Genomic DNA, 72089 nt, shown 5'->3' on the forward strand with positions numbered 1-72089 from the left:
GCTAATTAGGTAAATAGGTAAATTGATGGACTAGACCAGAAAAAATCTAATCAAGAACAACCATACGAAAAAGAAGAAAAGGTACCAAGTGAGGAAAATTGTATATTATGTAATAAGTTACCTGGATCCAGGGAATATGAATAAAATTAAATCACTGAGCTAATTGTCTCAGATGAGGTGCCTTGCAATGGTGTATTTTGTATTTACACTACTAGTTTGTCTCATCACATGCTCAATGTACTTTCCACCCAAGGATGTAATAGTTCCATCTTTATTTTTCTTTCTTCATGTGTCTAAGCTTCCATAACTATGTATTAGCATTGATCCCTGGCCTGAAATTATATTTGAGGAAATTTTCTGTTTGGCTGGTTCCTGCTATTCTGTCCCCATTGCACATGCTTTAGCTCGAATGACACTCTTCTGCCTAGGTGATTTTTCCTTGATTTAATCTTGATTCTATAGCTATTTCCTTCACAGGACAGGAATTCTTTCTTTATCTAATCAGTCCTGATGAACCGATACTGAAAGAAAAACCTGGTTCCAATTAGTTATAAAAAAAAAAAAACACCTTTCAGATGCTGGCTGCATGTATAGATACAGTTTCATCTATGGCTCAGCCCTATGTATGCATTTTAGTAGTGTTAAGATGTGCTGCCTAATACTTAGCTGGATATTAATTGGAACAAATCTGTTTTGTTTTCTCCCACCTCTTAGAAAGCTATTGCAGCCTATGGTACTGGACAGTTTCTTTGAACCTGTTATTTCTCTGATTCATTTTCAGTCCAAGATCCTCACGGCTGTCCTTAACTCCTATTCCAGCGTCAATAATAAAACAAATTGAACAGAACCTCATTGCAACACCTAGTTAATATATTGGTCTATGTATTTAAAACCACTTGCCAACTACTAATGCATCCATGGCTTATGATAAATACAAACCATGCAATATTATGATCTTAACAGTAATGATTTCATAATATAATCCAACTACCATCCCAGTCTCATTGCCTGCTTTTCCTACATTCCTGCCAGACTCTACTTGATCCCCTCTGAGGAAACCCTTGTTCTCTGCTTCAGAAACATTCTTCTCAGCTTCTTTCACCTCTCTCTCTCTTTACCTGTTGTAATAACATAACTTTTATAGTCTCTTCTTGAAGCCCTTCCATTCCTGTAGTTACCAACACTCCCTTTTCTGCACTCTCACTAGACTCCTTTCTGGAAAATATATCATGGGGAATGATATAAGTGTGTCCTACAGTTACTAGTGGAATATTTTCATTCCAGGCTGTCTAAGTTATATTGAAATGTTTTTGATTCTCATGCCTTATCTTTTTTGCTGTGACAGGTAAAACTAAGTTTGGCTGTGAGCAACAAACAAAAAATAACTGTTTCTTCAATAAGACAGAAGTTAACTTGTCACTCTCGTTCAAGTCCAGGAGTCAGTGGCATTGAGGAGGTAATGTTCCTCAATAGCAAGACTCAGGACCCTTCCTGAAAGGCTTTTCTAGGGCTGGCGTCTATTCTCAAGGTGAAGATTCTCAAGGTCATTCACCATGGCAGCTCCAATTCCAACTAGTAAGCCTGCAATCAGTCCAGCAGGAAAGAAAAAAGGGATGGTGACTTTGAAGGGTGTGTGTGATCATCAGTTTCAACATATGAACCAAATTTTGGATGGGCTTTCATCCTGTTTCTACTACTACCCAGAACGAAATACTAGAAAATGTAAGCTTTCCTCTAGTATTTCCTAGGTCCAGTTCAAATCTGGTGGTTCTATTACCAAAGAAAAAGTCATTAGTGGTAACTGGCAGTGAATTTTGCAAATCTTTACTTTGTATGTAATAATGATGTTCTGCATTGAGTTGATTTTGAGTACATTTCCATTATTATTATTGTATTTCTCTATGTATTTTAATAATAGCTTTGGTATATATATATATATATATATACTATCTTCTTTTGTGCTTAAGCAAAACGATGTTACCAATAACACCATTTTCACACACACGTGTGCATGGACACACACACATGCTGAACAGTGTTCAAATTGCCTTTTGAGATAAAACTAGCACAGACAGGCAAGAATGATTCACATGATGAGATAGGCCCATTGTGAGAGGAAGAGCTAATTAATTCCAGGAATCATTACACTAACTCATTATTTGATTACATCAATACACCTTTTCAGATTTTATAACTAAATGAAAATTATAATAAATGTTTGTGTTGAAAATATAGTTATAGTTTGTGTAGAAAAATATAGTTATTCAAGTTTGTTATATTTACTGGCTTTAAGACTATTCTTAATCTACTATTTGCTTAGCCTTTGAACTGTGTTATTACCATTTAATTTATATATTTGTCATCATATTCGTCTACTCTTTCTGACATCTGGGAGTCTTCATTATACACAGTAGGAGCTGAGGAAGTGAAAATTTGAAATAACTTACTTCACTAATTCTAAGCTCACTTTTTAAAAATGTTGACATATCTTAAACTCGGTTGTTTCCTAAAAGCAATAGCATATAATTATTCAATTTGTAGTGTTTATTTTCTCTCACTGATAGATAAAATAACAAGGCGTGGTAATACTAGATATATATTTTGACTTCTTGAGATAATTCTATTCTTGAACAATTATCAATAGTCCTAAGACACTGAAAGTTTAGAGATAATATGCTTTGTGCTATCAAAATTTTTCATTGTATAAAGAGAATCTGAAATCAAAGTTTCCTTGTACCTGTAACCCATCTCATTTCAATTGTTTGTTTAGTGGTTCACAGCCCAAAGACAAAATATGTATGATAAAATTACTATAGTTGACATCTTATAAGAATTGTTTTCTAATTTATTCTCAAGTAAAAACACTACATGTTGACATCTATGTCTGAGAAAAAAATCATGGGTACCACTCAAATGAGTGACTAAAGATAAATTTTCAACTTCAGTAAGCATGAGAAGTAAAATCAAGTTCCATTAATTGGTTTTTTGACCTTGAAGAAATAGTTTAAGACTTACAATTATAAAGGGTTTATTTTAGGGTTACATATTAGGTCAGGCTGGGTGCCCAAGAGCCCATTGCTAGATATGAATAAGAAGCTCTAAATATATGCACCAAAGAACTTCCCTTGTAATAGATCCTGGGGTGGGAAATCAAGATCTTCTTTAGTGGTTCCACCATGTCTTCAATTCCCACATTTCATATTTTTTCTGCTCCCTCCTACCTATCCATGGTTCTGCTGCTGTCTTCAGACTTGTTATTTTATAGTTGCATGAAGATGTGTGATTGCATTAGACTACATTGTAATCTTGGTGAATAGATTTTCCCTACCATCTTACCATAGTATATAAATAAGCCATTATTTTTTTAAAAAATAAGAAATAATAACAAGAAATCTTCCAAGAGTTATTAATTTGATGCTGATATGGATGGCTTGTGTGGACATCATGGAATATGCAGGTATGCTGGTCTGATTTAAGAAGAAATTATAAAGAGTACCCACTCCCATACTGCTATGATTATTGGAATTCAGGTGTGAGGTAACAGTACATTATATACTTAAAAATATAGAAGTAGGTACTTAGGATACTTATGATATTTGAACAAATATTACATAAAATGAGTTTTAAAATACAGCTTACAAAAATAGAATTTTACAAAAAGGTGAAAAGAAAGAAAACTAGAAAAAGTACAGTACTAGAAGAAAGCATGAGGGAAAGAGGGAGAAAAGAGAAATGAGTAAAGAGGAAGGGAGAAAAAGAAACCCCAAACTGGTAATAAATTCTGTAACAGTAAAGGTTTCCATAAAATGAGGAAGAATTAAAGATAATAATGAAGTTAATGTCTAGGAAATGTATTCTATTAAAAATAGTTTACAAGTATTTCTGATTAAAATTCAATAAATGCAAAAGCCAATCAGATGAACCATGCCCAGGATCATAATGTTTTAAAAAATCTGTATTTCTATAAACATACTAAATCTAAGTAAACTGCATGTTAAAAGAATAGTGAGTGTCTACTTGGAGTTTAGGAAAAAAGATGATCTAAAGAATAAAAAATTGGTCTTCTGTCCCCAGCCTTCTTCCTGATAAATAATGTGCTGAGAAGATTGAAAATGTATCCCAGTCACCTAGAAAGTTTTATTTCTTATTAAAAATTAATAAATTGAAATATTGATGTATATCTGATATACAAAACAATCATGTATTCTAAATTAATGTATTAAAAGTATCCCATTTGGATGATTATTTGTTAGCTATGAAAACCATTTTTGAAAAAGAAGGCCAGATGTTATAAAACTTTTCAGCCATCATCGTGGAATTTTGTTTGTAGTTTTTAAAAATAAGCTGTGTCTTATGTCTTCTGAACTCTAAGAAATGAATCTACACTTGTATAGAAGTGCTACACTGAATAACTGTTCTTCCTCTCTTTCAACACTGAGAGTGTCTTATACACTGAAAATGGAACCATGTTTCTACTATAAACAACTATTAGAGAGAAAATGTTATAGAAAGATTGAAACAATAGTGGCCAGGTGCGGTGGCTCACGTCTGTAATCCCAGCACTTTGTGAGGCTGAGGCAGGTGGATCACGAGGTCAGGAGATAGAGACGATCCTGGCTAACACGGTGAAACCCCGTCTCTACTAAAAATACAAAAAAAAAAAAAAAAAATTAGCCGGGCATGGTGGTGGGTGCCTGTAGTCCCAGCTACTCGGGAGGCTGAGGCAGGAGAATGACGTGACCCTGGGAGGTACAGCTCGCAGTGAGATGAGATCACGCCACTGCACTCCAGCCTGGGTGACAGAGGGACACTCCGTCTAAAAAAAAAAAAAAAAAAAAAAGAATTGAAACAATAGTAAAAGAAGCCAGAATTCAGAAATGCTGTTTAAAAAAATTCGCTGTCATTGCAATACACCAGCATACTTCCAAGATCTTGCAGGTTCAGTTTCACACCACCATAGTAAAGCAAGTATCACAATGAAGCAAGTCACTTGCACTTTTTGGTTTCCCAATGCTTATAAAACTTATGTTTCCACTATACTATAGTCTATTAAGTGTGCATTAAGTAGCAGTATGTACATTTTTCCTTCCTTCTTACCTTCCTTCCTTCCTTCATTCCTTCCTTCCCTCCCTCCCTCCTTCCTTCCCTCCTTCCTTCCTTCCTTCCTTCCTTCTTTTTTTGAGATGCAGTCCTACTCTGACATCCAGACTGGAGTGCAGTTAGCGATCTCGGCTCACCGCAACTTCTGCCTCCTGGGTTCAAGTGATTTTTTGTGCCTCAGCCTCCCAAGTAGCTGGGATTACAGGTGCCCACCACCATGCCTGAGTAATTTTTGTATTTTTAGGAGAGACGGGGTTTCACCATGTTGACCAGGCTGTCTCGAACTCCTCACCTCAAGTGATCCACCCGCCTTGGCCTCCCAAAGTGCTGGAATTAAAGGCTAAGCCACAGCGCCCAGCCACATATCTTAATTTTAAAATATTGCTTAAAAAAGCCAATAATCATCTGAACCTTCAAGGAGTTGTAATCTTTTTGCTGTTGGAGGTTCTTGCCTCCATACTGATTGATGGCTGTTGACTGATCCAGGTGGTGGTTGCTGAAGGTTGGAGTAACTGCAGCAATTTCTTAACATAAGACAACAATGAAGTTTGCTGCATGAATTGACTCTGCCTTTTATGAAAGATTTCTCTACAGCATGCAATGCTGTTTGATAGCATTTTGCTCACAGTAGAACTTCTTTCAAAACTGAAGTCAACCCTCTCAAACCCTGCCACTGCTTTATCAATGAAGTTTATATAATGTTTAAATCCTTTGTTAATATTTCAACAATATTCACATCTTCACCAGGAATGGAGTCCATCTCAAGAAAACACTTTCTTTGCGCATCCATAAGAAGTAACTCCTCACCTATTGAAGTTCTATCATGAGAATGCAGCAGTTCAGTCACACCTTTGGGCTTCTCTTTTAATTCTAGTTTTCTTGCTATTTCCCTACATCTTTAGCGACTTTCTCCACTGAAACCTTAAAACCTTCAAAGTTATCAATGAGTGTTGGAATAAATATCTTCAAAATTCTGTTAATGGTAATATTTTGACCTCATCCTACGAATTAGGAATGTTCTTAATGGCATCTAGAATGGCAAATCCTTTCCAGATGGTTTTTAACTTGTTTTGCTCAAATCCGTAAGAGGAATCCCTGTGTATGACACCTGCAGCCTTACAAAATGTATTTCTTAAATAATCAGACTCAAAAGTCAAATTTACTTCTTGATCTATGGGCTAAAGTATGAATGTTGTGGCAACAGGCATGAAAACATTAATAATCTTGTATATCTCTATCAGACCTCTTGGGAATCTAGGTGCATTGTCATTGAGCAGTAATAATTTGAAATAAAATGTTTTTTCTTAGCAGTAGATTTGGATCATGGGCTTAAAATATTTAGTAAACCATGTTTTAAGCAGATGAGCTGTCACACCATCTTCATTATTCCATTTATAGAGCACAGGCAGAGGAGATTTAGCATAAGGTTTAAGGGTTCTAAAATTTTTTGAATGGTGAATGAGAATTGGCTTCAACTTAAAGTCACCAGCTGCATTAGCCCCTAACAAGAGAGTCAGCCTGTCCTTTGAAGCGTTGAAGACAGGCTTTGTCTTCTCTATTTATGGAAGTCCTAGATGGCATCTTCTTTCATTAGAAGGCTGTTTCATCTAATTGAAAATATGTTGTTTAGTGTAGCCACCTTAATCAATTATCTTAGCTTAATCTTCTGGATAACACAGTTCCTACATCAGCACTTGATGCTTCACATTTTATATTACGGAGATGACTTCTTTCTTTAAACCTTATGAAGCAATCTCTGCTAGCTTTAAACTTTTCTTTTGTAGCTTCCTTACCTCTTTTAGCCTTTACAGAATTGAAGAAAGTTAGGGTCTTGCTCTGGATCAGGCTTTGGCTTAAGGCAGTGTTGTAGCTGTTTTGATCTTCTATCCAGACAACTCAGACTTTCTCCATACCAGCAATAAGGCTGTTTCCCTTTATGCTTCTGCTGTGTTCACTAGGGTAGCATTTTTAATTTCCTTTAAGGTTTTTTTTTTCTTTTCTTTCTTTATTTCTTCTTTCTTTTTTCAGTTTTTGTTTTGTTTTGTTTTGTTTTGCATTCACAACTTGGCTGTTTGACACAAGTAGTCTAGCTTTTGGCTTATCTTGTGCCTTCCTTGCTGAACTTAATTATTTCTACCTTTTGGCTTAACGTGAGAGACATGTGAATCTTCTTTTATCCTGAATACTTGGAGACCTCTGTAGGGTTATTAACTGACCTAATTTCAATACTTTTGCATCTCATGGAATACAGAGGCCAGAAGAAGAAAGGGAGAGAGAGGAGAGAACAACCTGTCGGTGGATCAGTCAGCATATACACTTTTATCGATTAATTTTGCCATTTTATAAGGGTGTTGTTCCTGGTGTCCCAAAACATTTGCAATGGTAACAGCGAAGATCACTGATCACAGATCACCATAATAGATATAGCAATAATGAAAAACTGTGAACTATTGCAAGACTTACCAAAACGTGACACTGATACAAAGTTAGCACATGCTGTTGGGAAAATTGTGCTAATAGACTTGCTGGTGATGTAGGGTTTCCACAAACCTTCAATTTATTAAAAAAACTCAGTATCTGTGAAATGCAACAAAGTCAACCACAATAAAGTAAGATATGCCTGTAATGTAGACATATGTGTAAAATGATGGTGTATCACCATGGAATACTATGCAGCCATAAAAAATGATGAGTTCATGTCCTTTATAGGGACATGGATGAAATTGGAAATCATCATTCTCAGTAAACTATCGCAAGAACAAAAAACCAAACACCGCATATTCTCACTCATAGGTGGGAATTGAACAATGAGAACACATGGACACAGGAAGGGGAACATCACACTCTGGGGACTGTTGTGGGGTGGGGGGAGTGGGGAGGGATAGCATTGGGAGATATACCTAATGCTAGATGACGAGTTAGTGGGTGCAGCGCACCAGCATGGCACATGTATACATATGTAACTAACCTGCACATTGTGCACATGTACCCTAAATCTTAAAGTATAATAATAATAAATTAAAAAAAAGAAAAGCAAAAAAAAATGATGGTGTATCTAATAGCAATTGTGAAATAAGTATAAAGGAATATCCTTATGCCATAAAACTGACTTTGATGACAGATTTATAGTGGCAGAAAAATCACAATTATCTAATGGATTGGTTTCCAATGTCAATACTACATTAAAAATGAACTTCACAGTGAGATATTTAAAGCTATCCTTGAAGATACTCTGCAATTAATGGAGAATGCCCTCCCAACCTTTTTTACTTAAGTGGCAAATGTTGACAAAAAAATTGATGTATTTTATCTTTCATTCTAGAATGGAACATTTTTTACAAAGCTGATTTCTTTAAAAGGTTATTTCTCCCTTACTCTCCCAATCCCACTCCCAAATGATGGACACTCAGCCCCAGCATTGGAAAACTCTCCTATTGACTAGCTTAATTCCCTCTCTAGACCTCATTTTCTTATCCATGTAAAATGGACATTAACGCTTAGCTCATATTGCTGTGTGAGGATTCAATTAAATGTGTTAATACAATTTAAAAGATTAGCAGAGTACCTGAAAAATAAGAATGTGCTTGATAAATGACTATTAATACATTTATTTATTTTTATTTCAATTTTGTTATTTGGAGTACAAATCTCTTCCCAAGACCATAGAAACTCCCCTGGAAAACAATTTTATCACTCATCATTTTAATTTCAGAAATATTTGCCAATATTAGAAAAAATAGTTTTGATCATATAGACATATCGATACTGGTGTATTACTTTTCCATTTCTGGTGCAACAAATTCTCACAGATTTGGTGACTTAAGACAAACTAATTCTCTTACATCTCTAGAGATCAAGATCTAAAATCAAGGTATCAACTGAGTTGCGTTCCTCTGGAGGTTATGAGGAGAAAAGCCATTCCCTGGTCTTTTCAGCTCCTAGTGGCCACCTGCATTCCCTGTTCATGGCCCCTTTCTTGTATCACTCCAATCTTTTGTTTCCATCATTCCATCTCCTATTCCTGACCTTGATCTTCCTGCCTCCTACACTACAAAGACCCCAGTGATTATGTCAGTCCCACCCAGCCAATCCAGGGTAATGCCCCAAATCAAATGATTAAATTAGTCAAATCTGTGAAGTCCCTTTCATTATGTCAAGTAACATATTCATGGGTCCTGGGGATTAGGACATGAACATCATTAGGAAGCCCTTATTCAACACAGCACAATTAGTATCCTTTATTGTCTCATTCTACAGGAGTTCCACTGTGGTGCTAGTACAAATTATTTTAAGTATCCTTTCTTTCTTTCTTCCTTCCTTCCTTCCTTCCTTCCTTCCTTTCTTTCTTTCTTTCTTTCTTTCTTTCTTTCTTTCTTTCTTTCTTTCTTTCTTTCTTTCTCTTTCTTTCCTTCCTTCTTTCTTTCTTTCTTTCTTTCTTTCTTTCTTTCTCTTTCTTTCCTTCCTTCCTTCCTTTCTTTCTTTCTTTCTTTATTTCTTTCTTTCTTTCCTTCTTTTTCTTTCCTTCTCTCTTTCTTTCCTCTTTTTGGGTCTCACTCTGTCACCCAGACTGGAGTGCAATGGTGTGATCACAGCTTATTTCAGCCTCCAATTGCTGGGCTCAAGCCATCTTCCCACTTCAGTTGCCTAAGTGGTTAGGACTACAGGTGGGCACCACCACACCCAGCTGTTTTGTTTGTTTGTTTGTTTTGTAGAAAGGAAGTCTTGATATATTGTGCAGGCTGGTCTTGAACTCCTGGACTCAAGGGATCTTCCTGCCTTAGCCTCCCAAGGTTTTGGGATTCCAGGCATGAGCCACTGCACGGCATCTATTTCTATCATTTCTATCACATGCTACAGCTTGGCATAGGCTGTACAGAGCAGTACTTATTCTCCACTTTCCTAACTTGGTTGAATCTTAATCACAAATGGGACATGCAGGCATAAATATTACTCACCCTACTCCTATTTCTGTAAAGTTAACTCTTCCTGATATGTTGTTCTCAAGATAAATAATTGGGGTCATATAAAAGCTGTTCTTTAAGTAAAAAATGTAAAGAAAACCACTTATCATTTTCATAGATAACATGAAATCTATTTTACAATTAATCTCATCATTGGGTGTATCAACATTTCTTTTTAAAATTTCAATTTCCCATGTGAGTGAATTTCCCATCCATCTCTCTTTTCCCATTGAGGTCCTGGTATTTTATACAGTAAAAGGACTTAATGGATTATCAAGGAAAATGAGCTTGCCAGCCCACATAATTTTTAAAAAATATATTTATGTAGTTTTTATAAACTCAAACAGAAAAGTATCTTTAATGCTGTAATTAACTGTCTTTTACCTCTGGGCCTTTTTTGTAATTGTAGTTCTATTCTTTTTTAATAGAAACTTTTTAATCTGATTGTCATACTATGTTTTAGTCTTAATATTATTTTACTATGTTTCTTTGGTTTTTCTTCTTCTTTTCTTTTCTTTTTTAACCAGAAAGCTAAGGCAAGAATATGAACCAGTAAAAGAGGAGGTGAAATTTTTTTATATGAATGAATCCCAAGAACAGAGAGCTCAACAAACTCTTGAAGATTTATGGAATGTGTTTTCCTACCTGACAAACCGTATTAGTCAGGGTTCTCCAGAGAAACGGAACATATATATGGATGGAGAGAGAGAGAGAGATTTATTATGAGAAGAGGGATAAGTCCCAGAGCCTGAAGGCCCGAGAGCCGAGATTTCAGATGTCCAAGGCCAGAAGATGGATATTCCAGCTTCAGATGAGAGAAAATTCACCTTCCTTCCACCTTTTTGTTCTATTCAGATCTTCGATAAATTGGATGAAGCCCACTTACATTGACGAGGTCAGATCTTGTTTACTAAATTTACTGACTCAAATATTAATCTCTTCAAAAAAAACCTTCACAGACACACCCAGAACAAATATTTTACCACCTATCTAGCAACCTCTTAGCTGATGGAAGTTGATGCATGAAATTAACCATCATACATTACTGTCACGTTCTGAGTGATATGTTTGTCAGCAAAAAGGCAATAGATGAATAAGGTTTCTAGTCTCCCATTAACACCCATTTCTTTCTTTCTTTCTTTTTTTTTTTTTTTTTTTTTGAGATGGAGCCTCACTGTGTTGCCCGGACTGAAATGCAATGGTGCAATCTCTGCTCACAGCAAATTTTGCCTCCCAGGTTCAAGCGACTCTTCTGCCTCAGCCTCCCAAGTAGCTGGGATTACAGGTGCCCACTGCCATACCCAGCTAATTTTTGTATTTTTAGTAGAGATAGGTTTTCAAAAGTTGGTCAGGCTTGTCTCGAACTCCTGACCTCAGGTGATCTATCCACCTCAGCCTCCCAAAGTATTGGAATTACAGGCGTGAGTCACTGCGCCCGGCCAACACCCATTTCATATCTTTTTGTTTTCTTAGTGATTAAAAACCAATATATTTAAAATAATGTGGATTGGTGAAAACCCATATTTCCGCAGAATACTCCAGCTGATTAAAATGAATTGTTTGCCATAGCACAGTGTGGACCAACCAAAATGGAACATTATGTGGCCCTTTAAGCACTTGCAGTATTTATTATTTATGCTCAGAGTGGAATCCTTTTGCTTAACATCCCAAAAGTAACATTTTACTGATTTTAAATACAGAACTTAATTCCACATTTGCTATCAATCCATAAGATCCACTATTTTAAATGGTTAAGATAGTTTTGGAAAACAATCCTTTCATTCTGTTGCTAAAATGCAATACAGTTACTATGAAATGACAAAATTTGTTTTCCATTGGCTAGTGATAAACGGGTACTCTAAAAATGAGATTAAGTGAAAAATATTATTGTGTGTTTAAATAGATCTTATTTTTTCCTTTATCATTTCAAGAATTATTATATTGTTTTTTAAATAATACAAATATTATATTTTAAATATTATCATCCTTGTTTTCCAAATAAGAAAAGCAAGTCTCAAAAAAGTTGTGAAATTTACCCAGAGTCCTATATCTGGTACCTGGTGGTGATCAGCTTTGATTGTGGTTGTCCTGACTCCAGACAGATTTTTTTAACTAGCACATTATGGCCCCATTTTCATTACTCTCCCCATCCCTTTCTTTCTCACTTTAAAGTAATTTTATGCTTCTATTCATTGTTAATGTTAACAATTTTGAAGACATGCTATGTACAAATTAGGGTCCTATGTTTTAATTTATTAAAATTTTACCCAAGGATTTTCAAGCACACAGACAGGCTTATAGGCAGTATCCTGCCAGGGAGGGTTTATGATCCGTGCTTTGTCTGTTTCCAAGGCTGACTTCCCTTGGGTTCTTTTACAAACTTATTTATTTAGACTTCCCATATGCTTCCACATTTAACATGAGCATGTGATTTCACAACCACAGACCTAAGGCTCTACATGTTGGGAGGTTAAGGAAGCAGAAATTTGGGGTCATGGGAGAAAATTAGAAGCATAAAAAAAAGTCCTTGTTAATGTTAAACTTTTGAGAAAAGCTTGTTGACTACTCAGAGGTTTTCCACCCCCACACGGGCAAGTGCCGGCAGAATAGAGTCCTAGAGAAAAGGAGGATCAGGAGAAGAAAAGAGACTAGTGAAAGTTCTGGCCATGAAAATAGTTGCGAATAGTGAGAAGTGGACACAGGAGCCCTGAAACATTGCTGAAATCATCAGAAACAAAACAAAACAACAGCAACACCAAATAAATTGTGATCATTTTTCCACCAGGCCTGTGAAGGAGACACTCCATCTCAAGTTTAACTCAGATACACCTAAAATTTAGTAATTTGGAGGGTAATTAAATATGAGCTTCCAAAAAATACTTTGCTTGTTTTGGAGTAAAATAAAGACATTAACAAATTTATGAAGCCTAGTTTGGTAGCAGAGGGGTTGGAGGAGGTAAGGAGTAGAGAATAACTTTAAATAAAGCAAATGAAAAGGGTAATGTGTGTAAGATCACTTTGTAATCTTTAAAATATTTTATACAAACACACACATGATCGTTGGAAAAAATCCACAAATAGGAAACTTTAATTATTTAAACCTAGCTTTGAGTGTATAGCCTATTGTGAAAAGCAGTTGTTGTCAATTTAACATCCCTGATGGTTTGTTCTTGAAAAAGTCTTTCTGTGAAACTATTGTATAAAAAAATGCCATTTACTGAAATTCAATCATTATGCAAGTCACTCATTTTTGAAAAATTTGGGAGTATTTTATTTAAGAACAAGCATAAATTACTATGGAAATCTACTGTAAAATTGTATATTTTAATGAAGAAAAATATGGGATTATACCTGCATTTCTGAATTATCTGATAATTTTCTCCCATATGCAGATATTTATCCATCTCACCATAAGTCATTTTATAATTATGAGTTTGTGAAAGCAACTTCATTCACAGTTACACAAATTAATTATTTTCTGTATTAATAAAATGAAATTTCCTGTTTTCACCCACCTTTCTCATTTATTTATTTTATCCATGAAAGTTAACTTAATTACTGGTCAATTTGATGGTATGATATAATTTAGAAAATAAACTGAAATGCCTATTTACTGTGGTATGCAGAATTCTAAAGGCGTCTACTTTCCCCCAGTGTTCTCATGCCCTGCTCAGTCAAGCACATATTACTGTGAAGAGATTTTGCAAATGTGATGAAAGTCATAAATCAGTTGATCCTAAGATACAGAGATTTTTCAGTGATGCCTGATCCAATGAGGTGAAAGCTTTAAAAGCATAAAGTTTTCCCTGGTGGAAGAGGAAGTAAGAGATTGAAAGCGTGCCCTCAATGTGCAGTTTCTGGCTTTGGAAAGGGAGGTGGCCCGGTATCAAGGAATGCAGGTGGCCTTTATGGCCTTTAGAAACTACCCTTGGCAGACTACTGACAAGGAAATAGGGGCTTCAATCCTATAGCTGCGAGGAACTGAATGGAGTTTGGCCAAGTACCTGAATAAGTTTGCTTATGGATTCTTCTTCACAGCCTCCAGATAGAGTCCAGCTTGGAAGACACCTTGATTTTGGCCTTGTGAAGCCTTAAGCAGAGCACCTTGCTCAAATTCTAACTTACAGAACTCTGCAAGCTAATAGATAAGTATTGTCTTAATGCTATTAAGTTTGTGGTAATTTGTTACACAGCAAAAGTAAAGTGTAACTTACTATTACTACTGTCAATTACTATCAACTTAATAAAGTTAACAGTAAATAATAACTTTATTACGTGCCAGCTACATTATAATACAAATGACAGTGTATCTTATCATTTTCAGAGTTTTGTCTGCTTGGTAAGGTAGGATGTCGTTTGTCCAATTTACTAATGAGGCACAGGGAAAGTGCCTTGCCCAACAATTTGTGGGTGAAGCCAAGATGACAATTCAGATTTCCTGACTTTTATTTGAGACCATTTTGTTTAACTTAAGCATTTTACTTTTTGTTGTAAAAAGTACAGTAGCTCCTATATATCCATGGTTTTGCTTTCCACATTTCAGTTACTAGAGGTAAACCGTGTTCCAAAAATATTACATGCAATAAGATATGTTGTGCATGCACACATGAGGGGAGAGAGAGAGAGAGAGAGAGAGAGAGAGAGAGAGAGAGAGACCACATTCACTTAACTTCTATTACAGTTTACAGTTGAGCCTTGAACAATGCTGGTTTGAACACAGCTCCATTTACACACAGTTTTTGCTCTATCTCTGCCACCCTTGAAACAGCAAGACCAACTCGTCTTTTCCTCCCCCTCCTCAGCCTACTCAACATGAAAATGCCGAGGATGAAGACCTTTACGATGATCCACTTCCACTTAAAGAAGAGTAAATATATCTTTCTTCCTTATATTCTTAGTAACATTTTATTCTGTAGCTTAATTTATTGTAAGAATTCAGTATATAATAAATAACTTACAAAATATGTGTATATAAACGGTTTATGTTATCAATAAGGCTTCTGGTCAACAGCAGGCTACTAGGAGTTAAGTGTTTGGGGAGTCGAAAGTTGTACACAGATTTTTTTATTATGTGAGGGATTGCCCCCCCCCCATTATTCTTTAGTCAAGGATCAACTGTATTTTTATAACTGTTCTTTTTTATTATTTGTTATGGTGTTCAGTCTTTTACTCTGCCTGATTTCTAAATTAAACTTTATCATAGCTACATATATATAGGATGAAACATAGTATATATAGCATTTAGCACTATCTATGATTTCAAGCATCCACTGGGGATCTTAGAAAGTATTTCCCATAGAGAAGGGGATTACTGAATACACATCATATTTATCACTTTTGGTGTTTTTTACTTTCTGCTTTATTGAATCTTTTCCATCACATAATGACACCTAGGGCAGATGCCAAACCTTTACTTTATTTAATTACCTAATTAACATTAATCTTTTTTTGTATACAACTTGAATGTTATATCCAGATCAAAGCTACTGCCCTCACACAAACAAGGCTGGACCTGCAGCTGAGGAGGTGCAATGTAAATGGAGCTAGCAGAGGGTGTGGCTTGCCCTAGTACTCCTTCCCTTTTCCCTCTGCTTGACTTTGAATCCTGTAGTGTTGGGAGTGTGTTAAAGAAATGGTTAGGAAAAAGAAAGAGACTTTCCTTTTCCTTTTATATTTGGTAAAGGTGGGGTCTTGATATGTTGCCTAGGCTGGTCTAGAACTCCAAGCCTAAAGTGATTCTCCTATCTTGGCCTCTCAAAGCACTGTGATTACAGGTGTGAGCCACCACATCTGGCCCACAAGCCTGTTTCTTGACTATTGCATTCCTCATTTCGTCAATTTTTAATGATAGTTTAGCCAATAACAACTTTCCATTAATAACCTCCAAGGGAAGATGTCCGGAAAGCAGAGCAGTGTAGCCTGGGTTCTTTGGTGAGGAATTACCTGGCTAGACCTTTTAAGTCCTTCTTTGCACCCCTGTCAAGACTTTCATTTGTGCTGCCAGGCCCTTGTGTGGAGCCTCTTCTCTGGGATGTAGTATTGGTGAGGTTTCTCCAGGTAGCTTCTTTCTACAGGGTCCATGGGAAGCTAACATATCCTTGCCATGCTCAAAATGAGAACTGCAGACACATGCCATTGACCATGCTTGTCCTTGCCTTCTGTCTCTAATTGTCTTCTCCCTGTTGAGGGAGGCACTGGGGATGATCGGCAAGTCTTTTGCTTAAGGTGACATTCCAGGAGGCCATGCAAGGTTATCCACTGCTTCCTGTAATCATCCACCCATGGGTGATACTCTGGTCATTCTCACATTTGTTGCTCAACATTCACACTGCATTCCCCACACAGCCTGGGTCACTGATGACTCTAGGGAACCCTCTTCCCTCTCTTCTTTCCACTTTTTTTAAGTAGATTGAAGGAGGTGGCTGGTAATAGGAGCATTTCCACCATATCTTGACAAGGCAGTGTCCTGCACCACTTATTGATTGCTTGCCTTAGAATGCGGAGCATGCGATGCTAATGGTTTTCAACTGAGTGTCCCAACCCTCAACCTGGGACCAAAGGGAGGGTCACACTAGGTATTTATTGCACTATTCTGAAACACTCAGTTGTAGCTCAGCCTACAGAAACAAAAAAAGGGAGAAGTGATTTGCCCAAATGTCACATCAGAGTCTGGATCTAAACAGTTCCCTTTGTTTATAATTCCTCTTCTGTCTGTCATAATTAATAAGATGGTATCCAAAAAAATTAATGTGATTGTAGTAAGATCTACATTTCAATTGCCATCTGTGAGTTCTATGTTATCTGAGATCTTTGGAAATTCATTTTGACTTAAGTATTTGAATAAACAATAAAATTTTGGAATCAGAATAGAGCAACCTTTAGAGATAAAGAGGTAGCTGTGTTTAGTGTGGCTAGTTTGAAGTTATTCTGGTTTGTTGAAAAAAATATGAACTGATGACATCATTATAACCTTGAACGTTTTGCAATAATTCCCAAATTGTATAAAAATGCAGATACTGTTGCACTCAAGTGTTTGCCATTCAAAGGATACAAATTTGTAGAAAGCTGGCAAAGGACTGGGATGGGAAAGATGCTTGTGGCTTGTGACAAGGCAGTTCTAGATTGATTGTGAGACATGAAACCTAACAGAAAATAAGGGGGGTTGCAGGAATTGCCAGCTAAACTGAAGTCAGGCTGATGTCCCAGGGTCTGTTAGAGTAGAAGAGGAAAGGTCAAGACTGCTGATAGAATCTAAGATATCCTGAAGCAAAGAGTTATTGTTCAAGATGGCAGATAAACTAGAGGCCCTTTCTGGTTGGGATGTAGTGGACAGTGAAAGTGCCTTGGAAGTATATTATTATTACATTTTATTTATTGAGTGCTGTCCTGGCATTGGATTCTGGATTATCCTAAACAGGATGGATAAAACACACTTATAATCCAACGCACTAACATTTAGTTGCACAGACCAGGTAATGGGGAAAAGAGATACACTGATGAAATGAAAAATGGGATCATTATTTTTCCCCACGTTAAACACTGTTTCTCTGAAAAGAAATCTTCAACTGAGAGGAATTGATTTATTAATTCAATAAAAATCTGTTGATTTTATGTGATTTCACTATGTGCCTAACACTGTACTAGACACGTGGGGTAAACAGAAATAATAAACCATAGTCGTATCCTTATAGAAATGACTATTTAGAGAAGGAAAGGGGTAAGAATAACAGAAAATAGATCACTCTGCAATAATAGTCAGCAGTAAATATCCATTGCTCTGTTGTCTAGAACACTTTCCTTCTTATGAGAACAATGTTTCCTACTGATAAGGACTCTTTGCCTTGACCTTTCTCTAACCATGATTACTGTGTCTCAGTTACATTACCGGGCTCAAGTCCAAGCCTGACCCCTCAGAGTCCCTCACCAAGACTTTTCTCATTGCAGCCAAGGAAGACACTCAACACCTCAAGGTGGCAAAAGTAAAGTTATGAAGAGTTAAATATTTCCTCATATGGAAGAAGCCACACCCCTGTAGGAGATTGTGGAGCCATGAGTTGGAGAGACACTGGGAAGACTGATGAAGAATAAGCAGCACTGGTTTTATTTTCTCCATTGCCAAGACATGTTTCTACATGTCTACATCTGCTTTGGTATTTTTCGAGACAATATTTTTAAAAATTGTGTCTAAAATAATTCTGGTTTCATTTTCTAGCCAACTGCACCAAGAAAGACCTGACTGTTTCTACCCGGTCATTATTTGGACAAGCATTGCCAAAACTTTAATATGTGGCAAATGGGTAATAAGACGGTAAAAGGTAACTGTGGCTCACAGTTCAGCACTTCTAATCAGGATTCATCAATAGTGACCCCGACTACAATTTTTTGTTCTGTCCCCCCTGTATAGTTGCTAAAAGGGCTTTGGGAGTTTGATATAGCAGAAAAACAATAATTTTTCAAGCAAATGCAAAGTGACAATGAGAATTGAGATGAGAAGAAGAGAATTTTCATATACCCCTGAAATGATTCAAAGAAGGAAAAGGCAGAGAAAAAAAGAGTAAATAGTGGAATTAAGATTTAAAAATATGTAAAAAAATAACAATCGGAAATAACAAGAAAAGGAAATTAGGTGTAAAAGGTGAAGTCCAAGAAGTGAGAAAGAAAGTAAGGGAATCATCTTGCTTAGTGGTAGTCCCCTACCTCCCATCAAATATGACCAATGCTAGATATGAACAAGTGACAAAGACCCAAAATAAGAAACTCAGATTTAAAATGCACTTCAAAGGGAAATAAAAACATAAACTTTATAGGTATTTTGGTGATGATAGAAGCCTTGGTTTATAGAAGTGGGGACACTATTTTCCTCAAAGATTTTAGTTGGTAGATTTTCAAATTCATCCTGTTTAGAATGCTCTTCCTTTCTAGATGTCTGCTTCTTAGCTGTAAACTTATTTTTGAAGTTAGCAGTTGTGGTTTTGTATAAAGTGCAGAATTCAACACCAGAAAATAACACAATAAGTAGACCACCCTTTGATATACTGCCTGGTGCTAGGCATCAACCGTTCATACTTTATTTCAGTAAGAAGAGGCACTGGTCTATGGTGCTGTCAAGCCTGTGTTAAAACAGATCCAAAAAAAATTGACAACAAAATATTACATTGCTTGAAACTTCAAGCAAAACACTTTTCTCTTTGACAAGAAAAGTAACTGAGACAGCAAGGGATTTTCCATTGCTTTTAAACATTCTTAAAGACTATCTGTTTACCAATAAAATAATGAAACACAATGGCAGTTTTAAAAGTATAGTAATAAAAACCATTTTTGATAACAACTTAGGAATTGTTTTTATATTAATTATCCTCATGCCTTTATTCAAATATTTGGTAGGACATGTTGTTAGCATTGGACAAACACTAACACTAAAAGATAAAATATTTTTAACTCACCATTATATAAAACTTGTGTTTTGAACAAGTTTTGACAAAAGAGGTGAGCAAACTTTTTCTTTAAAGGGCAAGATAGTAAATATTTGCTGGTTATATGGTTTCCGTCACAGCTGCTCAAATCTGCCATTGTAGTGAAAAAGCAAACTTGAGGAATCCATGAGCAACTGGGTATGTCTATGTTCCAATAAAATAGGTAGGGGGGTAGATTTGACTCACAGTGTATACATAACTTGCTGACCTCTGCTTTACAGTAAGCAAAGAGAAGCATGACATTTATTATTCAACTTCTCTTTGTTCTCTTCCAAATTGTATTTAATAACTATACAGCAGAGATACCACATTGAGGCAATAAAGAAAGGGTCTATATCAAAGAGAACTGAATAATTATGCAAGTGTCCCAAATCAAAGGGGGAATGAGGGTGACAGTGACATTCCAAAAAACATTGTTATTAATATTGAGTGCTGGCATGTTTCTGAATACAGATGTGCTGGCATGTTTCTGAATACAGATGTGCTGGCATTGCAGCAATCCTTTATTATGAAATGAACAGACCAGATTTGAGGATCTAACTCAGGAAGTAGCAGCCATATCCACTTCTCCTTGCTCCTGCCTCTGCATTAGGAATGTTCCTACCTTCTGGTGCATGCTAAAACCTGTAGCTAATATAATAATCCAGTCAAAGTTAAGTCTTGTTTAAAATTTTTGTACCTGGGGTTTAGGCCTTCTACACATTGGGGATTAATTAAGGAATGGACTTCAATATTCTTATGTTGGCTTCTAGTTTTCATAGAATTGAGATGAGTTTAAAAGCAAACAGAAAATAAGGAAATGATATAAACAGTAGAGGAATTTATGAACTGTTAGGTCCAATTATACTTTTAAGACTTCGAACACAGTCCTCTCTCTAACATAGATTTGACTGTTCCCTACTCACTAATTTAGGAATTATTTCTGATAAATAAAAAAAAGAAGAAGAAAACAACTGAATTTTTTAAGAAAAACAAATTAAAGCAATTAGTAGGTTTTAATCAGTGCAGCTGGACTCTTTGTGCAGTTGTTCATTTGGCAGGAGTGCAGGTGATCCATTAAGAAATTATTTACTGCACATTTAAACATGAGGACTACTGTAATAAGAACTACCCAGAAAATGCACAATTGGAAAAGTCTTGTTTAAAAATCTGCTAAGAAGAGACGAGATAGACACAAGAATTTACTGAAGTATAACTCAATATAAACCTCAAGAACTATTAATTTAAAAAATGCATTATAAATATGGCATGGATATATCTGGGTGAGTCATGGTTACAAGAGTAGAGCATAAAAATAGAATAGGGGGCCGGGCATGGTGGCTCATGCCTGTAATCCCAGCACTTTGGAAGACCGAGGCGGGTGGATCACGAGGTCAGGAGATCTAGACCATCCTGGCTAACAGTCCATGTTCATTGGCTGAAATTATCTAATAATATTAAAATGTCAATTCTTTTAACTTTACAGATTAATTAAACTCAATCAAAATTCCAAAGAAGTATTTGTAGATATCAACAAACTTATATGAAAAGGCCAAAGACCTAGGAGAGCCAAAGAAATACTAAAGAAAAAGAAAAACATTATAGCTGAAGAACTGATAGCACCCAACATGAAGACTGACCATAAAGTTAAAGTAAAAAAGTATCGTACTGGTGAAAGAATGGAAACAAAATATATGCAACAAAATACAAGCCTAGAGATTAAACTCACACAAGTGTAGCCAATTGCATTTTGACACAGGAGCAAAGGTTATTAAATAGAGTAAAAATAAAAATTTCAACATGTGCTTCTGGAATGTTTGGATGTCTAGATGCAAAAAATAATAAAAATGATCATAGAAACAGACCTTATACCTAACACAAATATTAACTCAAAATGAAACATAGACTTAAATGTAAAATGAAAAGCTACAAAATTCCTAGAAGAAAATACATGTGACCCTGGGTATGATGACAAATTTTTAGATACAACACTAAAATCATAATGAATGAATAAAAAATTTTGTAAGTTGGACTTTATTAAAATTAAAACTTTGGCTCCTTTAAAGACACAAAAAATGTTAAAAGACAGGAAAATATGTGCAAAATACATACCTAATATCAAATCATAACAGAGAATTCTTACAACTCAAAATATGAATACAAACAATGCAATTTTTTAAAAGGCCTAAATTACCAAAGAAGGTGTTAAGATGGCAAACAAACATATGGAAGGATGCTCGACATTATTTGTCATTAAGGAACTACAAATGAAAACAACAATGTAATACAACTACACACCTATAAAATGGTGAAAATGCAAAAAAATTAAAAATAACAAATGCTGGCCAAAATGTAGAACAACAAGAACTCTGATTCACTGTTTGTGAGAAAGCAAGATGAGAGAACTGTTTTGGAAGACAGTTTGGGAGTTTCTTACAAAGCTAAACGTGGTCTTATTATTAAAATCAGAAATGGCACTCTAGTTATTTACCCAACTGATGTGAAAACTTACCTTCACACAAAACCTGCATAAGATAGCGGTTTCATTCACAATTTCTAAAACCCCCAAGTAACCTGGATATGTTTCAGCGAGTGAATGGGTAAACATACAGTGGTACATCCATACAGCAACATTCTATTCCATAGTAAAAAAGCAATAAGCTCTCAAGTCATGCATAAATGTGGATGAATGCTAAATGCATGTTGCTGCATTAACGAAGCTAGTTTGAAAAGGTTACATATCATATGACTCCATTTATTTGATATTATAGAAAAGACAAAACCATAGAAACAGGAAAAATATCAGTGATTGCCAACAATTTGCAGAAATGGAGTACAGTGGTTTTTTAAAAGATATAGTAATGGTAGATATATGACACAATGCATTTGTCAAAAGCCTTATAATTTTACAACACAAAGAGTAAATCTTAATGTACACCAAAATAAAAATAAAATCTTTTTTTAAATTATACTTTAAGTTCTTAGATACACGTGCAGAATGTGCAGGTTTGTCACATAGCTATACACGTGCCGTGGTGGTTTGCTGCATCCATCAACCCATCATCTACATTAGGTATTTGTCCTAATGTTATCCCTCCCCTAGCCCCCCACAACTGACAAACCCCCCCAGTGTGTGATGTTACCCTCCCTGTGTTCAACTCCCACCTATGAGTGAGAACATGCGGTGTTTGGTTTTCTGTCGTTGAGTTAGTTTGCTGAGAATGATGGTTTCCAGCTTCACCCATGTCCCTGCAAAGGACATGAACTCATCCTTTTTGGTGGCTGCATAGTATTCCATGGTGTATATGTGCCACATTTTCTTTATCCAGTCTATCTTTGATGGGCATTTTGGTTGGTTCCAAGACTTTGCTATTGTGAACAGTGCAGCAATAAACATACATGTGCTTGTGTCTTTATAGTAGAATGATTTATAATCCTCTGGCTATATACACAGTAATGGGATTGCTGGGTCAAATTATATTTCTGGTTCTAGATCCTTGAGGAATAACCACACAGTCTTCCACAATGGTTGATCTAATTTACACTCCTGCCGACAGTTTAAAAGCATGCCTATTTCTCCACATACTCTCCAGCATCTGTTGTTTCCTGACAACTGGCTAGTCATATGCAGAAAACTGAAACTGCACCCCTTCCTTATGCCTTATACAAAAATTAATTCAAGATGGATTAAAGACTTAAACATAAAACCTAAAACCTTAAAAACCTTAGAAGAAAACCTAGGCAATATAATTCAGGACATAGGCATGGGCAAAGACTTCATGACTAAAACACCAAAAGCAATGGCAACAAAAGCCAAAATTGACAAATGGGATCTAATTGAACTAAAGAGCTTCTGCACAGCAAAAGAAACTATCATCAGAGTGAACAGGCAACCTATAGAATGGGAGAAAATTTTTGCAATCTATCCATCTGACAAAGGGCTAATATCCAGAATCTATAAAGAACTTAAACAAATTTACAAGAAAAAAAACCAAACAACCCCATCAAAAAGTGGGTGAAGGATATGAACAGACACTTCTCAAAAGAAGACATTTTTGCAGCCTACAAACAGATGAAAAAAAAGCTCATCATCACTGTTCATTGGATAAATGCAAATCAAAACCACAATGAGATACCATTTCACACCCATTAGGATGGCGATCACTAAAAAGCCAGGAAAAAAATCATTCTGATGGTCGGGGGATCCCAGGATGGAAAGTAGAATGTAACTATTTAAAAATATACATGTTCTTAAAAATGTATGAAACAACATCAGTAAAAGGGGTCAAAAAATGTTGACCTAAATACCTGTTGAAATAATTGGAGTCTATAAAAATAAATGCAAAGTCTTCTGTGATAGGGCTACACATGCAAGGCAAACCCCAAATGCCATAGGAGCAAAGAAACCAAAGAAAATAGACAAATCCAGTTTGTCAGTAAAGGGTGTTTTATTACAGAAACTTACAGACTGAAGGGTGGTGTTTGGCAGCTGCAAGACAGGTATATGTACCCACAGTTACTTCCCAGACTCAGTCAGGGCTTATACACCACAGGGAAAAGGTATATGTGCTCCAGCCAGACAACTGAAGGCAACCATTTAGAACAGGCAACAATGTTATGTGCGTCACATCCTATAATTTGTGTGATAACATCAAGCTTGCTTTGATCTAAAGGCAGGATTTATAGTGAGTACATGTTCTTACATTAGTGACAATAAAGTAGGGACCAGGAGGCATTCATGGGACTAGGGCTAAACAGAAGTCAACATGGCGGATCAGCATCCAAGATGGAGTCACTTTTGTCACCATAAAAATAATTTGTACATAAGCGTTACATTCCAGTTTATAGATTTGTTTGTCATCAGGGGAAATGCATTAACAAGTCTGACAACTCTATTCATACATATTGAAATGAAACTCTTATGTAAACGGATGGTGGAAGATTGGAACCAGTTTTCTCACTGTGGCAGTGGAAGTATAAAGACAAGAAAGAAGGGAATGCTAGAATGATTCACAAGGAAGTGTATTAGCATTGGCGATATCTGAGTGAACTTAGTTTAGCTTAATATTGATACAGATGTTTGCATATAGAAATATTTATGGTTTATATGCATTGGCCAGTATAAACAAACAGATTTCCCTTCATTGTCAGCTAAGTGGCCTACAGGCAACTACATCAAAATAGAAACAAATATAGCCACTACCAAGATCTTGGTTTCTAATGCCATCAAATCACACCACAGAAAAATCTTTTGCAAAAGGAAGAGTCAATTGATGTGGCAAATTTTATTGTTGTCTTATTTTAAGAAATTTCCACAGACACACCAACCTTCAGCAACCACCACCCTGATCCACCAGTAGCCATCAACATCAAGGCAGGACCTTCCACCAGCGAAAATATTACAACAAACTAAATGCTAAGTGATTGTTAGCATTATTTGACAATATAATGTTTCTTATTTAGGGTATGTACATTTTTAGACATACTGCTATTGTACACTTAATAGATTACAATATTGTGTAAACATAATTTTTATATGTACTGGGAAACCAAAAATAATATGTGACTGACTTTATTGTGATACTCACTTTATTGCCATGATCTGGACTAAAACCCACAATATCTCCACAATGTTCCTGTAGTTTTGTGGACGATTTGGACAACAAAGTGTATAGTGCCTCTCTACACTTTCTTAAGACATACCCAGATATCCTTCAAATTATTGGGACATTTATTTTGTGGAGAAATATTTTCAGTTTGTGTAATGAAGTTTGGGCTAAGATAAAACAGAAATAAAATAATTTCTCTATTGATATATTAGATATATGAATTTTTAAGCTTTTATTTTTTCTCTACAATATTGTGTTTTACATAAATCTAGATGTTATAGAATAGACAATTTAAGCAGCTAGGGTATAGTTACCTTTTATTTTATTTTTATTTTTCCATAAAAGAGCATTGAATTGATAAGGTATTCTTTCCCACAACACACAATGCATTTTATTCTAGGTCTGGCATAATACAACCTAAGGGATGACTAAAAAATTATGCCTTAAAAAACATATAAAATATCTCCATAACTGTTAACATTGAATACAACTCAGCTATCAATCAAATATTAACTTTTTACCTAGAAGATACACATAAGAAATTAGTAAGAACTCTTCAAATTCTGAACCTATTGAGATAAATCAAAAGAATAAGTTAGATGAACATAAAAATACAACTCTTATTACTAATAAGGGATAGTTTGTAAGATGGGGCTTGGATAACTGAAAAACAATGAGCTTCCAAATGACCCCAGAAAAAGACAGACTCTCTCATCTCAGTCACAGGCAATGCAGGACAACTGTGGACTCTGGATGGGGCAGAACTGCATTTATAAAATGTATGGCTTGAGTAGCAGACCAGAGTGTGCTCACCACAACCAAGTAGATCATGAAGAGAAAAGAGGCTTCATCACATATGGCCACCCCATTTCCCAAATTCATTAAATAGGTCCCTTCACTTCAGGAGGTGGAGTAGAGATTTGCAAACGACTAGGTCTATTTAGGAAGCATCTCTCTTCTTGGAGACTGGAAGAGAAGACAATGTTTTAACTTCCATGTCTTATTTGGTTCTGATTGGTATAAAAATACTATAGACTGGGTAACTTATAAACAATTTATTTCTCACAGTTATGGAAGTGGAGAAGTTTCAAGTTTAAAGCATCAGCATGTTATTATACCAGCACTGGTTAGGGCCCATCTTCTGAATCACACATGGCACCTTTTTGCTGTGTCCTCACAGTGTGGAAGGGACTAGCTAGCTCTCTTGGGCCTTTTTATGAGGACAGTATTCCCAATCACGAAGGCCTCACCCTCATGACCTAATCACTTCCCAAAGGCCCTACCTCCTAATATTATCCTCTTGGGGATTTGGATTTCAATATATGAATTTTGGAGGAACACATTCTGTCTGTAGAACACAGAAAGTAAATCAAACCTATGGCTGCATTCTAGACCTATGGAATGTGGAACTGCTTAACTTTGGGAGTCTAAATTTGAATATATCCCTCCCAGATTACTAACTCTACCTTTACAGACATCTCACTGCACACATGTCAGCCACATGATCACTCCCTCCATTTCCACCTGGGTTACCAGCTCTTGTTGATCTCATTCACTTCCCTACCAAGTCTATATCTATTTTATCTAAACTATAAAATTTACCTTCAAAACTTCCATAGCTTTCAACATTATTTATTCTAGTGTTTACCGCATTATTCCTATTAGTATTACCACTGACTAATCACCCATAGCCCATGCTCATCAAAAACTTTATTTTCCTTGTAATTATAGGAAATAAATTGGAAAGTGGATTTTGTCTCTTCAAATGATAGAGAGACAAATATCACACAAATAGTTAGATTTTATTGTGGGGGTGTTGGGAAAATCCTTGCCAGTTTTTGTGTTTTAGGGAGTTGACATAATTTCACTCATGTTATTGAACTGATACCAGTTCAACTTAAACACTAAAAGAAATAATAATGAAAGTTGCAGAAGAAGTTGGGAAAACATTTTATAAGTTTGGATGAAATAGGTCTGAACAGAAGCAATGACTAGGGGAATGACAAGGAGGACATGGGCATGGGAAACTACAGAATGAACAGGACCTGGAACAGGACTTAGAACCAGTACAAAGGAGAGAGTAGGAGGCATCAAAGGTGACTGCTGGTGTCTATCAATACCTGGCACATGAGGAAAAACATGAATATATGTTGAATGCAATATAGTGTTTATAATCGGTATTTTTAATAAAATTAAGTGAATATTGGGTAACTCCCTGAATATTAAAGGGATTTCTTTGAACATTTTTAGAATTCTATATATTTTATGTTATACTAAAATAAAGGCTATTTTAAATATCTTTTCCTCTTACTTCCCACTTCAATAATTTTCTCATTTCCTCAGTTGTGAAAAGGTCACTTTATTGTTATGCATCATAGGCATTTAACTACATTTCTATTAAATGGTCAGGAGTTTGATGACAGCACCTCTGAAGAAACTGCTTTGGATTATATACAATTATATGAAATTACTAATGTATATTGACAACTTGCAATGTATCAGGTACTTAATAGACATCATCCTATTTAATTGTCAGAACAACTCTCAGAGGTATCTGTTATTTCCAATTTGTGTATGTGTAAACTGAGAGCCCAGTGAATAATTATATTGGTTCAAATCTGCACAGTTGGTGGGCATGAAGCCAAGACTTCGATTCAAGTTTTTCTGACTGCATCACCTGTAGTCCTATAGACAATAAACTGTCTTTACTTTGTAGTAGACTGTAAAATACAGTATAAATTTTGCATTACCTCCCTTTACTGTTGTTGCTGTTGTCTGTTCCTGAATTCTGTTGAATAATTATTGCTTTGAGAATTATTGCTGTCTTAATGAAAATTAAAAATGGTGTTTGTGTTTTACAAAATATGCAACTATGCCCAAGGCAATAATTTGAAATATGATAAAATCTGACCATATGTGAACATTTTTTAAATGAATATAACAGTTTAATTGAACATGCAAGGCTGACCCTTAATGCTACTCTGCCTAACATAACAGTGTTAAGAAGAGGAATTGGTACAGTCTGCACTCTTTAGTATTTTTAATAATGCTATTTTAATTGACAAATTATAATTGTATACATTTATAGGATAAAATGTCTGGATTATTTCACTTAACATAATGTCCTCCAGGGTCATTCACATGGCCTCCAATAACAGAATTTTGTTCTTTTTATGGCTGAATAATATTGCATTGTGTGTATATATACCACATTCACTTTCTTCATTCATCCATTGATAGACACTTAGGTTTATTCTGCATCTTGGCTATTGTAAATAGTGCTGCAATAAACATGGAGGTAAAGATAACTCTTTGACATACTGATTTCCTTTCCTTTGGATACATACTCAATAGTGGGATTATTGGATCATATGATAGTTCTAATTTAGTTTTTTAAGGAACCTCCACACAATTTTGCATACTGTATGTGCTAATTTACATTCCCATGAACAGTGTGCAATGATTCCCTTTTGTTTACATCCTCACCAGTACTTGTAATCTTTCATCATTTTGATAATATGCAACAGGTGTGAGGTGATAGCTTATTGTGGTTTTAATTTGCATTTCCCTAATGGTTAGTGATACTGAGAATCTTTTTTATGTACCTCTTAGTCGTTTGGATGTCTTCTTTTGAGAAATGTTTTTTTAGATCATTTGCCTACTTTTTAAATCAGGTTGTTTGTTTGTTTTTGCTATTGAGTTGTTTGAGTTCTTATATATTTTGGATATTAACTCCTAGTCAGATGAGTAGTTTGGAAATATTTTAATCCACTCTGTAGGTTGCTTCTGCACTTTGTTAATTGTTTTCTTTGTTGTGCAGAAGCATTTTAGTTTGATGCAACCCCATGAGGTTATATGCAAAAGGTCATTGCCCAACTAATGTTGTATAAGTTGTCCCATATTTTTTTCTAGTAGTGTAACAGTTTCGGGTTTTATATTTAGGCCTTCTTCCATTTTGAGTTGATATTTGTGTATGGTATAATATACGGGTCCAATCTTATTCTTCTGCATGTGGCAAACCGGTTTTCCCTACACAATTTTTTGTTTTGTTTTTAATTTCAACTTTTATTTTAGAATCAGGGGGTACATGTACAGATTTATTACATAGGTATATTACACCCAGGTAGTGAACGTGGTACATAATAGCTAGATTTTCAATTCACACCCCGCTCCCTCCCCACTCTAGTAGCCCACATGTCTCTTGTTCCCATGTTTCTGTCCCTGTGTGTTCAATGTTTAACTCCCACTTACAAGTGAGAACATGTAGTATTTAATTTTTTGTTCCTGCATTAATTCACTTAGGATTATGGACTCCAGCTATAACCCTGTTGCTGCAAAGGACATGATTTCATTATTTTTTACGGCTGCATACTATTCCATGTAGTATATGTACTACCTTTTCTTTATCCAAATCCACTGTTGCTGGGCACCTAGGTTGATTCCATGTCTTTTCTATTGTAAATTGTGTTGTGATGAACATGCAAGTGCTTGTGTCTCTTTGGTATAATAATCTATTTTCTTTGGCTTATACATCCAGTAATAGGATTGCTGGGTTCAATGGTAGCTTTGCTTTAAGTTCCTTGAGAAATCACCAAACTGCTTTCCACAGTGGGTGAACTAATTTATATTCCCACTAGCAGTTTATAAGTATTTCTTTTTCTCCACAACTTCACCCAAGTCTATTTTTTTGACTTTTTAATATGTCATTTTGACTAGTGTGAAATGGTATCTCATCATGGTTTTTATTTGCATTTCTCTGATGATTAGAGATGATAAATATTTTTTCAAATGTCTGTTGGCTATTTCTATGTCTTTTTGGCTGTTTGATGTCTTTTTTGAGAAGTGTCTCTTCATATCCATTGCCCATTTTTAATGGTTTTTTTTTTTTTTTTTTTTTTTTTGCTGGTTGATTTGTTCAAGTCCCTTATAGATTCTGGACATTAGACCTTTGTTGGATGCATAGTTTGCAAATATTTTCTCCCATTTGATATGTTGCCTGTTTACTCTGTTGATAGTTTCTTTTGCTATACTGTAGCTCTTTAGTTTAACTATATCCCACTTATCAATTTTTGGTTTTATTGCAATTGCTTTTCAAAACTTAGCCACAAATTCTTTGCCAAGACCAATATTGAGAAGAGTATTTCCTAGGTTTTCTTCTAAGATTTTTATAGTTAGAACTCTTACATTTAAATCTTTAATATATCTTATTTAATTTTTGTATGTGGTGAAAGGTAAGGGTCTAATTTCATTCTTCTGCATATTGCTAGTCAGATATCCCAGCTCCATTTATTGAATTGAGAATTACTTCCCCGTTGCTTTTGTCACTTTTGTCAAAGATTAGACAGTTGTAGGTGTGTATCTTTTTACTGTGCTTTATATTATGTTTCATTGGTATATGTGTAGGTTTTTATACTAGTACCATTCTGTTTTTATTACTGTAGCCTTATGGTATAATTTAAAGTTGAGTAGTGTCAATATAATTTATTGAAGACACTCCCTTTTTCCCATTGAGTATTCTTGACATACTTGTCCAAAATCAATTGACCATAAATGTGTTGGTTTGTTTCTGAGCTTTCTTCCTGCTTCATTCATTGATGTCTCTGTTTTTATGCCAGTAGCATGCTGTTTTAATTACAATAACTTTTGAAGTCATGAAGTGCAATGCCTTTAACCTTGTTCTTTGTGTTCAAGGTTGTTTTGGCTATTCACATTATTTCATAGTTTCATACAACTTTAAACATCGTTTTTTCTGTTTCTTGAAAAATGCCATGCAATTTTGATAGGGATTGCATTGACTCTTTAAATCACTTTGGGTAATATATACATTTTAACACTACTAATTCTTTCAGTACATGAAAATGGGATTTTTTTTCATTTATTTGTGTTTTAATCAATTTCTTTCATCAGTGTTTTATAATTTTCAGCATATATGTGTTTCACCTCTAAGTAAATTTGCACCTAAGTATCTTTGTTGTTATTGTAAATAGAATTAATTTTTTTCTGCTAGTTCATTATTAGTATATAGAAACATAGCATATATATTTTCTATATGAATTTTGTATCCTGCAACTTTACTGAATTTGTTTAACTCTTCTAACAATTTTTTGGTGGAATCCTTAAGGTTTCCTTTTTAACAGATCATGTAATCAGCAATTTCACATCTTACTTTCCTATTAGTATGCCTTTTATTTCTTTCTCTTGCCTAATTGCTCTAGCTAGGACTTCCAGTACTGTGTTGAAAGTAAGTGGTGAGTGTGAGCATCCTTATCTTGACCCTGATCTTAGCAGAAAAGCACTTTACTTTGCTTTTCACCACTGAATATAATGTTAAGTAGTATGTTATTTATAGTCTTTATTGTGTTGAGGTATATTTAATCTATACCTAATCTGTAGACAGTTTTTATTATGAAAGAGTATTATATTTTGTCAAATGCTCTTTCTGCATCTATTGAAATGATCATATGGTTTGCGTCCTTCATTCCGTTAATGTGGCATATTACATTTATTGATTTGTTTATATTGAACTATCTTTGGATCCCAGAGATAATTCCCACCTAAAATCATGGTCAGTGATTCTATAATGTGTTGTTCAATTTGGTTTCTTAATATTGAGAATTTTTGCATTTATGGTCATCAGAAATATTGGCCTGTAATTTTCTTTCCTTGTAGTATCCTTGTCCAGCTTTGATAACTCCTATTTTTCTAGATAGTCTAGCTAAGGATTTGGTGATTTTGTCTTTTCAAAAAACCAACTCTTGGTTTGTTGATTTTTTTCTATTATTTTTCTACTCTCTATTACATTTATCTCTGTTCAAATCTTTATTATTTTCTTCTGTTTGCTAACTTGGGGCTTAATATATTCATCTTTTTTTTTAGTTCATAATTTTTTTGTTTTACATTTTTTACACCAATGTAACAAAAAGGTGGAAGGGAAGGGAGCCTGACAGACAGTGTATTTTATGCTTATAAGTTGGGGGACTGGGAGGAAACAGGGGCAGGGGCCCAGGTGAAGAAAAAACACACCGTCTCTACGGAAATATGAAGAGTTTGGATAGCAATGTATGATGGGAGACAGGTTCAGAGATGGCAGAGGGTGGCCATCTGGCTTTATTCTCAGGGAGAGAAGGTGCTGTGCCTTCTCACAGTCCACAGTGTGAATCCCAGCAGACTTTTATCTTGACCTATAGCAATCCCCTTGACCTACAGCAATCCCCATCTCTGTTGCAGTCACACAAAAGGTAATCCTTTCCCACTTCCTTGTCTCTGGCAATTTTCATTATCTGATTAACAGAAGACAGGAGATCTTCACATAGATGAGGGATCAGGTCAATCAGGTTGCTGAGCTTTTTCTCAATTTGCTGTGGAGGTAGGTGCCTCATTAGGTCTAAGGCATAGTCCAACTGCTGATCACTCATGGTGGCAGAGGCAGCGGCAGTCCCCATCCTGGTGTCTGTGATTTTCCACCCCATGGCAGCAGGGCCAGGCACTTCCCATATTCATCTTTTTCTAGGTTCTTGAGGTGTAACATTAAATTCGTTGAGATCTTCTTTTTCGAAACAGGCATTTGTTGCTATAAATTTCCCTCTTGGGATTGCTTTTGCTGCATTGAATAAGCTTGTATTTCTATTTTTATTTGACTCAAGGCATTTTTTAATTTTTTTTATTTATCCTGTGATCCATGGGTTGTTAAAGCGTAACTTGTTTAATTTCCACACATGTTTATTCTCCAAATTTCTTCCTATTGTTAATTTCTAGTTTCATGTATCTGTGATCAGAAGAGATACTTGATATGATTTCAAACCCTGCAAACTTTTTAAGACTTGCTTTGTGACTGAACCTACAATCTATCTTGGAGAATGTTCCTTATCTGCTTGAGAAAAAAAATGTATAATCAGTTAATTTTGAATGGAATATTCTGAATATGTATGTTGGGTCTATTTGATACAAAATATAATTTATGCCCAATGTTTCCTTGTTGATTTTCTGTCTGGGTGATATATTCATCGTTGGGAGTGGGGTATTGAGATCCCCAACTATTATTGTATTGCAATTTATTTCTCTCTACAGTTCATTTAACATTACTTTATATATTTAGGTACTCCAATGTTGGGTACATTTATATTTACAATGATTATGTCCTCTTCATAAATAGACCCTTTTGTCTTCATATAATGAGTTTTTTCTCTCTTTTTATAGTTCTTGAATTAAGTGTGTTTTGTCTGATATAAGTATAGCCACCTCTCCTGTCTCTGGGTTTCCATTTGCATGAAGTATCATTATGCATTTCTTCACTTTCAGTCTTAGTGCCCTTACTAGTAAAGTGAGTCTCTTGAAGGCAGAAAGTAATTGGGTCTTGTTTTTTATTCATTCAGTCACTCTATATCTTTTTATTGGAGAATGTATTCCATTTATATTTAAAGTAATTATTGATAGGTAAGAACTTGTGACTGCAATTTTTAATTTTTGTTGTTGTTTTGTTGATCTTTTTTTTTCTTCTTCTTCTCTTGCCATCACTGTGCTTTGATGGTTTTCTGTGGTGACATGCTTTGAATCATTTTCAAAAATATTTGTGCAACTATCATAGTTTTTTTTGTGGTTACTATGAGACTTTACATAAAATACCTTATACCAAGCTATTGTGAGCTGATAACAATTTAACTCTAATTGCATACAATCACTGTATACTTTCATTCCTTCCCCGTAAATTTATGGTTTTGACATCAATATTTACATCTTTTAATAATCTGTATCCCTTACTAATTTATTGTAGCTATAGTTGTTTTCAGTATTTTTGTCTTTTAATTCACATAGTAGAGATAAAATTGTTTTACACACCAACATTATATTATTAGAGTATTCTGGATGTGACTCTGCATTACTAATACCATTGAGATTTTTGCTTCCATGTTTTATGTTATTAATTAGTAGCCTTTTATTTCAGGTTAAATAACTTCCATTGGTAAATCTTGTAAGGCAAGCCAAATGGTGATGAACACCTTCAGCTTTCGTTTGCCTGAGAAACTTTTTTATTTTTCCATTATTCCTAAAGGACAGCTATGAGAAATAAAGTATTCTTGGTTGGCAATTTTTACCTTCAGCACTTTGAATATAATATCTTACTCTCTTCTGGCTTACAGAGTTTCTGATGAGAAATCTGTTGATAGCCATATTGGAACTCCCTTGTATGTGATACATATTTTTAATATTTGGTTGCTTTCAGATTTTTTTTTTTGCCTTTGGTTTTTGCAGGTTTGGTTATGATGCATCTTGGTGAACTCCTTTTTGGTTTTAATCTGACTGAAGAGTTCGAGCTTCCTGTATGTAGAGATTGTTCTCTTTCCATAGATATTGGAAACGTTTAGCCATTATTTTCTTAAACATGCTCTGTGGGCCTTTTTCTCTCTTTTCTCCTTCAGGAATTGAATGACGCAAAAGTTAGTGCTCTTAATGGTGCCCATAATTTCCAAAAACCTTCTTCATTTCTTTTTCTTAATGCCCCTTTAGATAATTTCAAATGTTCTCTCTTCAAGCTCACTGATTTTTTCTTTTGCTTGGTCAAGTCTGCTTTTTTGTTCATTTATTTTAATCTTTGTATCTAGAATTTCTTTTTTATTGTTTATATTTTTTGTCAAACTTCTCATTCTGTTAATGAAATGTTTTCCAGGTTCTATTTAATTTTCTAGCCATCTTTTATGATAATTATCTGACCTTCTTAGGATTATTTTGGATTATTTGTCAGTAATTTCACTGATTTTCATTTTTTTCAGGTTCTATTATTGGAGCTTTACTAGGTTCTCTTTTTAAGGGTGTTATGTCCCCCTGATGTTTTGTAATCCTTGTGTCCTCTCGTTGGTGTCTGAACATTTAAGAAAATGGCCACCTCTACCAGCCTTTGCAGATGTTCTTTGTAGAGATGGATCTTTACTATTTAGACTAGCCTGGGATTCTAGATAGGCCAGTTGGTAGCAATTCTGGACAAATAGACCCTGCTGCCAGGTTCTCTAGTTGAGCAGGGCCAGTCTTGTCTGAGGTGGAGTGGAACTGCTAGCAGTGCTCCACAGACCAGTAAGACCACTGGCTGGACTCCACAGTCAGGCAGAGCTACTGACTTGTCTTCACCACATCCTCTGATTAGGCAGGATTGCATGCTGTCTTCCCTGGCTGGGTGGTCCTTCCAGTTGAAATCTTTAGATGGACAGAGCTGCATTCTGTGCTCTAGGGTTGAGTGAGGTCTCTGAGGTTGCTGTTCAGCTTCTCTGGTTGGCAGGGCCAGAGGCTATGCTGCACAGATATGCCTGGACAGCAGCTTGCCTCCTAGCCTGAGAAACGTTTGTACAGAGCACCAAGGCTTTGCAAGGTTGTTACCTGGCTGCTGGGGGTTGGACAGGGTCAGATGTTCTGTTCCACAGATGGCAAATTGTCACTTGCCTGTTCTCCTAGGAAAGGTTTATGTAGAGTACCAGCGTTTTGTGGGGTCAACACTTAGCAACTTATCTCTACAGCATTGTGACAAATATTTTTTCTGTTATTGACTCCGTAATTATTTCTTTATTGGATTCTTACATGGAACACTGGTTTTCTTTGTGGATTTAACATTTACACTGGCAAAAATACATAAGCATTAAAGGTACTAAATTTGAAAGAATTACATATTTGAAAAGTTCTGTCTACATAACTTCTGACATGAATAAGTTTCAAAATCAGAAAAAAACATAAAAAGAAAGAGAAAAAGATAAGTTTGTCAATAAATTAGTTAAAGCTTGTATCACTTAATAAACTAGTAGATCAAGATGTACCTGAGGTTATCCAGTAAAGGAACAACACAATCTAACACAGAGATAAGGAAAGCTTTTTGTCTAGCTCTTTTTTTTTTTTTTTTTTTCAGACGGAGTCTGGCTCTGTCGCCCAGGCTGGAGTGCAGTGGTGCAATCTCGGCTCACTGCAAGCTCCGCCTCCCAGGTTCATGCCATTCTCCTGCCTCAGCCTCCCGAGTAGCTGGGACTACAGGCGCCCGCCACTACGCTGGGCTAATTTTTTCTATTTTTAGTAGAGACGGGGTTTCACCGTGTTAGCCAGGATGGTCTTGATCTCCTGACCTCGTGATCCGCCCACCTCGGCCTCCCAAAGTGCTGGGATTACAGGCATGAGCCACCACGCCCGGCCTGTCTAGCTCTTTTTATAAACACTGCACTACAATGTTCCAAACTTTGTGGGAAGTACTTCTGAAGATAAGGTAAGAATAATGACAGTGTAAGTACAATGCATAAATTCTTTACTGCAGTTAGGTTTATTTGCTGTGACATTATTTTGATTCAGCTATAAAATTTATTATAAATGTGGCTTTCAATTTTATAGCAAATAAAGTTTATGCTTCATACATTTCAATATCAATAGATGAATTTAGAAATTTTGTTTTATTGGCAAAATTTTAGTATATATGTCAGATTTCTTAATTATTTTGCAGTTAATTTTGAAAATGACACTATAAACAACACACTGTATAGAAGAGAATCCTCTTCTTCTCCATACCTGTTATATTTTTTTAATTTGTTATAGTATAATAAATTACTCTAAATTATTCACAATGCAAACAGTAATCCGTTGATAAATCCACTGTCATTTTAATGACACCTTTGTTGTCAAGTTTATAAATAATAAGGTTTAACTCAGGAAATGTTCCAGAGTTGCATATAGTGAAAACTGGTAGCTTTTCAGAGTTCTTCTCCTCAGCTAGTAGAGAATTCCCACATGCATAAAAATTAATTAAACCAAATTTTTTATTTCATAACAACAGAAATAAAGAGCTTCAATTAAACAAACAGATAATTTGTATAATTTAAAAGCATGTCTATTTTATTTATTCATGTGTCTTTCTGTTAACATTATTCGGTATTACATATTGCAGAACATAGCAAATCATATAACTATTGCATGGTAACTTCATGGTAAAGCTTAAGATGAAAGGTTATCCATTAATTGAGTTGTATTTGTATTTATGAGGATCAAGGCAACTGCATTACAAGAAAATTACTCTTTAAACCACTTACTTACCAACCATGTATATATCAACTATATATGAGCAAGGAGAAAGCTATGCAAATGTATGCAACATATTCTTAGCATTGGTTTCAATGGTCATGTGAGAAATGTATGAAAGGGAGGGGTGATTATTAATATTGATTTTATACATATTTATAGTGTATATTTCAACTTATTGAAGTCAAACATTGCTTTTATAATTTGAGGGGCTGAATGGTATTTGTCAAGCATAGTCTTTTAGCAGTAGTTAAGAATGTAAAACTGTGTGACACTATACCAATTTCCACTAAGTAGAACTGAGAGGTTCAGACATATTTAGTAAGATAGTTATTTTTCTGGATTTGGGCCATAGAACATTAGTAATGCCATTTCAATGTATTTAATTCCCATCCACATGTGATACGAATGAGTGCTAATAACATAAAAGGGAGAGATAGAGATGTTAGAACTATGGATTGCAAAACAAGAATATACTTTATACTCCATGATATGAAGCCTTTAAGACCTAAGCTTATCCTATGGCAGAATTCATTTTTGTACCATGTGGTAAGGCAACAAGAAAGTCAGCAACTTGGTGTGCTGACATTGCAGCAAACATGATTTTAATGAGCTCACCCAGAGGACACACTGAGGAAAAAGTGACATTTCATTGAAGAATATACTATTAAACACAACTCTCCTTGCCCTTTCATTTATCAGGGTATGAGCTAGAAAGCGCATGACTGGTTAAGACTGTGTCATTGTCCTTTAACCCAGGGGCATATGGCTCATTTGCACAGACATTTATTTTGGGACTTTCTCAGTTCAGTTGCTTAACATCTGAGTACAAAGTACCTACATATTACCATCCTAGAGGAGAAAATACTGATCTTTAATGAAATTAAGGAAAATAAATCACATATTTTGGAGAAAAATTAGTCATTGGAAAGAAAGGTAGATACTAGTGCATTAGTAATAGGTCATATAAAATAATTTTCATATCTGTGTTAAATTATTACTCGGGGGGAAACAATTAACTTGTCTTGCTTTTTCTAATTTCCTCTCTCCAAAGACTTTCAATAATAATAATAATAATACATTATTAATTTGAACTTTCATTAAGGTTCTCTTCTAATGTATTTAAAGCTCCTGTTTTCACTGGGCTCTGAGATTCACCCAATCTAGAAACCCCGGAAATTACTTTGCTCCCCATCTCTCTCTTGTCTTTCATAACGAGTCTCTAAAATAAAAAATTCTTCCTGTTTCTCATATGTCCATTGCTACTTACTACCTTCAGATATTTGTCAGTTACTTCATAACAGCTTTATAGCTTACTTCCTTAGCTCCACTCTTGCCTCCTTTAAACCTTTTTGAACCGTTTCCCTTGTAGTCACAGGACTTAGACTTTTTCAAATTAAGCAAAAAGAAACATACCTATAGGCTGGCTACAGCGACTTACACCTATAATACCAACATTTTGAGAGGCCAAGATGGGAAGATTACATGAGCCCAGGAGTTCAAGACCAGACTTGGCAACAGAGGGAGACACCATTTCTGCAAAAAATTTAAAAATTAGCCAGACACAGTGGCTTATGCCTGTAGTCCCAGCTAATTGGGAGGCTCAGGTGGGAGGATCTGCTTGAGTCTGGGAGGGCAAGGATGTGGTGAGTCATGATCAAGCCACTGAACTCCTGTCTGGATGAAAGAGCAAGAGCAAGACCATGTCTAGAAACAAACAAACAAACAGAAAACTTACATTTGCTTAAAAATATTTAATAACTCTCCAATATTAATGGATTGATCTTGAAATACAAACTATTTAAAGGCTGACATTTATAGTCTGTATTTGTTTTCAGTTGTTGTGTAACAAGTTACCACTAACTTAGTGACTTAAAACAACACTTCTGTAGGTCAGAGGTCTGGTGTGTCATGGCTGGCTTCTCTGCCCAGGGAATCACAGGGCTGAAATTAAGGTGTCAGCCCAACTGAGTTATTACTTGCAGGCTCTGGGAGAGAAAAAAACCTAGTATGTCTGGAGTTGGTTCCTTCTGGTGGGTTTGTGGTCTCCTTGACTTCAAGAATGAAGCTGTGGACCTTCGTGGTGAGTGTTACAGCTGTTAAAGGTGGCTTGGACCCAAAGAGTGAGCAGCAGCATTTATTGTGAAGAGCAAAAGAACAAAGCCTGGACGGTGCGGAAGGGGACCCAAGCGGGTTGCCGCTGCTGGCTGGGGGTGTCCAGCTTTTATTCCCTTATTTGTCCCACCCATGTCCTGCTGATTGGTCCATTTAACAGAGTGCTGATTGGTCTATTTTACAGGGTGCTGATTGGTCCATTTTACTAGCCTCTAGCTAGCTACATAGCGCTGGTTGGTGCATTTTACAAAACTCTAGCTAGCTACAGAGCACCGATTGGAGCATTTTTAGAAAGCACTAATTGGTGCATTTTACAAACCTCTTGTAAGAAAAGTTCTCCAAGTCCCCACTCAACCAAGGAAGTCCAGCTGGCTTCACCTCTCACTAGTTCCAATTTAATTTTTGTTTTTGGCCAAAAAAAAAAAAAAAATCAGTCTTTTGTGATTGTACAACTGAGACAACCACACGTTAAGCTTCTAGAAACTACCAGTATTCCTTGATACTGGGACCCTCCAACGGCATGTATCTCTAATTATAAATCTCTTAGCATCTTCATTTTCCAACATCTAGGTCTAGATTTAATGTGCTCAACTGATTTATTTTGAACTGTCTGAAAAATATTCGTATTTAAAATTCAAGTGATTGGGATCATAATTACTCCTTTAAAACCCTTCAAACAGTACTGAGAATAGTACTTAATTGCATAACATGGAGAGGGGGTATATACACCAAAGGTCTGCAATTGTAAAGGAAATCTTAACATTCTGCCTACCACTCACATACTTCTTTCATAATCTGGCCTCAAATGGCATTTAAATTCAACATCAGCTACTCACTCCCCTAGTTCGGTATGTTTCCTGGATCTGCAGCCTTGACATAACCTGGGAACATGTTAGAGATGCAATTCTTAAGCTCATCCGGACCTACTGGATCAGAAACTTTAGGGTAAGGACCAAAAGTTGGTATTTTGAAACACCCAGAGTGTCATGTGATTTTGGTACACCTTATGCTTTGGAACTACTTTCCAATAGTCATACTTCTTGAATGTTGACATGCTCAATAAGCATGTGGCAAATTATTAAACACATATTTTTCTGCCTCACCAGAGTCTGATTCAGCAAGACTGGGATGGGTCCAGAGAATGTGCATTTCTAACAAACTGCCTGGCGATGCTGCTGCTGCTGGTCCATAAACTTGTTCCCCTTGACTCCATAATCAAGGGGAACTCTTCCGAGAACCAGCAGACCCTTTCGAGTGTCTTTGACTTTAAATATGCCATTGTCTCTGTCTCAGAATGCCATTTTACACATTGTCTACCTATGAGATCCGACTTAGTCTGGAACACCTGCTCCCAAAACCATTTCTTTTTTGAGGATTTCCCTAGAAAAATGCATTAACCTCTCCTCCAGTTTCTTAAAATGTTTATATACATCAAGACTAGCACTCATGGGATTGTAATTATTTAAATAGCTCTATTTTCCACAAAACCATTGTGTTTTCCACCTTGGCTGGCATTAGCTTAAACATATTTGGTCCTCAAAATATTTGTTGAATTAATACATATATGAATTAGTGCACACCAGATAGGCAAAAGGATACTAACCTTCCATGTATTCCTAAAAAATATTTATTTCTTATATGTTATTTATATTGTCATGATGTTTGCCAAATTAAATAAATGATAATATACTATGGTTTATGCAGCTCAATAATAAACATAGCCAAATTTGTGGATTGCTGAATGCTTGACTGGTTAGATAACTTAAAAATTGTCATTAGTAATCTTATGACATGTTTCAACAAGGGCTCAAAATTCTATTGTAATTTCATTAAAATAGGAGAGGCTAATGTTTGAATAACTAAAGGAGAATAGTGATTATGTTCTAGGGCAACTTCTTAAGAATCATTACAAGTTAATTTGCAAAGAGAGCTACTAAGAAACTCCTGAATATTTTTCCCTTCTAATTTCCATAAAATAACCTGGTATTTGAGTTGAAGGTGGGTAGTGCCTATAGCTTAAATTCATGGAAATTTATATTTATTCATGATGTAGTTTAAAATGTCTTGCCATTTCACAAATGGTAACACTGTCTTGAGTTTTACAATTTCATTATGTGCAATGTCAGTACAGTTATAAAATAAAACATTAGAATAAGCACAGGTTGTTGATAATATGATGTACTTGGGCCTCACAAGAACCACCAATGATGATTTTCAATACTTCTTTAGATTTATTTTTATGACAATCTATGTTTATGATAACATTACAATTCATATACTGCAGTAACCTATTTATTATTTTTAAACCTTGGAAAGGGATCAAATGCAAGGGGTAAAAATTACTAGAAGGAAAGAATAGGAAAGAGGAGGAGTATTAGTTAATATTTAATTTATTGATTGATAGGCTCATCACACATTTGAGCAGCTACTTTCTGCCAAATACTGGGCACATAAAGATGATTAACACATGGTGTTTGAGAGGTCCTAGTCTATGTAGAATTAATTTGTCAGTTAGGCACCATTGTTTAAGAAACTGCAGTATAAATTAGTGGCTCAATGCAGCAGCCATTCATTAATTTTATTATTAATAATTTCCTATAAGTCCTTAGGTCAGCTAGGCAGTTTATGATCTCCCCTGTGTTCTCCCATGCTTCCGAGGTGGGCTGTATGTCACATGGTGAATCTGAGGGCCAATGTGTGAGACAGAGTTCCTCACTTATGATGGGAGAAGTGAAGATCTGGGCCATCAATGTAGTCAGCCTACCATATTAACAAAAGAGTAGTGGTCCCAGGGGCGCTGAGTGGTTTCCCACACAAAAGCTAACCATGTGTATTTAGGCATGGGGGCAAAATTGAGCACTTGAGTTTTAGATAACTTAATGTGACTAAATTGTAGAAGGTACATTGAAGGGTATCACGTGGATGGAGAGAGACTGGAAAACTACTTTATGAGGCTGGAGTGTGTGTGTTCTGTAGCCTGTAATAGACAATGAAGAGGACCATTAGATGTGTGCTTTAGAATGCTAGATAGGTCAGGGTATAGGTTTTGCAGGTTGGAATCTAGATGCATGAAGCTGTTTACAGAGCAATTAAGACAGTTCGGACAAGAGATAACAAGTGCCTGAATGAAGCTAGTGGCTATGAGCAAGAGCAGTGACAAAGTTGGAGAGATATTTAAGAACTCACTGCAGACCTTACATCAATTTCAAAGTCTTTATAGAGTTCGGCAGAAAATTTATTCTTGCTGAGTAGTGAGCAAGTAGTACAAATACTAAATAAAAGCTACTTTAGGAACTTCTATCTTGAAGAGAACAAAAATTTTGGCATGGTAGCTGCATGTACTAACCATGTTAATTGCTTCTATAAATTGTGTGTTAACAATTGCCCTCCACGCATGTGCTGAATACTTCTTGCTTTGGACAACCTGATAATACACCCAAATCACCTTGTCCTGGCTTCCTGCCTCTCTCATTGTTCCTCCACACACTTCTCTAGAGCAATTTTCCTGGTACATGTTTTTCAAATACAAACCAACCAATCCAGAGCCCATGCCACAATCACCTTTTGTACTCAGTGTACACACTCTGGGTCACTATCCACCTGCTCTAATCATCCAGGGCAGGTGCCAGATAACTAGGAACAGTCTCTGCACCCCAGAGCCTGCTGAAATTATTTCAACTAGCCAATCCTAAACCTGCTTACTCTGTCTCATCTTTCCCTTCATGTGGAAACCACAATACAGGCTTTTGCCCACAGTTCTGACTCTGCCCTCTGCCCCATGGCCCAGCCTAGCACTTTCCTACATGGCTCCCTGTAGCATGGTGTGTCCCCTCCCCTTGAAAACTGTGAGTAATAGACTGTTTTCAATGGCAATAAGTTGCTGATCTGTTGGCCTTACTATACCTCAAAATTTATATTAATACACTGTATTTTAAAACATTTGAATAAACGACAATGTAGAAGAAACAGTATTTTTCTGATTTTTTTTTTACTCTTGCTTTTTATTTTTAAAATGAGAGCAAATTGAGTTCATTGAAGGGCTTAATGGTAATAGAAAACATAGAACTGGAAAGAGAGGTGAAATAGTTAGCATATGGTACAATGTCTTAAAGGAAGTCAGAAGACGTAAGAGGAACAAATTAACCTTGGGCAAGAGAAGAGACTTCTCTTATAAATCAAGAGAATTTTGAAAATAGACTGGACAAGTTTATTGAGTAGATTTAGGACTGCTAACCTCTATTTATGTGAAGTAGGAAGCAAAGATGTCTAGTGAGTGTGAGAAGTGCCTGGGGAATCTTGGAAGCACTGCAGTGGTGAATAGGGACAGAAAGGGAGCAGGCAAATTCATGGATGCTTGAGAGCACTGAGGGCCCAGTGAAGGGCTGGTAGGATTAATGCAAGTTTGATGGACCACAGGATTTCTGTGCGCCTAATGCTCTTTGAAACCTCTTTCTAAGGTTGATCTAAATCATCACTCTTTGGCTGCTCTCTGCCTCAGTGAATCTGTTTGAGACTCAGTGATTAATTGGGTAAGCATTACTGGGTCCATAATAGAGTTACTCAAGAGACAATGTACCTGTGTGAAGTCTCATTTTACCAATGGCAGGGCTTCCTAGTTGAGTATATCAGTATCACTTTTCAGAGCCCATACACCCATTTTAAATTGAAAATGGTATAGTTAATGCATTTCTGAGATGTAGCAAATTTTAAAAATAAATAACAGAAGATATTGGCACAGATTAATCAAACAGAAGCTGAGATACAGTCACCCAGAACCTTCCTACCTTAGCTACTACTTCCGTGCAGAACCCAGTCTCTTGGTTGCCTCTATTTTCTTTCAATAACTATGGCTTTCTTGTCTGACTATTCTCCCTTAAGCTTCCCAGTATCTCACCAGTCTTTAAGATCTCTGCATGGTGTCAGCTCTTCCATGATGACTTCTCCATCTTGTTTACCTGGAAGTATATCTTTCCTCTGGGCAGCCATGTGGTTTTGCATCCAGATTTCCAGATTTTAATTAGTTAAGGAGAACTCTCATACAGCGGATATATGTGTGTGTATATATATGTGTGTGTGTGTGTGTGTGTGTGTGTATATATATATATATATATATAGTCATGAAAAACATATATTATATATGTATATGTATACCAGCTTAGGGGCTGGTATGTATGTATTTCCAGCTCCTTAGCTGGTATACAAGATTTGAGGAAAAGGACTGGGGAGTTTTTAGTCATGTGAAGTCACCAATGTTTCCGGAAAGTACTTTCAGAGTTTCTGTTTTTTGTCGTGTTTCATCACATTTAGAGCACAGGACCTCATACATTGCATGTGCCTGGTTTATATGGTTATATTCCATAACAACAATCACATAATGCTTTCATATTTTACCCAGTGCTATTATGATTACACTCAGGTGGCTCAGTTCATTTTTCTTTATGAGTGAGGTTTAGACTCAAGTTTTAAATTTTTTGTTTAATTAATTTTATTGAAGTGTGATTTAAATACTGTATAAGTTTATGTACCATATCTATTTAAATTGTGTGATTTGTGTGATTGATTTTACCAGAAGTACATGCCCATGAAGACATGATCACAATCAATATAAAGAATCTATCACCTCTAAAAATGTTCTTTCTTTTTGGAAGTGTGACTCCCTCCATCTCAAGCCCAGGAAACCATTGATCATTTTGTCACTATAAATCAGTTTGTACTTTCTAGAATTATATACAAATTAAATTGTATTGCATGTATTTGTTTCTGTCTTGCTTCTTTTACTCACATACTTTTGAAATTGATATTTATTGCTATGTGTAACAGTTTTCCTCAGCTATGTATTTCTAATGAGTATTCCATTCCATACATATAACTGAGCTCATTCATTCATTTGTTGGTAAGACTTAGCATTGTTCCCAGGTTTTGGCTATGGTGAATAATGTAGGTTGAACATCTTTACACAAGTATTTATGTGGATATATATTTGTACATTTGTATTTCTCTTAGATAAATACCTAGGAGTAGAATGGCTAAATTATATGCCATTATATATGCCAACAGTTGTCAAAGTGATCATGCCATTTTACATTCATACTAGCAGCATATGAGTAATTTCACTTATTCCATGCCTTCATCAAAACTGTGTACTTTTGGTCTTTTAAAATTTTAGCTATTTTGTGACTATTTAGAGATATTTCTTTGTAGTTGTAATTTGCATTTCCCTGATTCCTAATGCTGTTTTCATGTGTTAAGTGGACATTTGTGTATCTTCTTTTGTGAAATCTTTCTCCCATTTTATATAGGTTGTTTTTAATCTTCTATTATTGAGTTATAAGGACTATTTATATATACTGGACAAAAGTTTGTTGTTTGAAATTTGTCATTGCAAATATCTTATCCCATTTCATAGCTTGCCTTTCCTCTTTTATATGCTGTCTTTTAAGAGCAAAAAATATTTGATTTCAACAAAATTAAGTGGATTCTTTTTAATTCATAGTTTTTATGTACTAAGAAATCTTTTCATACTGTGAGTTAGTAAAGATTTCTGATTTCTCTTCTATTATAAGTTTTATTATTTTAACCTTCACATTTAGATCTCTACTTAATAGAGTTTTGAGTTGATATTTATGCGTTTTGTTTGATAGCAGTCAAAATTTACTTTTTCTATATGTATATTTAGTTGTTCCAACACAATTTGTTAAAAAGACTTTCCTTTTACCACTGAATTTCCTCAAAATCTTTGTCAAAAGTTAATTGACCATATATAAGTTTCTTTTTCTGAAATCCCTCTTCTGTTTCATTAATCTATATGCCAATTTTTTTTTTTTTTTTTTTTTTTTTTTTTTTGTGAGACGGAGTCTTGCTCTGTCCCCCAGGCTGGAGTACAGTGGCGTGATCTCGGCTCACTGCAAGCTCCGCCTCCCAAGTTCACGCCATTCTCCTGCCTCAGTCTCCCGAGTAGCTGGGACTACAGGCGCCTGCCACCACGCCCAGCCAATTTTTTGTATTTTTAGTAGAGATGGGGTTTCACCGTGTTAGCCAGGATGGTCTCAATCTCCTGACTTCGTGATCTGCCCACCTCGGCCTCCCAAAGTGCTGGGATTACAGGCTTGAGCCACCGCGCCCAGCCCTCTGTATGCCTATTTTAACATGCAAATCTCACTGGCTTAATTGCACTAACCTTATGCTGATCTTGAAATCAGGTCATTTTTAACTCTTCCAAACTTATTTTAATAATTTATCTATTCTGGATCATTAACATTATCATAAAACTTTTTAGAATATCTTTGCTAATTTCTATAAAATAAATAGTGGTATTTTGAAAGTGATAGCTTTGAATCCATAGGTGAATTCTGGAACAAATGTTATCTTAATAATGAATCTGTCAATCAATTGTTCATTACCCTATTAATTTATGGCTTCTTTACTTTCTCTCAGCAATGTTACATAGTTTTGATAATAATAGCTTGCACAACTTCTGTTAATTTATTCTAGAGTGTTTTAAGTTTTTTCAGAGAATTACACATGGAAATGCTTTTAAAGTTAAAATGATAGTTGTTAGTATATAAAAATACAGCTGAATTTGAAAATATTTCACTTTTATTATGCCTTATTTCTAATTTTTACTTCTTGGTTCTAGAGTCTAAATAAAACTTTCTATGTAAATAATCCTGTCATGTGCAAATAGAAATAGCCTTATTATTTCCTTTCTCATCTTTACTTTTTTTATTTCTTTTTCATGTTTTATTGCACCAAGATGTCAATAAAATATCATACACAAGTGGTGAGAGTACACATCACGAAGTGAAATATATGTATTTTTAAAAAATATAAAACATTCCATATATATGATATTAAATATATATGCTATAAAATATCAAACACATGTGTTGGGAGTGCACATCTTTATCTGGTTCCTAGACTTAGGGGAAACATTTCAATATTTCACCTTTAAGCAGATTAGTTGCACACTTTTCTTAGTGAGTTTTTAATCATCAGTTGTTGTCATACATGTTATATGCTTTCTCTATATCTATTTAAATGATAATATAGTTGTTCTTCATTTATCTTAATTTGATTATTTTAAGGTTAAACTGCAATAAATTACACCCAAAAGACAGCACTTTAAAACAATAAACATTTATCTCACATTTTTTGTGGGTCAGGAAGCTAAGTTCAGCTTAGATAGATGGCTTTGGTGCAAGGTTTCCTATGAGGATTCAGGCAAACAATTGCATCTAAAGATGCAATTGGACAAAGATTTTCTAAGCTTACTCGTGTGGGCCTCCATTCCTCACGGGCTATTGAGCTGAAGCCCTCAGTTTCTTACTGGCTATTGTTTGCTACAGAACTGCCTCATGACAGGACAGCTGGCTTCTTTAAGAGTGAGCAGTTTAAGACAGAAAGAGAGAGAGAGAGACGGAAGGAGAAAGAACAGCAAGACAAAAGCTGAAGTAAAAATGTACTTTCTGGTAACAGAACATCAGAAGTTAGAAGTGAGTCACTAAACCCAGCCAACATTCAGTGTGAAATGATTACAAGACCATGAATACCAGGATGCAGGGACTAGTAGGAGCCATCATAGAGCCTGCCTACAACACTTGGATTCCTGAGTTAAACTCCTTTTGGTTATGATATAATTCATTAAGTAATTTTGCATCTCATTTTATAAGGAATATTAGTCTCTAATTTTCTTGTTTTGTAAAATCTTTATCAGGTTTTGATGTAACACTTATGGATGCCTCTTAAAATGAGTTGGGGGTTGTGGGCCCCTCTTCTATTTTCTGAAAGAGTTTGTGTAAGTTTGGTGTAAATTGCCCCTTAACTGTTTCATAAAATTTGCCAAGAAAACATAATTTAGAGAAAACCTAGAGTTTTCTTGAAGGGTAGGTTTTTGATATTTAAAAAATTAATAAATATGGTGCTATTCATATTTTCTGGTGTCAATTTCGGCAATTTATGTCTCAAGGAATTTACCTATTTCATCTAAAATGTCACATTTATTGTCCATAAAATTATTATTCTCTTAATATCTGTAGACAATATGGTGATGATGTCTGTTTCATTTCCAATGACAATTTTTGTAACTTTTTCTTGCTGATCCAAGCTAGACTTTTATCATGTTTATTCATCTTTTCAAATAACTGGCCTTTGGTTTCTTTTCTGTTCTTTATTGGTCCCTATTTTGCATGTTATTGATTTCTATTTTGATCTTTATTCTGTTCTGTCTTCTAGTTATTTTAAATTTAATTTACTATTTTTATCTTCAGTTTCTTAAACTGAAAGTTTAGTTCATTAATTCTAGACTTTTCTTGTTTTCTAATATATGCATCAAAACCTTTACATTTCCTCTATTGGATTTCTATGGGTGGATCTCATTAATTTTGAAAGGTTTTGATTTTATTTTTATTTACTTTAATATATTATCTAATATTTCGTGTCATTTCTTCGATAAATTATTTTGAGCCTTGTTTTTTAATTTTCACATATTTAGAGTTTTCTAAATAATTTTAATCAATTTCTAATTTAACTTCATTGTATACGGAGAATATACTTTATATAATCTCAAAATTTTTAAATTTGTTGAGTGTTTTAAATGATTTAACATACTTGTCTGTCTTTTAGAACACACAATGAGTTCTTGAAGTAAATTTCATATTTTGCAGTTATGTATAATGTTCTACAAATATCAATTAGGTCAAGATAAGAAATAGTGTCCAGATTCCCTATGTATTCTTTGATATTTTTGTCTCAATGTGCAATCATTTGGAGTAGTTACTATCTACTGCTATGATCATAAAATCCTGCTAATTTTTGCATGATGTATTTTGAGCCTCTCTTAAGTGCATACATATTTATGATTGTTATATTTTCTTTATGAATTGGCCCTTTTATTAAATGTATCAGTTTTTTGTAATGTGCTTTGTCTCAAGTGGATTTTATCTGACAATATATTCATTCTAGCTTTCTTATACTTACTATTTACATACTATATCTTTTTTCATCCATGGATTTCCAACATAGCTACTTCTTTATATTTAAAGTGCATCTTTTATAGATAACATTAACTGTTAGGCTTTGCTTTTTATACTCATTCTAAAAGCATCTGCCTTTTAATAGAGTGCTTAATCCATTAGCATTTAATGTAAATATTGATGTGCTTCTAGTGGATCTATTTAGAGGTTTCATTTTATCATTTGTTCATGTATTTATTTTATTTTATTTGTTTCTTTTTTTCTTTTTCTGCCTTCTTTTGGAGTGAATCAAAGCATTGTTTAGAATTTTATTTCAATTCATCTATTCTCTTTTTAGCTACATGTCTTCACTTGATTTACTTATAGAATTCTCTAGGTATTATAGAAAATTATCTTCAACTCTTCACATTTTACTTAGAATATATATGGCATCACTTCTTTAAAATGTAGGGAAAAATAAGAACATATATTTTGATTTACTTCTATCAGCTCACCATTCTTTATGCTAATGTTCTTATGTTATATATAATAAATATCTTAAGACATTGTTAGATTGTTTGTTTTAAACAAGTCATGTGTAATTTAAACAAATTAATAAAAATATTATCTTATTTTTGTGCTACATTTATAATTTCATTCATTCCCAAAGATTTGAATTTTCCACTGGTATCATTTTCTTTAATCCTGAAAACTTCCTTTAGTTTATTTTGTGCGGATGGTGTCCTGACCATCAATTCTCATAGTTTTATTTTATCTGAAAATTTTTTATTTCACCTTCATTCTGAAAGAATAATTTCACTGGCTGTTGTGGGTGTTATCTGGGTTGGTGATTTTCTTTTTCTTTCAGCACTTTAAAAACGTCTTTATGCCGTCTTTGTCCTCCATAGTTTCTGACGAAAAGTCTGCCATCTTTAGAATTACCATTGCATTTTAAGTGAGTGTCATTTTTCTTTGGCAGCTTTCCAGATTCTCTCTTTATCTTTCATTTTCACTAGTTGGACTATACTGTGAGGTTTGCTAAACTTCTTCAATCTGTATGCTGTACTATTTATAGATCTCACACAGATCTCTAAATAATTAATAAAATTGAGAATGGAGTAAAATAAAATGTGCAGCTAAAGATTTGAGGAAAGGTGAATCCTCTATAAAATGTCCTTTCTCATAGCTGTGATTATTTGATCTCTTCTGGTTTTTCCCAACCCTACCACTCCTAACCCCCCAACTTACAAGAACACACATATAGACACACTGCAAGGACACCCACATGCTCCAACGGTCAGGTGCAATCCAGTCTTCAGCCAAGAGAGTTTTCAGGAGTTTTAAACTGGCACTGGTAGTTTCAGCAACCAGCAATCATTGCTTCTGCTTATCACTAACTCTGTGCCAGCTCCAGCACATTTGGGTCCGTAGATGACAAATGCTACTTAAATCCAGAAGGTGAATAAAACCCGTAGGCAGGCTTTCATGCAAATTAGATTTACTTCTAAGATCATGAACTTTGTTAAGCATTTATGTAAGAAGTGTGTAGTAAACACTTTTAAGACTTAATATTATGTTCATAGAAATGCAGTCAGTTGCTATAAGGTACTGAGAATTCATCAAAAGAAGGTAGTGACACTTCAAAATCAATACACATAATGGGGTCTTCCTTCCAACCAAAATTAAATGCAGGAATGGTTCGTATGTTTACCGAGATTATACAGTCTTGGCTTTTTGAGGTGACAGCAGATGGTCCGATAAGAAGTGGCAGGACTAAGTGCAGGCAACCAGCATCTCATCTCAGGCTCTTTTAACCATGAAATCTATGAATTTATGCTTAACTGAGCGACAAGAAAAAAAAAAAACATGAACAGTCTTAGGGCAAGTCAGGGTGACTGGCTGTGCCTTGTATTTCTCAAGAGTAATTAAATCTTAAGCTTTTTATCTATCTTACATTCTAAAAAAGAGTGTGCTTTTCTACTTTTCTTAAAATGTCACTCATCAAAAAATGTCACTTACACATGCTTGTACTGTTTCATTTAGTTTTAGATACTTTGTGACTTGGCTTAGTTCATTTTTATTTCTTATTTCCAAGCTCCATCCAGATCCTTAGCCAAATAAGCATCAGTTGTGACTCTATTTTCCAAATTCTATCATTCTTTAAATATCATTTGGGATGATTTCCAGTAGTTCATTGATTTTCATGTTTTTCTCCTTTGTTTTTCACTGAGAATAGTGGTAGTGTATGTCTACATAGTTTTTAGTTTCAAGTATATATTGGGTAATTTAAACACAAAATTTGAGATCAGATAATGGTATATCTGGGGAAAGAAAGAGATATATAGAATATTTACATAGCACATTCTTTTTTAAAGAGCTGAAAGACCATATTAAAGAAATGTTCAAATTTTACCTATCAGTTTAGTAAATATTATCCATTCTTAAAGATACTGGAAAAATAAAATATTTTTTAAACTCATGCTTACCTTTCCAAATGAACTCAAATTGTTTTTAAAAAGCAATGAATGTTCTGTTCTCAAAAGAAATTGTTCCCATCTTTAAAAACCATTTAATTCATGCCAATCCATTAGAAATGAATACTCAATGCACTTTATTATTTTGTGATTTGTTATATTATTTTATTAGCATAATTTAAACTAAGTTTATTGTTATTTCTATTGCAGCGTCAGACTAAATTTGGGAAGACATTGTGCTACCCTTGAAAGTTATACACACAGGTTTTATGGCAGAGTGTTGAAAATAGAGCTTTTGGATCTAGGATGTTAAAGAGGAATTATCAGTTTTTCAGATATTGGTGTTAATAGGTGGAAGGAGTCAAAGCTGAAGCCAATACATTGATAAAGAGCTGTTTATCACTGGATTTGATGACCAAAAAAGAAAATCTGTTTTCTTCATGTGAGAAAATTATATATAACGAAGAACTGGAAATAAAGAGAAAGTCATTTGAATAAATGCATTTCCTTTTATAAGATGTATTTTAAATAAATTAAGATACTCTTAGCCTTTGGATATGTCCAAATGCAAAAGCAATCTAACTTCAAAACTGTCTAAGATGACCTTACATTACTTACATTTAAGTCACCAGAAGTGACAGTTACTTTCAGGGATAAGTCAAAAGCATGATTAATTGCATCTTGATTCTAGTCAACAATAAGCAGCCGTGTTTTCCAGAAGACTTCAACCACCATCTACTTCATCTGAATGCTGCTCTCTTCAGAAACTCATTAGCAACTGAATAACTGGAAACAGACTGATAAATCCTTTTAACGAAAGTAGTATTCTGGATCCAAGAAATTCTGAAACTAACTCTCCATACTTACGTTTTTACAACAGGTAGTTGAATTTATAAACTGCATTTGCCATTAGTTCCAGCAAAATTACATATAATAAGGAATTGTTCATTTAGATGGATAGAGAGATAATAAGAGTGAGAAAAAAGATAATGAATTACAGTGAATGCTTAATTCATAATCTATCTGATCTGCCTCACTCTCTCCATTCCCACTGCCAATGTTCTCTTACAGGCATTCAGATGTTGCTTCAGAAATGAAGCCAGCACTCCTAACTGATGACCTGTTCCCATGGCCTCCTCCCTAGTCCAGCCTGCATTTCAGGATTAATCTTTATATAACCAAATTAAAAGCAATGAAAACAACAACAGTAACAACAGCAATAATGCCTTTCCATTTTCTATAGACAAAAACATCTAAAATCATTAGCCTGACATTTATAACCCTGGCTCCATTTCTTGACGCAGTTATGTCCCATTCCTTCCTCTGATTTATGTGATCTACCCAAAGAAACAAAGTCATGTTTCCCAAACCCACTTCTGTTTCCAGTTCAAATAAATTCCCTGCTGACTTGCAATTCTTATCGCTGATCTTTGTAGGACCAAGTCTAAACTGAGCCAGGAAACAAACAAAAACAAAACAAAACACAAATCTTTCTCTCTGAAACCCCTTTAGAACTTCACCTATACATCATATTCAGCACTTACCACATTTTAATTCAAGTCATGTTAAATTAGATGTTCAAGACCCAAATATAGTTTATCACATTGCCTAGAGTATTTACTGTGGGACTTTGTAGATGATAAACTTTAAAAAATAATTGGTGAATGAGTAAAATGAACCATTTGCCGAATTTAAAGACTTTTTCCCCATCTTTGTTGTTAGTAAAAGTTGTTACTGATAATTTGAAGGGCAGTGGTGAAACTGGCATTGAAGTCTACAAAAAAAGTGAACCGTTTTATGTAGTAGAGGTAAGTTTGGCAACATTGTTGTATATGAAAATGAGATGAATAGAAAACATGTCTAGTATACTTTAATATTTGGCTATGAGGCTTTTCAGGCACATTGTTGAAACTGCCAAATTGTTTATTTTAGCTGCATGTGGTAAAATATAGATAAAACAAAAATAAATTGAATTTTCAGTTTTCAAGCAGAATCTGGGCCATATAAAGGAGAAAATATTTGCTGGGTTCTAAAATCAAGCTCTCATCCTTATTTTCTTCTACAGGCAAAATTCTCTGGTCTCAGGAAAAATACCCAATCCAGGGTCTACTAGTAAAGCATGATCATAGGGTAAAACTCTCAATGCTATGGCTTTAAAACCCTGTAGTGAGACTTCAGAAAGATATATGTGCTTGCTCAGTATAACCTGTAAGAGTCTTAAGGATGTGCCTCTTAGACAGTCTCTACTAGATGAAAATTTCTCTCCGAATCTAAATGGCATGTTTTGTAGACCCTCTGAACAAGACAAAATGCTTCTAATCATCTTAAGCACAGCACTTTAACACTTAGTCCAAGACATTAAAAAGCCTATCTTAGAAAGAAACACGAGTGTGACTTTTGTGTATTGGAGTGGGTTGTAATTTGATACATAGGAAAGTGACACGGTTTTTAAAGGCATTTTTCCAGCTTGGATTGAAAGGGATAGAGTCGGTTCCAAACGAAGAGTGATTTCCAACTTTGGAGAAAGAAACTCAGTTGTAAACATGGGATATTTCTTAAGAAAATAAAGGGATGACTCAAAGGGTGAATCCAAGAGCCCTGAGGAAGGCTCCCAAAAGCCATGGGAAACATTCCAGAGACTGAGAGCTAGGCAAGGACATGACCACATGCTTCTGGATGAATTTAGGGACTGTTATGGATCACTGTGTGGTTTGGTACCTCCCATTTCTACTTTTAAAAGTATGAGTGTTTTTTGCATTTTTCCTCTTTGTTGCAGCATTGTAAGTTGAGTGTGTGGGAGGAGTATGCATCTTGTCTCTGAATTCAGGAAGTTTGACTGAGAGAAAACTTACCTGAGGAAATGATGCCAAAGAATCTTATTCTTGCCTGGATCTCATCTAACCAATGAGAACCTGAACTTCAGTTCTGAAGTAGTTGCCCTAAAGATGTACCTTGAATGTGTAAGAAATCTAATTTGTAATCATATAAAAGACTTGGGTAACTTAAACATGGCCACAGATATTTTTCTACTCTTCTCCCTTGAATCTAGGCCAGACTTAGTAACCTGGTTGAGAATAGATAGGGTGACAAACATTCAAGTTTACCATGGATTATAGGGCTTTCAAGAACAGAAGAGGTTCCATGTTAAAAGTAGGAAAGCCATGTACAGGTGGGCTGATTTGGTCAAAAATAATGTGGTAGGAATAATAATGAGAGACTTTCAAGGGTAGATCTTAAGAAAGGTTGCTTCCTCCATCCATTTCTCCTGAAACACTCTGAGGAAATCCAGCTGCTGTTTAGAAAATATAACTGCCCTAACACCAACACATTATGAGAAACTGAAGCCACAAGAAAAGGCCTTGGAGAATACAATAACATGTGGAGAAAGAGAAGCCAAAAAGCACCAAGATGTCAGACACATGACTGAATAAGCTGTGTTGCAAGTAGATGCTCTGGCCCCAGCCAACCCAACTGATACCAAACTTCCCTGTTAAGGCCTTCTCATTTTTTTTTTTTAATTCACAAAACCCTGAGCGAAATAAAATTACATTTTAAACCACTAAGTTCTGTGGTAGCTTGTTATACACCATTAGACATAAAAATAGAATTATATTCATGAGAGCAAAGAGGTTCATATACTTCCCCAGAGTATACATTATAGTGGTTTGCAAAGAAATACACACTTGAAATATAATTTTGGGTGAATAAAAAAATCAATCTGCCAATAAAACTTTTTCTTCACTATTTGTTGCTAAAAATCTGTCTCAAATGTATTCTTATTTCAGTTTTTTAAACTTAAATATTACATACAAATTGTAAATTTATCTGGATGGTTCAATAATTTATAGTATAGTCTCTAAAATTTAGCCTGAGGTTGTTTTTGAGTATATATTCATTATAATATAAATTTATTTACTTTTATCTGCTTCTTTTGCTTGTATTCCGTGGTGTATATGTGATTCATATTTATTTGAAAGAGAAATGCTCAAAAAATGGTCAGTTAATTGTGCGTAAATTGGGTACAATTTGAAATTTTGTTTTGTTTTCAGCAGTTCTATTTATTTGAAAGGATTGATATTTTATAAATTTTATTATCTTTTACAGATTTTCCCAATAACAAAGATAAAATTTCCTTAAATGCTAGAATAAATATCATTCTATCTTATAATTGACATACAGGTTAACTGAATTTGTTTCTAAATCTATGATACATCATATGAACATAATCATTCTATTTTTTCTTTTTTAATGTCTTGTATTCTACTTTAAGATTCAGAAGGTGCATGTGTAGGTTTGTTTCATGAGCAAATTGCATTATCATTGGGGTACAAATGATCCTGAACCCAAAGTAGTGAGCATAGTACTTAAAAGTAGCTTTCCAACCCATATTTCCCTCCCGAACTTCACTCTCAAGCAGTCCCCAGTGACTATCATTCCCATCTTTGTGTTCACGTGTGTTCAGTGTTTAATGCTCACTTATAAGTGAGAGCTTGCAGTATTTGGTAATCTATTTCTACATTAGTTCACATAGGATAATGACCTACAATGGCATCCATGTTGCTGCAAAGGACATGATTTCATTCTTTTTATGGCTGCATAGTATTTCATGGTACCACATTTTTTTCATAGTATTTCACATAGTATTTCATATGTACCATATTTTTTTAATCTAGTCCAACATTCGTGGGCATCTTGGTTGATTCTATGTCTTTGCTATTGTGAGTAGCATTGCAATAAACATACAAGTGCATGTAGAACATTTTTTGGTAGACCAATTTATTTTCCTTTCAGTATATGCCCAATACTGTGATCACTGGGTTGAGTAGTAGTTCTAAGTTCTTTGAGAAATCTCCAAAATACTTTCCACAGTAGCTGAACTAATTTACCTTTCCTCCAGCACTATATAAGCTTTCCCATTTCTCTGACATCTCACCAACATTTGTTATTCTTTGACATTTTATTAATAGCCATTCTGACTAGTGTGAGATGGTATCTCATTGTGGTTTTAATTTGCATTTTTCTAATAATTAGTGGTGTTTAGCATTTCTTCATATACTTGTTGGCCATGTGTATGTTTTCTTTTGAAAAGTGTCTGTTCATGTTCTTCACCCATTATTTAATGGGGTTATTTGGTCTTTGGTTACTGATTTAAGTTCCTTATGGAATCTGGATATTACATCTTTGTTGAATGTGTACTTTGCAGACATTTTCTCCCATTTTGTAGGCTGTCTGTTTACTCTATTGATAGTTTCTCTTGTGCAGAAGCTCTATAGTTTAGTTAAATACCACTCATCAATTTTTGTTAACAAAATCAACAAATTGGCAATTGGAGGAGTTGCAATTGCTTTTCAGAACTTATCACAAATCTTTGTTAAGGCCGATTTTCAGAACAGTATTTCCTAGGTTTTCTTCTATGGATTGTATTGTTTCAGGTCTTACATTTGAGTCTTTAATCCATGTTGAGTTGATTCTTGTGTATGGTGAAAAGAAGGGCTACAGTTTCAGTCTTTTGCATATGGCTAGCCAATTATCCCAGCATGATTATTGAATAGAGAATCCTCTCCCCGTTGTTTGTTATTGACAACTTTGTCAAAGATCAGGTGGTTGTAGGTGTGTGGCCTTATTTCTGCATTCTCTGTTCTGTTCCACTGGTCTATGTGTCTGTTTTTGTACCAATACTGTGCTATTTTGATTATTGTAGCCTAAAGATTTATCACGGCTGTTTCCCATGGGGATGTGGTTGAGCAAAGGGTTTTGAGCTGCATTTGGGTGTACTTGATACCTGCTCCTTTTGATCTGGATGATCTAGAGGGCATTTTCACTGTTTGAGACTCAGTACTATGATGCCTCCGGCTTTATTCTTTTGCTTAGGATTCCTTTGGTGATTCTGGCTCTCTTTTGATTCCATATGTATTTTTAAATATTTTTTATCTTTCTGTTAAGAATGTCATTGGTAGTTTGGTAGGAATAGCATTGAATCTGTAAATTGCTTTTGAGAATATGGCCATTTGAAGTATATTAATTCTTCCTATCAGTGAGAATGGAAGTTTTTTCCATTTGTTTGTGTCATCTCCAATTTCTCTCAGCAGTGTTTTGTAATTCTCATTTCACCTCCTTGTATTTCTTATTCTTTTGGGGGCTATTGGAAGTGGGATTTCATTCTTCAATTGGCTCTGTGTTTGGATCTTATTGTTGTATAGAAAGGCTACTGATTTTTGTACACTGATTTTGTATCCAGAAACTTTACTGAAGTCATTTTAATCCAGTCCAGAAGTCTTCTGGAGGAGTCTATGGGATTTTCTAGGTACAGAGTTATATAATCTGCAAAGAGAGATATTTTGACTTCCTCCCTTCCTATTTGGATGCCTTTTATTTCTTTGCCCAATTTCTCTGACTAGGACTTTCAGTATTATATTGAATAGGAGTGGTGATAATGGGCATTCTTATCTTGTTCCAGTTCTTAAAGGGAATGCTTCCAGCTTTTCCTCATTGAACATAATGTTGGCTGTGTGTATGTAATACAAGGCTCTTATTATTTTGAGCTATGCTACTTCCATGACTAATTTGTTAAAGGTTTTTAACATTAAGGGATGCTAAATTTTTTTCAAAGTCATTTCTGCCTCTATTTAGATAATTATGTGTCTTTTGTTGTTAATTCTGTTTATGTAGTGAATCCTATTTATTGGTTTGTTTATGTTGAACCAACCTTGCATCCTAGGAATAAAGCCTACTTGATCATGGTGAATTAACATGTTGTGTTGCTGGATTCAGTTAGCTAGTTTTTTGTTGAAGATTTTTGCATTTATGCTCATTAGGGATATTGGCCTGAAATTTTCCTTTTTTTGTTGTATCTCTGCCATGCTTTGCTGTCAGAATGAGTGCTGGCTTCATAGAATGAGTTAGGGAGGATTACCTCTTCATCGATTTTTTTGGAATTTTTTAGTAGGATTGGTACTAGTTATTCTTTTTACATCTGGAAGAATTTGACTGTGAATCCATCTATCCATCTGGTCCAGGGCTTTTTGTTGGTTGGTAGGCTTTTTATTACTGATTCAATTTTGGAACTTGTTATTGGTCTTTTCAAGATTTTAATCTCTTCCTCGTTCAATCTTGGGAGACTGTGTGTTTCCAGGAATTTATTCATATTTTTTTAGGTTTTCTAGTTTGCGTGCATAGAGGTATTCATGATAGTCTCTAGGGATTTTTGTTTCTCTGGTTGTCTTTATTTGGATCTTTTCTCTTTTTTATTTATTAATCTAGCTAGTGGTATATTAATCCTGTTTAATCTTTTGAAGAACCGACTTTTGGTTTGGTTTATCTTTTGAATGAACTTTCATGTCTCAGTTTTGTTCACTTCAGTCCTGATTTATATTTTCTTTTGTCAGCTTTGGCTTTGGTTTGCTCTTGTTTTTCTTGTTTCTCTGGGTAGAATGTTAAGTTATTAACTTGAGATCTTTCTAACTTCTTGATGTAGGTGTTTAACACTATAAACTTTCTTCTTAACACTGTTTAGCTTTGTTACAAATATTCTCGTATGTTGTGTCTCTGTTTTCATTAGTTTCATATAATTGTTTTAATTATTTCTCAATTTTGTTATTTACCCAAAAGTCACACAGGAGCGTGTTCTGTAACTTCCATGCAATTGTATGGTTTTGATAAATCTTCTTGGTATTGATTTGTATTTTTATTGCACTGTGGTCTGAGAGTGTGGTTGGTATGTTTTCCTTTTTTTTTTTTTAATTTGTTGAGACTTCCTTTATGGCCAAGCATGTGGTTGATCTTAGAGTATGTTCTGTGTGCAGATGAGAAGAATGTGTATTCTGTTGGTGTTGGGTGGTGTGTTCTGTAGATTTCTACTAGGTTCAATTGGTCAGGTGTTGAGTTAAACACAGAATATATTTGTTAGTTTTCTTCCTTGATTATCTATCTAATGCTGTCAGTAGGGTGTTGAAGTCCCCCAGTATTATTGTGTGGTTGTCTGAATCTCTTTGTAGATCTCTACACACTTTTTTATGAATCTGGGTGCTCCAATGCTGGGTGCGTATATATTTAGGATAGTTAAGTGTTCTTGTTGGATTGAGCACTTTATCATTATGTCATGCCCTTCTTTGTTGTTTTTGATCATTTTTGGTTTTAAGTCTATTTTGTCTAAGAATAGCTATTCCTGCTCTTTTTTTGTTTTCCTTTTTCCAGATAAATCTTTATCCCTTCTCTTTAAGCCACAGGTGTCATTAGTTGTGAGATAGGTCTCTGGAAGACAGCAGGCAGTTGAGTCTTGTTTCTCTATCCAACTTAGCTCTCTATGTCTTTTATATCCCATTTACATTCAGGGTCAATATTAACATAAGAGAATTTGATCCTGTCATTGTACAGTTAGCTGGTTGTTACGTAGATTTGATTGTATAGTTGCTTTATAGTGTCAGTGGGATATGTGCTTAAGTGTGTTTGTGTGGTGGCAGGTATCATTCTTTCCTTTCCCTATTTACAACTCTCTTTAGGAGCTCTTGTAAAGCAGTCTAGTTGTAATGAATTTCCTTAGCATTTGCTTGTCTGAAAAGGATTTCATGTCTCTTTCACTTATGAAGTTAAGTTTGGTGGGTGTATTAGTCCATTTTCACACTTCTGATAAAGACATACTTGAGACTCGGTAATTTATACAGGAAAAAGGGGTTTATTGTACTTACAGTTCCATGTGGTTGGGGAGGCCTCACAATCGTGGTGGAGGGTGAAAGGCATGTCTCACATGGTGGGAGACAAGAGAAGAGAGCTTGTGCAGGGAAACTCCCCTTTTTAAAACCAACAGATCTCGTGAGACTTATTCACTATCATAAGAACAGCAGGGGAAAGATCTGCCCCGTGATTCAATGACCTTCCAGCAGGTCCCTCCCACAACACATGGGAATTCAAGAAGAGGTTTGGATGGAGACATAGCCAAGCCATATCATTCCACCCCTGACCCCTCCTAAATATCATGTCCCCACATTTCAAAACCAATCATGCCTTCCCAATAGTCCCCCAAAGTCTTAACTCATTTCAGCATTAACTAACTCAAGGGTCTCCAGTCCAAAGTCTCACCTGTAATAAGACAAGTCCCTTCTGCCTACGAGCCTGTAAAATCAAAAGCAAGCTAGTTACTTCCTAGATACAATGGAGGTACAGGCATTGAGTAAATACAGCCATTCCGAATGGGAGAAACTGGTCAAAACAAAGGGGCTAGAGGCTCCATGCAAGTCCAAAATCCAGCTGGGCAGTCCAATCTTAAAGCTCCAAAATTATCTCCTTTGACTCCATGTCTCACATCCAGGTCAAGCTGATACAAGAGGTAGGTTCCCATAGTTTTGGGCAGCTCTGCCCCTGTGGCTTTGGAGGGTACTGCCTCCCTCCCAGCTGCTTTCATGGACTGGTGTTGAGTGTCTGCAGCTTTTCTAGGCATATGGTGGCATATGGTGCAAGCTGTCAGTGGATCTACCGTTCTAGGGTTTGGAGGACAATGGCCCTCTTCTCACAATTCCACTAGGTGGTGCCCCAGTAAGGACTTTGTGTGGGGCCTCTGACCCCACATGTCCCTTCTGCACTGCCCTAGCAGAGGCTTTCCATGAGAGCACCATGCCTGCAGCAAACTTCTGCCTGGACATCCAGGCATTTCTGTACATCCTCTGAAATCTAAGCGGAGGTTCTCAAACCTAGATTCTTGATTTCTGTGCACCCGCAGGCTCGACACGTGGAAGCTGTCAAGGCTTGGGTCTTCTACTCTCTGAAGCCATACCCCAAGCTGTACCTTGGCCACTTTTAGTCACAGCTTGAGCAGCATGGACACAGGGCACCAAGTCCCTAGACTGCACACAGCACAGGGACCCTGTGCCTGGCCCACAAAACCACATTTTCCTCTTAGGGCTCTGGGCCTGTGATGGGACGGGCTGCCACAAAGTTCTCTGACATGCTCTGGAGACATTTTCCTCATTGTCTTGGTGGTTAACATTCAACTTCTTATTACTTATGCAAATTTCTGCAACTGGCTTGAATTTCTCCTCAGAAAATGGGATTTTCTTTTTTATTGCATTCTCAGGCTAAAAATTTTCCAAACTTTTATGCTCTGTTTGCTTTTTGAAATTGAATACCTTTAACAGCACCCAAGTCACCTCTTGAACGCTTTGCTGCTTAGAAATTTCTCCCACCAGATACCCTAAATAATCTCTCTCAAGATCATTCAAAGTTCCACAAATCTCTAGGATGGGGCAAAATATCACCAGTCTCTTTGCTAAAACATAACAAGAGTCACCTTTGCTCTAGTTCTCAACAAGTTTCTTTTCTCCATGTGTGACCAGCTCAGCTTGGAACTTACTGTTCCTATCACTATTAGCATTTTTGTCAAAGCCATTCAACAAGTCTCTAGGAAGTTCCAAACTTTCCCACATTTTCCTGTTTTCTTCTGAGCCTTCCAAACTGTTCTAACCCCTGCCTGTTACCCAGTTCCAAAGTTGCTTCCACATTTTCAAGTATCTTTTCAGCAGTGCCCCACTCCTGGTACCAATTTACTGTATTAGTCCATTTTCACACTGCTGATAAAGACATACGTGAGACTGAGTAATTTTTCAAGAAAAAGGGGTTTATTGGACTTACAGTTCCACATGGCTGGGGAGGCCTCACAATAATGGCAGAAGGTGAAAGGCATGTCTCACATGGCAGCAGACAAGAGAAGACAGCTTGTGCACAGAAATTCCCTTGTTAAAACCATCATATCTCATGAGACTTATTCACTATCACAAGAACAGCACGAGGAAGACCTACTCCATGATTCAGTCACCTCCCACCAGGTCCCTCCCACAACACATGTGGCTTCAAGATGAGATTTGGGTGGGGACACAGCCAAACCATATCAGTGGGATATGAAATCCTTATTTGGAATTTTTTTAAGGATATTCAAAATAAGTCACCAATCTCTTCTGGCTTGTAAAATTTCTGCTGAGAGGTCTGCTGTTAGTATAATGGGGTTCCCTTTGTAAGTGATCTGCTCCTTATCTCTAACTGCCTTTAAGATTTTTTCTTTCATGTTGACTTTGGAGAAGTTGATGACTATGTGTCTTGGTGGGGGTCATCCTGCATAGTATCTCATGGAGTTCTCTGAATTTCTTGAATTTCCGTGTTGAACTCTGTAGCAAGATTGGGAAAACTTTTGTAGACTGTATCTTCAAATATGCTCTTGAAGTTGCTTACTCTTTCTCTTTCTCTTTCTGGAATGCCGATTAATTATAGGCTCGATGTTTTCACATAATCCCATATTCTTTGGAGGTTTGGTTCATTTTTTTCAAATTCTTTTTTCTTTTTTTTTCTGCCTGTCATGCTTCCAAGGAGCATTTTTCAAGCTCTAAGATTCTGTCCTTAGTTTTGTCTATTCTGTCATTAATGCTTCCAATTGTATGTTGAGATCCTTGTAGTTATTTTATTTTTTAATTTCCAGATGTTTGGGTATTTTAAAAAATGATTGTGTTGTGTTTCAACTCTTGGATTATTTTACTGTTTTCCTTGAATTGGGTTTCAACTTACTCTTGCATCTCAATGAGCTTCTTTGCCATCCAGATTCTGAATTCTGTATCTGACATATGAGCCATTTCAATCTGTTTGAAATCCTTTGTTGGAAAGCTAGTGTGATCACTTGAAGGTAGGAAGATACTCTGGCTGTTAGAATTGCCAGAATTCTTGTGCTGGTTATTTCTCATCTGGGAAGCCTGATGGTCCTTCATCCTTTGAGCTTGCTGTCCTTCACATGTTGTTTGTTTGTTTGTTTGTTTTTGTTATCTTTACTTTTCATTTTTCATGAGGGTTTGATTATAGTGCAAGTTGGGTATAGTTGAATGGCTTTACTTCTAGATGCTTTTAGGGGGCAAGGCTGAGCTTTACACCCTTGTGCTGCATGCTCTAATGTTTGAGAACAGGGATCATGTCCACAGCTTTGTCCTCTGGTCTCTCAAGGTCAAGCCCCAGGTGGGCTGGTATTGTGGGAACCCACCCCCAATATTTCAACATAGGTTCTTTCTATTTTTCATAAGTGTCAGACAGCTGAGGAAAAAAGAGAAAGAGTACAAAGAGGAATTTTACATCTGCGCTGCCGGGGGTGACATCACATATCAGTAGGACCGTGATGCTCACCTAAGCCTTAAAGCCAGCAAATTTTATTAAGGATTTCAAAAGGAGGGGAGGTGCAAGAGCAGGGAGTAGTTCATAAAGATCACATGCTTCAAAGGGCAAAAAGGAGGACAAAGATCACATGCTTCTAAGGGCAAAGTCAGAAACTCCTGATAAGGGTCCAACAAAGATCACAAGGCAAAGGGTTTGCAAAAGCAAAGATCACAAGGCAAAGGGCAAAAACAAAGATCACAAGGCAAAGGGCGAAAACAAAGATCACAAGGCAAAGGGCAAAAGCAGAATTACTGATAAGGGTCTATGTTCAGCGTTGCACGTATAGTCTTCATAAACATCTTAAACAACAGAAAACAGGGTTTGAGAGCAGAGAACCGGTCTGACCTCAAATTTACTAGGGCAGGGTTTTTCCCCACCCTAGTAAGCCTGAGGGTACTGCAGGAGACCAAGGCATATTTCACTCCTTATCTCAACTGCATAAGACAGACACTGCCAGAGCAGCCATTTATAGACCTCCCCCCCAGCAATGCATTCCTTCCCAAAGTATTAATCCTTGCTAGGAAAATAATTTAGCGATATCTTCACTACTTGCACATCCGTTTATAGGCTCTCTGCAAGAAGAAAAATATGGCTCTTTTTGCCTGATCCCGCAGGCAGTCAGACCTTATGGTTGTCTTCCCTTGTTCCCTAAAATCGCTGTTATTCTGTTCTTTTTCAAGGTGCACTGATTTCATATTGTTCAAGCACACGTTTTCCAATCAATTTGTACAGTTAACACAATTATCATAGTGGCCCTGAGGTGACATACATCCTCAGCTTACGAAGATAACAGGATTAAGAGATTAAAGTAAGACAGGTGTAAGAAATTATGAAAGTATTATTTGGGAACTGGTAAATGTCCATGAAATCTTCACAATTTATATTCCTCTTCCATGGCTCCAGCCAGTCCCTTCGTTCGAGGTCCCTGACTTCCCACAAGAGGCTGGAAGGGCTGAGTGCTCCCAGACCACTGGGAGCAGCACTCCATAATTTCTACATCATGAAATATTTTGATACCATATTATTCTATGTTTTATTTCATGTTTATTTACTATTACTTATTAATTATAATCAATTATGCCATCAAAGAATGAATAGTAAGAAAATTTGAACATTGGAATTTTCTAGAAGGCTAGTGCAATACTGAATACATAACTTTTCAAAAAAATTGTTTCTTATGGTATGACCACAACTATTGTAACCACTCTTCAAAAAGCTATAAACAAGTTTGGAGGCACTGTAAATTTCCAGTCCATTCTTAGTTGTCACTGAAAATAAGTTATAATTCAAACTTTTTCATTTCCTGTCTACAGTGTCACGTAAAAAATAGTTGATGAAGATATTTCACACTTAGACAAACCAGAAGATGAATGCAAAGAGAAAGATACTAGCTCTATAGACTCTATAAATTGCCTTAAACTCAAGAAGAGATGAGAAAATTGTGTTTTTATATACGAAATGAATTATGATATTCTCATCTAGTTAGCTATTAATAAAAAAGACGTCATAATGCAATCTTTTGCAGCAAGAACCCAGACCATCTTATTTTGTTTAAAGTAATAATGACTACTTATATTGATATTTTTGATGAACCAAAATTTAAATGATGCAAGGAAATCTGCTAAAATAAATTATTATTAAAATATCTAATAATGTTCTTTTTGCTATCACTTTATTGTTGTCTGTAAATTATTGCTGACAAAAGGACAAAATATGATAAAACAGAAAGTGAATTAGATCCCGGTGGCAAATGGTGGTATCATTTTTTCCTGGCATACTAAGATTTTAAATATAATATAAAAAGAGTAAAGTTTGAAGAAACATTACAATCATTTTTTTCAATAAACTTTCCAAATAAGAAATACCTTTTATGCCATCTTTGAAGGGAAATTGGATACCTACAGTAAAGGACAACATACTACTTCTTAAAATAGACCAATCTCTAAACTGGAAAGTTTAAGTTTTTGATGTTACCAGCTAACATTGTAGATAAACATCTCTGTAACTGCCAAGAGGGAAACTATACTTTCATTTATTTTCATGTCTCTTGTTCAAGCACATGTTATTTTAAAATTAAAATAGCATAAATGGTAAAACAAATTCTTTAGTTGCATATTGATGATTTAAGAATAAATTGTGATTTCAGAACTGTGTAAATGGATATAATACTTGCTTAGTAACTGTGTGATTATTGTAGCAACTTTAGTGGACTCATTACTTGGTTGGCTCATCTTGACCTTGTAGTGACCGTAAACACCAATGTATTTTATGTGATTTTATAAGTGAATACTACCAGGCTGGTTTCTCCCTTCTTGAACTTTTTTTTTAACATAAAAGAATGAATTAAAAATAGCTGTGTTAAGTATAAATACATTGCTTTACAAATTTCTAGTCATTCAGCATTATTTAATAATTTGAATTGTGAGAGATAGAGAAATAATTTTGATGACTGAATCCTAGCATTTACTCCTTCTCCTATCCAAGATTTCTCATTAAAATAGCATATTAAACTGGATTAATTTAAAAACAGAAAACAAATGGATTCATCATCAAACAAACATTCATTACCCACATGGAAATCTTTATCAAAGTTAGTTTGTGGAATATAACTTGAACCAACATTGTAAGTATAGCATGGTAGATTCCAACTTGAAGTTAAATATTTATACATATATAATTGAGCTGAGAACACTGTCACGTGGCCAGTTCTATGAAGCCTGGAAAATTATGTCTTTTATTTATCTAAAGGCTTTCGAGGCCAAAGAGAAGGTAAGAAACAGCAGTTCATGTGAATATTGGAGATGAGAGAGTATATGGATACTCTGTATTCCACTCAACATTTTTTAAACCTAAAACTGTTCTTCAAAATAAAGTCTATTAATTTAAAATAATAATCTTATAATGTCCATTGACCAAAATTTTCACTAAAAAATGGGTATGCAAGCCACAGACAGGGAAAAATATTTACAATATATAAATTAAATATTTATTTTTAGAACATACACAGTATCCCTGCACATTTTTAAGGCAATCAACCCAATAAAAATGGTGAAAATGTCAAATACCTGAGAGAAGACATATCAAATAGCACACAGCCAATAGAAAAAAAACAACAAAAACAAAAGTGATCAACATAATTAGTCATTGGGGGAATAAAAATTTAAAACAATAAAAACAGTCAGATGCCAATAAAATAGCTGAAATAAAGCTGACACACTAAATACTGGCAAGGATTTGCAGCAACTGGATTGCTGGCAGGAGCGTGCACAACAAGGCCAGAGAACCATTTTACAGATTTATGTCTGCTTGTATTACACCTATTGCTCAGAAATAAACCAGGGGGGGAAAAAAGCCTGCTGTAATACACAGCATGAATGGATCTCATGAAACATTTTCATTAAATCATTCAGACATACTAATAGTAATTATATGTTGTATGATTCTACTTATATGGGATCCAAGAAGATTCGGAATTTCGCTGGGCATGGTGGCTCACGCCTGTAATCCCAGCACTTTGGGAGGCCAAGGTAGACAGATCGCAAGATTAGGAGTTCAAGACCAGCCTGGCCAATGTGGTGAAACCCCGTATCTACTAAAAATATAAAAATTAGCCATGTGTGGTGATAGAGAATGTCAGGGATTTAATGGAAGGACTTACGAGGGAATTTTCTAGGCAATAGAAGTGTTCTATTTCTTGTTTAGGTGTTGAGCTAAATAAATAATATTTAATTATTAAAGTCACCAAGTTTACAAGTTTATATTCTTAAAGTCACCAGCTATATCGACTTTCATAAAACTGGAAAGATCTGTGCATTTTATGTGAATTATGCCTTATTACAAATACTTTTAAAAATACATGCTGAAATAATCTCACAACTCACAAAATTATTTTCAAAGTAGCATTTTCTGGGAAAAGGGAATTGCTCTCAGCTGTTTGAATGACTTATGAGCTGATGTCCAAATAGAGCAAGGATTATCCATATAGATGGTATAATTCAGCATTATATGATTAAGCTGTGTATCATGTTATTTTTCTATAGACTAGTCAGACTATCAAGGATCCTGAAATTAGGGTGCAATGATTTGGTGATTATGTGGTCCCACCAAACCCAGTAATGAGGCTCTGGAACTGCTAGTGGGTGCAATATAGACATGATGAAATATAGAGTTAAAACAAGCTGAATGACTCTTGCAAAATATTCTCAGCTAGCTTTATGATTTTAAAGTATGGACAACCAAGCAATGTTTCTTCTAGAAAGATATGCCCTCTATGAAGCTTGAGGATCCCCTTTTGGGGAGTGTTTATGGAAACACTTAGTAAATACTGTGCCCTACATATAGTTACTATTATGTTTATAATAGAGGAAATAATACCCTGAATTCTGACCACATATCTACAGAGTTACGCAGAAGTCTTCAGAGTTTGGAATAAAATATGGAAATCAAGGAGGTTGGTGATTGATAATGCTGAGATTATTCCTTTTTTCCTGTCTATAATCCTTTATAAACAACAAATGTGATAGGAGTGAACAAAAGGAAAAAGATCGTGCTATAACTCTTTAAAACACATTAAGTCACTCCCTCTAGTTTTAAGTAGACTCTACATGAAAAAAAATCTTTAAAATTATTGTTATAAGAAAGCTCTAAGTTCTCATTTATTGCTTTTTAATGAGTCTTCTAAAAAATTGAGAGCTTTGAAATCAACATTTTTCTCTTCTTACTTTTGATATATATTGTTTACAGCTTAGATGCATTGAAAAATTGGAAGCTGTCTTGTAGAGTGTTTAATGGGTTTTTAATGCATGTTGGAAACAGGTTTACATTCTAAAATTCAGATTTGTTTTCCTAAAGACTCTTTATAATATCTAATTTCTGTGTGTATTTTGAACTAAAAATATCCCTTCCTTTAGCGTTCTTCATTCCATATTTCTTTCCTTTTAAGGTTGCCCTTAGAATACTCTCTAAATCATTCTTATCTCTCTGTAGCAGTGTCTGATCACATTCCATACTTTTCCTTTATCTTTTGACCCAGATTAGCCTATTACGAACAATGAATGAGGCCAAATCCTACCTAAGGAAACACTGTAAAACGCGCAATTAATATCTGTGGCATTGCCTAGAAAACTTAGAGGAACAAGCATATTAAGTAAACAATATGGAAGACAACTATACTAACCAATATGTACAATGTATGTATCCATGTAATTGTCATTTTTAATACAATAATTATCATAATTTTTATTACCATAAACATTCTTATAATCAATTATTGTTCTTTGTATTTTAGAATTGTCAGACTGTTCATTTAACAGATAATTATTTATATGGGTTGAACATCTCTATATCTTAAGTGTTCTTTTTTTCTATTCTAGAAAAAGCAGTTTCTCTTACATTCCTAGGGGAAAAATGCAAGGAGGAGAAAAACAAACAAAAGAAAAACGGAGTTGACATTAACCATTAGTAGATGTAAAGTATTAAGCTCACTAATTCCCACCGTATCCCAATGAGATGGGTATCGTTGCCCACATTTTATATGTGGAGAAGTTGAAATTTAGAGATAAGTTCAAAATCACACAAAGGAGACAAAGCTGGAAATTGACATCTAACCATTCTAATGGAAAAATTATGTTCTCGTTATGGCAGAATTGTTCTTTCAAAGCAATTATTTTACTAACGAAAGAGACCAACAAGAATCATTATGTTTCTCCTCAATATTTAGTAAGACCTCACTTCTTTGGAGCTTTCAGATAAATGAATTAATATAACTAACTAAAAAGCATACAGTAAGTGGTAGGCCATAGGGCAATTTTGTATCAATTGAGATGAAAGTATATACCCACTATCACAATAAAATTGATAGGACATACATATTTTTTTCATATCTAACTGCAACGTTTTGAAATGCCACTGTACTGCAAAATAGTTATACTATCAGGTATTACAATTGAGTGTAGAGATATTTGCTTTTACACTAAATGACCCTATATATTTTGTTTGGAGATTGTTTTCTGCTTTTTGTCATTTTCTGTTGCACTGGTCTATGACTATCAGTTATCACTTCTTCCTTTCAATGTGCTTATGCATATATACCATCCTCTCTTTTTTTAAAAAATATTGAGACCTCAGATATAATTCAGGATTAGGAATGAAGCATCGAGCCTATGAAATTCTTATCTAAAATAAGATTAAGTAAATTTTGGTGTAGGATGTAAAAGAGTCCTCTATAAGTGAACTTTGTGAACTGTAGTATATTTTGTGACATCTCTACTCAATTTTCAGAAGTAATTTTTGCATTTACCACGTGGCCTTTAGTTTGAGTTTCAAGGAGGTAAAGTTGCTGGATAGCTCACATATGGCCAAGGTCAGTTTAAGTTATCATATATAATTCATGACTATCTTTTTGAAACACCTCCTAGCTTTCTCTTTTCTTTTCCTTCCTTCTTTCCTTTTCTTCCTTCCTTCCTTCCTTCTTTCTTTCTCTTTTTTGAGACTGAGTCTCGCTCTGTCACCCAGGCTGGAGTACAGTGGCGCTTTCTCCTTCCAGCTTTCTTTCTCTTTCTCTTTTTCTTTTCTTTTCTTTCTTTCTTCCTCTTTCTGTCTCACTCTTTCTTTTTCTTTCCTTCCTTCCTTCTTTCTTTCTTTCTTTTTCTTTCCTTTCTTTCTTCTTTTCCTTTTTTGAGACTGAGTCTCACTCTGTCACCCAGGCTGGAGTACAGTGGCGCTTTCTCCTTCCAGCTTTCTTTCTGTCTTTCTCTCTTTCTTTTCTTTTCTTTTCTTTTTCTTTCTTTCTTTCTTTCTTTCTTTCTTTCTTTCTTTCTTTCTTTCTTTCTTTTTCTTTCTTTCTTTCTTTCTTTTCCTTTTTTGAGACTGAGTCTCACTCTGTCACCCAGGCTGGAGTGCAGTGGCACTTTCTCGGCTCACTACAACCTCCACCTCCCAGGTTCAAGTGATTCTCCTGCCTCAGCCTCATGAGTAGCTGGGATTACAAGCGCCCGCCACCACACCCAGCTAATTTTTGTGTTTTTAGTAGAGACGAGTTTTCACCATATTAGCCACGTTTGTCTCGAACTCCTGACCTTGTGATTCACCCGCCTCGGCCCCCCAAAGTGCTGGGATTACAGGCATGAGCCACCGTTCCCACCCTACCTTCTATCTTTCAAAATGTTTCATTCATATACTTTTTCTTTCTTTTGGAGAAGGTTTTGCTCTGTCACTGCAGTGGCAAGATCTTGACTCATTGCAACCTCCATCTCCCAGGTTTAACCAAGAACCTGAGACTACAGGCATGCGCCACCATGCCAGCCTAATTTCTTTATTTTTAGTAGAAGCAGGATTTCGCCATGTTGCCCAGTCTGGTCTTGAACTCCTGGACTCAAGTAATCCCCTCACCTCTGCCTCTAAAAGTGCTGGGATTACAGGCATGAGCCACCACACACGGCCATTATTCATATACCTTTATTTTCAAAAAAATTTATAAATCTTACTGATGTAATAATTTAAGAAAATGCCAATTACAAGATGACTTGGGTAAACAGTATATTTGGCTTCTTTGTACATTTTTGTTTACATTATCTTGTAAGTTTTAAATTTGTAAATATCAAAATGATTTTACAAGTTTTAAATTTCAATTAAGAATGGTTTTTATTGGAAGTTTGCCTTAAATTTTTCCCTAAACCTTTGCTATTTTGGTGAACTACTTTTCCCACTATTCTGAATTAGTACCTCCGCTTGTCTTCTAACTTGGCCAAGAAATTACTACTACTATAATGTCTCCTATTTTCTACTGCGTCCACAGACTTTAAAACAAATATTTTTGACTAAGGCTTGGAAACTTCTCATAGGTAAATTGCCGTAATTTTTTTAAACTGAAAAAGACATTTGTCCTACCTTCTGATTGCAAAGGCATGTCTGCTCAGTTAAAATATTTAAATATTTTTAAAAGTGAAAGTTTAAGTACAACCTGCCTAACACAACACATTATAAAAAATTCAGCTCTGCAGACTTGTATGAGAAGAGACAAAACAGAAAAAAGAATCATGATTGTAAAGTTAATTCATTCATTGGTCTTTGGTGCCTTTTTCAATTAGGGCTTAGATAAATTTCAACTTTATCACTTCTAAAACTATAAAAACATCCACAAAAAATATAAAAACATGCACAATAGTGCTTCTTATAGATACTAAGAATTAAAGATCTGTCATACTGTAAAAAGTTA

This window comes from Pan paniscus, chromosome 12, assembly GCF_029289425.2.
Source record: "Pan paniscus chromosome 12, NHGRI_mPanPan1-v2.0_pri, whole genome shotgun sequence".
In the NCBI taxonomy this organism is placed as follows: Eukaryota; Metazoa; Chordata; class Mammalia; order Primates; family Hominidae; genus Pan; species Pan paniscus.